Genomic DNA, 72089 nt, shown 5'->3' with positions numbered 1-72089 from the left:
ATTGTAAATTAGATGTAGAGGTACCTCTCACTGATGAATACAATCAGGAGAATGTACGGCAAATCAATCTGCAATTAGGAGTATATTTCTCTACTGTTGTCAAATGGAATAAAATCTTCTCCATAAGACAAAAGGAAGGTGAAATGGCATCTGAATATTTCCAACGAGCTCTGCAGGAAATGGCTAAATACACTGGGACCGAGGACATTAAATAAAATGCACACCATAGGGAGGTAGCTGTATCTGTATTAATGGATGGTTTAATAGAGGCACTGAGGACAAGGGTACAGACCTCTCTACCTAACTGGAGAGGTATGTCGGTGGCTGCATTGAGGGAGTCCGCTATCGAGCATGACCGTAACATCAGCAAGCACATGGAGTCACAGGGGGATAGGCTGATGGCAATAAGTATACAGGCTCTTACCACAAAACCGCATCAGCCAAGACCCCAGACCCCTGATGGTAAGTCACGTGTTATCGTATATTATAACTCTCTGAAAGAAGGACATTACTCAAGGGAATGTTGGAATAAAGGAACACATAATGTATAGAAATGATTATGAGCCACATAGAGGGGACACAAGGAGGTACCCACCCAGGAGAGACTGGCAGGCCTCAAAAATTCACAGCTACCCCCCTCACATATTGTAGCTGCCAATGCGCTGCAGGAGGGTACCACTACACAATAGGGGTGGGGCCACACCTGTAGTCTGCAGCCAGTGAAGTTAATTGCAAGCCTTGGTAGTGAACCTGAGGTCACAGTTGATGTAGCTGGTGTACCATTACCTTTTCTTGTAGATACAGGGGCGGCCAGGTCAGTGTTGAATTCAACAGTAGGTATAAAAACCACGGGTAAAACAATTTCGGCAATGGGAGTAACAGGAACGGTGCAACAATACCCTTTGAGTAGACCTGCAGAGATTACGATAGGGCCCTTGCAGACAAAACACTCTTTCCTGCTGGCTGCATCGGCTCCGACTAACCTACTTGGCAGAGATTTATTGTGTAAAATGCGGTGTGTCATATACTGTACTCCTGAGGGTGTCTTCTTGGATATACCTGAGAACCATGCTCAAGAAGTACAAGATATATTAGACACCCCTCAAAGGCTAATGTCACATTCTACTGTTATAGACACATGTCCATCTCAGGTAGAGGAAATGGTCTCACAAATACCAGGTTCCCTATGGACCAAAGATGGACAGGACACTGGATTGATGGCAAATGTAGCTCCAGTAGTAGTACAAGTAAAAGATGGCAGGATAGCTCCAAAAATCCCTCAGTATCCTCTGAAGCCAGAGGTAGAGTTAGGAGTGTACCCTGTCATAGAGCGGCTGCTACAGCAGGGCATCCTAGTCAGGATCTCCAGCACCGCCAATAGTCCCATCTTCCCTGTGAAAAAGAGTGGGGGGAGGGGTTATCGGCTAGTGCAGGACCTAAGGGGGATAAACAAGATAGTTGAGAGCCAATTCCCCGTAGTGCCCAATCCAGCTGTCATCCTTATGCAAATTCCCTCTACCGCAAAATTCTTCACTGTCATTGACCTCTGTTCTACTTTCTTTTCTGTCCCTCTCCAACCTGACAGCCAATATCTTTTTTCTTTTACTTACAGGGGAGTACAGTACACCTGGACTCGTCTCCCCCAAGGTTTCATTGACAGCCCGAGTATTTTCTCCCAGGCCCTACTTGACTGTCTGCAATCCTTTCAACCTGAGAGTGGATCAGTACTAATACAGTATGTCGATGACTTATTGTTGTGTTCTGACTCACTCGAATCGTCCTTGAAAGATACGAAACAGCTTCTGTTTCATCTTTCCCACTCAGGACACAAGGTTTCAAAGGATAAGCTACAGTTATGCCGGACCAGGGTTAAATACATGGGACACTGCTTGACGCAAGGACTTAGGCATCTGACCGCTGATAGAGTACAGGCTATTCGCGACATGACTCTGCCACAAACTCAGCAACAGATCCGCACTTTCCTAGGAGTGTGTGGGTACTGTCGAAACTGGATTCCAGGGTTCTCAATACTGGCCTTACCATTGCAAGAAATGGTCTCTTTGAACAAACCGGAACGGATCTCTCACACAGATGAGTCCGAACTGGAATTTAAGAGACTCAAACAGTGCCTATTACAAGCACCTGCATTGGGTATGCCAGATTATGAGAAACCCTTCGAATTGTACGGTACTGAAAGTGCTGGGTGCGCGGCAGGAGTCTTAACCCAGAGACACGGTGATGCCAGCAGTACGGTAGCCTACTACAGTGCACAGTTGGACACTGTAGCACGGTCTCTCCCCACGTGCTTGAGAAGTGTTGCAGCGATATCTTTGCTAGTGAGTAAAAGCGAGGACGTAGTGTTAGGACACGACTTGATCATTCATACACCTCATGCAGTATCAGCATTACTAAACTCAGCCCAAACCAGACATGTCTCATCTGCTCGGTTTACAAAGTGGGAATTATCACTGATGGCCCCGGAAAACATCACCATTAAGAGATGCAGCTCACTAAATCCTGCAACTTACTTGCCAAATGTGCCTGGACAGGCACAAAGGGTGAAGGATCAGAATGATGGTGAAGGAGGATTTAGTGCAGATACTGATACGCATGATTGTATGGAATCCCTGAACCATACATTCACTGCGAGACCTGACATTAGTGACAACCCACTGGAAGGCGCAGACTTTACCCTCTACACTGATGGTAGTTGCCATAGACAGACGGAATCGGGAGACTTGTGCACCGGATATGCAGTTGTAGATGACGAAGGTATCATAGAAGCTAAACCCCTGGGCCCACCAAATTCAGCACAAGTTGCTGAATTGGTAGCCCTGACCAGAGCATGTGAATTGGCTATGGGTAAGTCAGCTAATATATACACAGAGTCTATGTATGCCTTTGGAGTGGTGCATGATTTTGGGGCCCTGTGGCGCCTCAGAAATTTCATGACAGCAGCTGGCACACCTGTAGCGCATGCGTTCCACATCAAAAGACTTTTGACAGCAATACAGGAACCAGAGTGGCTGTTATCAAGTGTAAAGCACACACTTACAACCAAGACCCAATCTCACTTGGTAACAGCTGAGGAGACGAAGCTGCTAAATCAGCAGCAAGCACCCCCATACAGACGAACATCACATCACTGATGACATTTAACAAGGTTTACTTCACACAACTGATAACACACGATAGTAAATTAAAATGCAAATTTGTGTTCCCTACAGGAAAAGGCAGTCTGGAGGGCAAAGGGGTATGGCCAGGAGTCCTCAGGACTTTGGACAGGTGGACACGGTAAGCCAGTAGACCCCAGAGCATATCTTCCAAGTCTAGCCGAGGTGGCACATGGTCTGACTCATCTAGGCAAAGAGGGTATGTGCAAGCTGGTAAGAGCCTACTGGTGTGCACCAGGATTCTCTTCTCATGCAGGTAAGAGAGACATGTTTTACTTGATTGAGGAAGAATATTGGTAAGACAATACCAACAGAGCCATCCCATATCCCTCCGACAGATGGACCTTTTCAGGTAATACCAATCGACTTCATACAGTTACCACCCTGTAGGAATTTGAAATATGAGTTAGTTTGTATCGATGTGTTTTCCAACTGGGTAGAAGCGTTCCCTGCTGCCACAAATACTGCTATGTTCACTGCAAAGAAAATTGTGCAAGAATTTGTGTGTAGATATGGTATCACTAGAGTAATTGAAAGTGATAGGGCTGCCCATTTTACAGGTGAAGTCTTTCAGGTCATGTGCAAACTGATGGGAATTAATAGCATGCTGCATACTCCATATAGGCCACAGGCGAGTGCAAAGGTAGAGAGAGTGAACAGCACTATTAAGAACAAGCTGAGCAAGGTGATGGCTGAAACTGGATTGCTGTGGCCAGAAGCTTTACCACTAGTGTTGTACAGCATCAGAACCACTCCCAGGTCTCCGCTTAACTTATCACCCTTTGAAATTCTTTTTGGTCGACAACCTCATGTAATGATAGACCCCAGGATGATTTTAAATGCAATAATGAAGTGACTGTGAAATATTTGGTTAGGATGAGCCAGCAGCTGAGAAATCAACAAAGAAATCCAAAGCTGGTGATTCCTGACCAACCGAACAGTAATTGTCATGACATTGAGCCTGGGGATTATGTGATGATAACGAAATTTTCTACGCTCAGGTTGCCTCATAGACAGGTGGGAAGGACCGTATAAAGTCTTGTTAACCAGCACGACAGCACTAAAGGTCGCCGAAAGAGAGACTTGGGTCCACTCGTCCCACTGCAAGAAGGTGGCTGACCCGGAGAGAACTCGTTACAAAGTAGTTTATTGCTCACATTTATCGAGTTTGTGTAGTTTGGTAACTGTGTGTTCAAAGTGAACTATGTGTTCCAAGTGAACTGTGTGTTCAAAGAGCAAGGCAAAGAGAACCTTGTATCACTAGAGGGTTTGTTCCAGGAAAGTTGAGAGGCAGGACTGTTGAAAGGCACCTGAGCACGGAGAGTAACAAGATCAAGGACGGTTGTCGCACCGTTTTCTTTTTTCACCCCCCCCCCTGTATTTTCCTTTATTTTCTTCTCCTTATTTTCCCTCTTTCCCCTAATGAAATGGATCTATCACAAGAGACTGCGTTTCAGGTTCTACTAGTATTTCTGCTTTTGATCAGTACAATTTGTTTTGGTGAGGGTCCCAGAGAGGTCGAGCAAGGATCTGGAATGGGTTCTGATGGTGAGTATGGATTAGTAGGATCTCTGGAGCACTCGAGTAAAGGCTGGTATCAGTAAGCACTCTGGTAGTCATGGAGCTCGGAGGCAATGTGAGGGGTTATTGCCTTGTACTGAGCAAATGAGAGAACTAGGGACTGGTTACTTTACGTGGAAGATTTGTAATATGGTGTTGAAGCATTTTGTCCCTTATGTTCTCCCAGATGATGCCTATTTTATATGTGGAAGGAAAGCGTACAAGTGGCTGACTCCAAGCTTTGAGGGATTGTGTTAAATTGGGAGAGTACTACCAGAGGTCATGACCATAACCCATGATAAAAAGAAAGACGTTCACCGCAGTGCTCAGACTCCTTATACCCACTATGAACACATCATCAAGAGACACCTCATAGATAGAACTGAGCACACAGCCTCAGATTTGATCTACGAATCCACCGGGATTCAGTTCCTACTCGCATTAGATATCACCCGTACTGCCAGAGGAACTATAAATTACAAGTATATCCATGCGCTGGCGAACTTGATAGATAATATCACTGAGATGTATGATGACACTTTCAGGTGTGCAGGAAGGGAGTTACAAGCTTACAAGAAAGAGTTGATACAGCACAGGATGGTCCTAAATTACATTACAGCTGTGACGGGTGGGTATTGGGTTACTCTGGCAACTCAGTAAGTGGGAGTTCTGGAGGAGACACAATCTCATCTTGACGGCTGTGAGTAATGAACTGACCGCCTGGGTCTCATGGTTGAACCCACGCAAATGGTTCTCAGGGTTAGGAGAGTGGGCACAGAACGTCATAATGAGTGTAGGAAAGTTTCTCCTGTGTATCCTGAGTGTCGTCATAATTATTGGGCTGATATTTAGGTGTGTTTGAACTCTAACGCGACGCAAGCATGGCACAAAATTGATGAGTCTAAGGAGCGATAGCGCTCTTACCGTAGCAGATTTGATTTATGATCCATCCATATAGACAACGTTATGATAAGGATTGCAAATGACTTTCATGGCCTGTTTCTTTCACCTGTTTCTTTCACCCGTTTTTCTCTATTTCCCCCTTACCCAGATACAACCAACCGGAAAAGACGTCAACCCTACCCAAAATGTTTATGTGAATGTATTTTTATATATGTGTCTTATCTTCATCTCTGCAACCTCCAGTTAACGGCACACATAGTCGACAGGTGATATCCACATATGCTAGCACTCACATATGTTCCCCTTCCATGTATCATCAACTAAATGTGCACCCCATTTGTTGAAATAAGAAGCCAAAAAGAGCTCGGTAGTGTTTGTTGGCCCATTTACAGACTCTTAATATGGGATGAGAAGGATTTAATGTATACTTCGCAATACCTCGAAGCTTATTTAGAACAAATACGGCACGATGATACATGCCCCTTAGACATGGATTCATAGATACATGGTTTTTACTATCCCACTAGGTCATACATTTTTTACTATCCCACCTACAACTCTCCCCCGATGATCCAAGTTTCTGTATATATTGTATAGATATTTTTCTGTTTATTGATTAGGTAGTGGCAGTTATTTGGTGACTGCCAAAGGGTGGACTGTCAAAGTCAAAAAATATTGCAGTAAACACATCAAGTACAAACTACACACAGATAGCCTCCGTGCGTGTACTTATTCTGCCGTGCGTGCACATATTCGCAATTTTCATATGGTCGCTCCCGCAGTCCTGCGTATTAGAGCGTGGTATGAGTATTTACGGTAGTGTTTGTAGTCGCATGGAAAAGCCATAAAAAACACATTACATATTTAATCCAAATAGTGCACAATGTACACATAGTCTCTCTGCATCACACCAGCAAGTTACAACAGTTTAAATGGTATCAGAACAAAGGGATTCACCTTTACAGGATAGGAGGGGACAGAACAAGGTTATAAGGTGGTGTTTGTTATCCAGCTGTAGGATATTTTAAGGGCAATATTCCGGTGTTGGTTTGCAGAAGATTGCACGCTCCTGCGAATAGTTATGCGCAGGAGCAGAATAGAGATATTAACTGTGTTTACTGTACATTGGTATGCGGCAGGAACCCAGAGGAGACCACCTGCAAGGGCACCTGGAACAGACATCGCCCACCTATTCAAACCAACCTATGACCTCTCCTGTACTGTAAATGACCATCCCTGTGTCCAATGGACAAAGAGATTACAGTATCCATTGTGTTAACTTTTCAACAAATGTATAAAAAGGCAGTTGCAGGCCAGGCCACTATTACAGACTCTGAAGGTCATCTCCCTTGATGACTGAGGACCGGCCGGGAAGTGCAGGCGTAAACAAACACATATGTACCATTGACTGTAGCCATTTATCTATTGTATTGTATTGTTGTTGTTGTAATCCCCCTTTCAGTAATAATAAGTTTGTGTGTCGGAACCCAGCATCTTAAATACAATTTGGTGTCGTGTTTCCTTTCCCTGCTAAGGTTTAAAGTGTATTTACAGCCACTCTGGCTGCTGCATTGTGCTAACAGCGTATAGGCCTGTGTACGCAAACTGTGTAGTCACTATGCCCTTAAGGCGTATGTACGCAGAGTGCGTACACTGTGCGACCTTGTGTACGTAAGGTCTGTGAATAATATAAAGGTGAAAGGTTAATTACTGTGGCCGCAGCGGCTCAATATTAAAGTGTATCAAGTGTGTTAAGGTATATGCTTTTTAGTCCTGTAAGTAAACCAGCATTTACAAATGTAAAGTCATGCACTTTGGGACTAAAAATAATCACGCAACCTACAAACTAAATGGGGAGAATGTAGGGTAAACGGTAATAAAAAATAAGATTTGGGGGTGCTCATTGATAATAGACTTAACAACCCAATGTCAAACTGCAGCAACAAAAGCAAATAAGGTGTTAGAATGCATAAAATGGGGAATTGAGACAAGGGATGAACATGTAAAGCTACCATTATATAAATCATTGGTACGGCCACATCTTGATTATTGTGTACAATTCTGGGCACCTCACTATAAAAGAGATATCTTAGAGTTTGAAAGGGTTCAGAGGTGATCTACAAAACTAAAAAAGGGGTTAGAGGCACTGGATTATGAGGAAAGGCTTACTAGGTTAAATATTATACAATGGATATAGGATGTAGTAACTTGCACCCTTTAGCTGCAGCTCAAACCCCACTCACAAGAGCACTAAGTCTTGACCAGCATATACACAAAATAACAGAGTATGGTCCTCAAGCGCTGCTAGAGTTTCCCAGAAATATTATGGTAGTGATGACCTGCATGTTGCAGGGCAGATAGAATATATCAAGGGAACATGGTTATCCAGTAGCATATATCAATCTTTCACTACTGTAAAAAGGAACCTCCGCACTCACCCCAACTCAGTGAGAAGCAATCGCGTATAGGTTTCTTTTATTGCTTGTTGTTCCCCTTCTTCAAACACTATGGTTATGGTCTCAAAGAGAATGACACTCACCTAGGACATATGTCCCTATTTACATCAAAAGGTTTCTTTCAGCCCCGATATCTCCACCAAATGGTATAGCTTATTCAGCAGACCAAGTATGCTGTACAACTTCCACGACCTCCAAAGATGAGCTTAAAATGTTTTTACATTTAAAAAAGTCCATACATATATATATATATATATATATATATATATACAAACAAATAAAAAATATAAAAACAAGTTCCTGACTTGATGGTTTGTTCCACTCTAAGCCTCAAGGCACAAAGGAAAGTATGAAAAAAACTCTTTTCACCACACTGCTCTTGGGGGAAAAAAGTTTGGGATGGAGTGCTTCTCCAGATGTAAAGAGCAATCCTAAAGGCTAATAAGGTAAGCAGTGGGTTGACTCCAATGCCAGGACACCTCAACACCAACGCGTTTCGGAATGCTTTCCTTCCTCATGGTGTAGAGGTAAACAAAAAAAGTGGGATATATATACCTTAGTCACATAATAATTTCCTCCAATCAGGAGTTTTTCTTATAAACATCATATAACCTTTAATCAATATCCCCTTTAATGTTAAAATACCACAAAATTAAAACATACTAAATATTCACATGTCCTAATATTCATAAAAATAGAAATATCATTATATACAAAATTATTGCAAATTGGTTCAAATGAATAGATGGTACAGAGGTAGGGAATGGCGGATTGTAGCATCATTTTACATGGAAGAGAGTCCGTACCATTGTAGTACATAATCCCTACTTTATAGACATTTCCATACCCATAAATCCCCTTGCCCTGCAGCAAGATGATTGGATGCCTGTAGTCCAGGAGATGCCACGTCCACCACAGTAAACACACTCTGTATTGCTGTGTTTCCAAGTTCCGGTTTGTGGATTGCAAACAGGAAGCCATTGCACCCCATTTGAAATGCATAAGCCGGTATTCCAGAAATCAGATCCGCATGTGTGGTCACATATGAAACATAAACAAAGACTTTATTGTTACACTCAAAGCCATCTATTGTGCTTATTAGACTTTATATGATTACATAACAAAAGATTTGTAGACTCCCTCTCCCGTTACTTATGCACGTAATTCATTCATTTGAATGAAAAGCAAGTATCCGATCCCTTATACACATAAATTTCTGGTATATTATAGTTGAAGTCACATGTTAACCCTTATGGTTCAAATTTTCCTACTGTTAGGGAATTGTGTATTTATAAGAACCATTTGGTTTCAAATTCGACGTTGAGTCCTTTGGGAACAAGGGTTCTCAGCTCATAGATACTTCTCATCTCTTTAGCTAACACTTCTTTTTTCATTATTGGTTCTCAAATAAAGGAGAAAGAAAAAGTAATGTATGATTTGGCACACAAAGAAGACTAATTATTTAAAACTTAACTTTTATTATCATCAGTATATAATATCTTGTGATAATAACTCACATTTGTGTTGGGTAGAACAGCCAAAATTAGAGGATAAAATCAGACTAACACAGACAAACAAATATGTGCTTAAGAAATTGAAGAGTGTAATAAAGATTTAAAAAGCAATGTCCACTTGTTATTACTGTCTTGCTTGTGGTATTAACTGTGCCTAGATAACTTGATTCAAAGTTAAAATCTTTTCCTGAGGCAATGCAGCCTTATAATTATGGGAACTAGGACTAAAAACTGATTTAAACTGTCATTTGACAGTACAGGCTCTGAGTATCCTTACATATGCATTTAAATAGAGATTAAGAAAATACCTATAGTGTTCAAACTAATCCTGAACTTTGAATCAAGTTATCTTGACACAGTTAAAACTACAATTTTCGTGATGATTGCTGTTATGTTCAATAAATGATTTACAATCAGTTGGTTTTATAAAGTTCTTAGTTTTTATACAACCTCCTTCCACATAAATATTTAGATCAAAAAAATCCACTTGATTGTCAATAATATTCAAGGTTACATTTATATTTGCATCGTTGAAATTCAAGTGCTTGCAGAACAAATCCAGGGATGATCTGTCTCCACCCCATACAAAGAAAATGTCATCAATTTGACGACTCCAGGACACCAAACTCATGCCCATTCCATATGCACTGCTCCTCTCAATGGGCCATGAAAAGCTTTGCATAGCTTGGTGCCAGTCTGATGACCATGGCAGTCCCTGTTAGATGCAGATAAAAATGATCATCGAACAAAAAAAAAAACATTTTGGAAAATAAGAGAAATACCATTGAATCTCAGTGATCTTATTGATAGTGATAATAGTATCTTTTAGGTAAGTAGGTGTAGATTTAGCAAATGTTTGTAATATATGAGCTATATACTGTACAAGGATAAATTGGATAAGCAGGAATTGGTGCCTGCAACAATGGGCAGACCTGGGGGTTTCTCTTTACACTTATGAATATTAGGTAAAATATATATAATGGGAATAGATGGACTATCAATTACCATAAATAACCATTCCTCCTCGGTTATAACCCTATTAGAGGTATATAATGCCAAAAAGGTTTCACATTTTTTATTACACCCGCACTAAAATTAAGGAATAATGCCTTTTATGTTTCCTTATCCAAAGGTTGTATCATGACTTCCTCATTGTAATCTTCTATACTCATAACCACTATACTCCCGCCCTTGTTCGCTGGCTTTATTACATTATCCTTATTCTTACTCAAGGTTTTGATTGCCTCCTGTTCATCTTTAGTTAGATTTCTTTTTCTATTAGGATTAAATTGAATGTACTGTATTCCAAATCTTCCTTTATCAGATTTTCAAAAGCTTCTATAAAACAGCCCTTTTTATATTAGGATAAAAAGCGTTTTTCTTTTAAAATTAAAACATCCCATTTCTACCTCTGTACCACAATCCCCAGGAGCATCTTCTAAAAAGCATTTCAATGTTAAGTTCCTTATGAAACTTTTAGTGTCCACAAACACATAACATGTGTCACACTTATTTGAAGGAGCAAATTTTAGACTTTTTTCAAATACACTTTTTTCATGCTCAGTTAGCTAACAGCTACTCAAATTGTAAATTTTCATCTTATGTTCTTTTTCGCTACTTGTATTTGCACTTATAGGATCCCCCCTCTCAGTTTGAGCTAAGGGTTCCTTACATTCTCTTGCAAGATTATTCTTTCTCCTTCTTCTGTTTACATTTTTTTATTTCTTCCCCTTTTCCCTTGTTTTTTATGATGTGGGATTAGATTGGTAACTGAGGCATTCTGATATGTTTCCCTAAAAAATGTTCCTGTGTCTCTAATGCACTATACCTATTGTGCCTATAGTGGTAGGAATATAATAGTTTTTTTCATGCTTTCTTCTGTGCCTTGAGGCTTATAGTGGAAAAAAACACTTATTAATTTAATTAATAAGGCTATTTTTGGGAAGTTAATAATAGGGTAGCCTTATTAATACATATATATAATATCAGTATTATTCATATGCATGAGAATAATTTATTTATATGTATGAATCTAATACAATGTTACATGGAGCCTTATGATTAATGTACTGCCGATAGGAATACTTAAGTCTGCAGCACAGAATGCTCTCCATATGAATTAGCAAGATGAATGCTTAGCATTACACAATCAAATCACCATACTTATTATAAATACATATTTGTGCACTCTGTGCTTAATAGCTTATGCTTGCTCTTAAGGGGGGTACTCACGGAGCGATATTCTAAGCAATCTGACTAGATTGCTTAGAATATCAGCATGATCGCTCCGTGTGTAGCCCCCTCAGCGATAGTGATGCGCGGCCCCGCACATCGCTATCGCTGCTGCTAGATTGGCCTGCATGCAGGCCAATCTAGCGGGTCGCTCACTTCACCCGCTGGGTGAAGTGAGCGGCCCCCCCTTCTCCCCCCGCACGCTCAGCACAGATCGCGCTGTGCTGAGCGGCAGGAGAGATGTGTGCTGAGCGAACCGCTCAGCACACATCTCTCCTGCATCGGCCCGTGGGTACTGGGCTTTAGAGTGATCTGACAAATGTAGCTAGCTATTGAAACACTCTGGTTTATACAATAAATGTAAGCTGGGAGGAAGAAATTCAATCTTTAAGCAGCCTAATGAGTATTTGTAAACCCAGCCGCAGTACGTGTACTCAGTGAATTCACCCAATAGCTACATTTGTATCTACTTGTAGCAGCTGCAGTGCATGTATTCAGGAAATCCATCTAAATAGCTACATTTGTACTTACTTGCAGCAAATATTTATCACTGAACAGAAGACATACTGTATTAAGGAAGCATATGAAGGCTCAATCATTACAAATAGTACAAACTCCTAATATGAATAATCTTATCATATGAATGAATTCAGTATAATACTATCTAGATTTATATATTGCCATTAGCAGCTAGAGAGCATGCAAGGCTGCAGCATTGCAATACAAATTAACAAGAGAGGGGATTAATACTGTATAATCAAATCACCAGATATACTATAAGATCTATTGGTGTACATTACGCTGATAACCCTGTGACTGTCCCTGGAGTGACGGCTGAATATTAAATCAAGCTACCAAAATCACTTTCAGGTGTTATGTAACAGGCAATAACCATGTGGAATATATTCATTTTATGAGCAGCCCAGTGTGTACATAGTAAAATAACTGCAGTGAACATATTCACCTATACTGCATCTGCTAATTATCATATATGAATACCATGAATGCTTAGCTATAGGTATGTCTAGTGGGACTACAATTGCCAGCAAGCTATACTGCATCTGCTAATTATCATATATGAATACCATGAATGCTTAGCTATAGGTATGTCTAGTGTACTAATTATTAGCAGATTTAAGCAAGTTTTATTTTTAGTTATTTGGGGAATGTGTGATGGTTTCATACCCACACACCATTTGTTTGTGTAGTTTTATTGCTTTTAATGGGTGATGGGCTAGGGGAGGGTCCAATCAATCAATGTGTTCACAAACACATGTTTGTTGGTCTTTATATTAGTGTGTAGTCTAGCTGAATCAGTGTGGGTTGAAAGATTTCAAAGGGAGAAAATTTCCAAGGTTGTCATCTCTGACTTATACTGGACTTCTACTGGACGGAAACTGAAAGGAAACACCAATCAATTGCAAAAAAACCATCACAAAACACCAATACTTGGACTGCAGCTAAAAATGTTTGTTCACTCCTAATATTCTCCAATCCTCACTTACTCTGGAAACTTTACATTCACTTTCTGCACAAACACCTGCAATGCAACTTCTACTCTGACCCTGCAAATACCTGGAAAACAAATGTGTCACTGAGAAGCCTATTTAATGAAGTAACACTGACTTGCAGTTTGCCAACACTGTGTAATTTTCCAACTAACATCAGCAAATATTTGAGTTACTGTTAACCTGTAGATACTAACGACAGTTTAAAAATGTAATTTATTTCTGCAAACTTCACTGCTCTCTTATTCAGCCACCACTCCTCCTCCTACTCTCATTTTTCTACCACTATTTACCCTATCCACACTATGGCCAGGCTGGCAACATCCCCCATTAATCCTTGTCTTCCTATTCCTTTTTTCTGTCCCCTGCTACCACCTCTATCCCTCTCTCCCAGTCTCCTACATCTCATGCTCTCTCCTCTCCTCTGTCTGCCTCCCTTCCCCTCCTCTTCTGTTTCCCCACTGCAATTCACTTCTGCCCCTTCACATCATTTATACCCCACCACCCAACCCTGCTCTCTCCCTCCTTTGCCTGTCACCTCACCTCTCCTCCACCAGTATCATACTGCACTCCCTCCCTGCCTCACTCCTGCAGTCTCCCTTCCTAGCCAAGGCCCCAGCACCATCAATACACCCTCTTTATCCCTTCCTTCCACATTAATCTTACCTCAGCACTACAGCAATCCTGATAATCTCATTCACATCTCTCCCACAAACTCCTACCCCCTATCCTGTGCACTCTGGAATGCCAGGTCTGTTTGCAACAAACTGGCCCCCACTCACTACCTTTTCATTTCCAACTCCCTGCACCTCCTGGCCATTACTGAAACCTGGATTACTCTCTATGACACCACTTCTCCTGCTTCTCTCTCTGCTGGGGGCCTCACATTCTCACACACACCCTGTCCTGGGGGTCATCATGGGGGTGGTGTTGGGATCCTTTTACCCTCAAGCTACACATACCAACTTATACCTCCAGAACCATCTCTTACATTCTCTACATTTGAGGTCCATGCAATACGCCTCTACCAACCTACTAATCTTCGAGTTGCTGTCATTTACCGTCCACCTGGCATTTCCTCCAAATTCCTCGACAACTTTGCTTCCTGGCTACATCACTTCCTCTCTTCTGACATTCCCTCCATTATCCTAGGTGATTTCAATTTCCCTATCGATAACCCCACAAAACCACCTGCCTCTAAACTCCTTAACCTCACCTCTTCACTTGGTCTCTCCCAGTGGACCACCTCACCCTCCCATGTGAACGGGAGCTCACTGGATCTGGTTTTCACTCACCACTGTGATATTTCTGATTTCTCCAAATCCACTTTTCCCCTCTCTGACCACCACTTGCTCTCATTCAACTTATCTATCTCTGCTCCCCCATCTCTCCCTCCTAAGGCTACCATCACTAAACGTAACATTGAGGCTATTGACACCTCATCCCTATCCTCCCTGTTTGACTCACTTCTCTCTCCTCTTCTCTCTCTCACATGCCCTGAACATGCCACATCCCTATACAATGCATCTCTTACTTCAGCCCTTGACTCTGTTGCTCCGCCAACCACTATTCACCCTCGCAGATCAACACCTCAACCCTGGTACACCAAATGCACCAGATATCTACAAAAATGCTCACGTACTGCCGAGCGACAGTGGAGGAAATCACGCTCTAAAGTAGACTTCCTCCATTTCAAATTCATGCTCTCATCCTTCAGTGCTGCCCTTTCCCTCGCTAAACAATCATACTTCAATATCCTCATCTCTACCCAGTCTTCCAACCCCAGGCGCCCCTTTGACACTGTTAACTCCCTCCTCTACCCACCACCACCTCCTCTCCCTTCCTCATTGTCAGCTCTTGACTTTGCCACTTATTTCACATCCAAGATTGACTCCATACGTCAGGACATCACATCCCACCAGACCAGCAACCAGCCACCACCCATCCTTTGCCACCCCTCCCCTTCCCTCTTACCAACTCTGACATCTTTCTCCCATGTATCTGGCGAGGAAGTCATGGCCCTCATACATTCCTCCCCCCCACAACCTCCCCACTCGATCCTATCCCCTCCCACCTCCTCCGCTACCTCTCTCCTTCTGCCTGTTCCAATCTTGCCCACCTTCTCAATCTTTCCCTCTCATCAGGCACTGTCCCCTCTGCATTCAAGCATGCTCTTGTCTCCCCTATTCTTAAAAAACCTACCCTTGATCCTAACACTCTCTCCAACTATCGAACCATCTCTCTCCTCCCTTTTGCCTCCTAACTTCTTGAGCGTATTGTCTATAATCGCCTCACTGCCTTTCTTTCCTCTCACTCACTGCATGACCCATTCCAGTCTGGTTTCAGCTCTATCCACTCCACTGGAACTGCCCTTACAAAAGTCTACAATGACCTCCATGCAGCCAAATCTAAGGGCCACTACTCTCTGCTTATTCTTCTTGACCTCTCTGCTGCTTTTGACATTGTGGACCACCCTCTCCTTCTGCAAATCCTTCACTCTCTTGGTCTACGCGATACTGCCCTCTCCTGGCTGTCTTCCTACCTCTCTGATCGTTCCTTCTCTGTCTCCTCTCATGATGCTACCTCGCCCCCACTTCCACTAACTGTTTGTGCCCCCCAAGGTTCTGTTCTTGGTCTTCTCATTTTCTCTCTCTATACATCCTCTTTAGGTGAACTCATTAGTTCTTTTAACTTCCAGTATCACCTCTATGCTGATGACACTCAAATCTACCTCTCCGCCCCAGATCTCTCCACGGGTCTCCTCACTCGTACCTCTAACTGTCTTTCTGCTATCTCTTTCTGGATGTCCCAGCGCTTTCTTAAACTCAACATGTCTAAGACTGAGCTGATCATCTTCCCACCCTCCCGCACAACCTCACCTCCCACAATCTCATTATCCATTGATGGCATGACTATCTCCTCTAGCCCCCAAGCACGCTGTCTTGGTGTAATCCTTGACTCCTCCCTCTCCTTCAAACCACACATTCAGTACCTCTCACAAACCTGTCATTTTCATCTCAAAAACATTTCCAGGATCAGACCTTTTCTCACCCAGGATGCCACTAAGACCATTATTCACTCACTGATTATTTCCAGACTGGACTACTGTAATCTCCTCCTAACTGGCCTCCCTGACAATTACCTCTCTCCACTCTAATCTATCTTCAATGCTGCTGCCCGGCTTATCTTCCTCACCAAACGCACTACGTCCACCTCCCCTCTCCTACAAGCCCTTCACTAGCTTCCCTTCCCATTCAGAATCCAATTCAAACTTCTTACACTCACTTACAAAGCACTCACCAACTCCTCTCGCATTTACATCTCTGACCTTATCTCCCTTTACTCTCCCACCCGTCCTCTTCGCTCTGCTAATGCACGCCGACTCTCCTGTCTTCTGATTACTTCCTCCCACTCCTATCTCCAAGATTTTTCACGTGCTGCTCCCTTCCTCTGGAATTCTTTACCTCTCCCCCTCAGACTCTCCACCTCTCTACAAAACTTCAAACGGGCTCTTAAGACCTATTTATTTACCAAACCCAGCCAAATCTCATCCTAACCCTCTGTTCCTCGCTCTCTATGTACCCCATCTGTGTCACCCCTGTCTGTCTACCCCTCCCCTTAGAATGTAAGCTCTCATGAGTAGGGCCCTCTTCCGTCATGTGCTTATCCTTTTCTTACTTTAATAATCCTCAACTGCCCAAATCATGCAGTTTTTTGGCCACCTGGAACTTATCTCTGTCATTTACTGGTGTAGTTATGCTTAGTTACCCTGTACTTGTCCTATATTGTCTTCAACTGTAAGTCACTGTTTTCCTGTTTTGATTATGTGCATATGTACTCTGTAATTGGGCGCTGCGGAACCCTTGTGGTGCCATATATATAAAAGATAATAATAATATTAATAATTTTATTTAATAGTTGCATTTACATCCATTTGTAACATTAATAGTGATTGCTGAATAGATGATGCATTAAAGAGCATGTAATTGCTACAGACAACACAAAATCTTACTTGCTCCATACAATTGTTAGAGCCAAGAGCAATAAATGTCATTTACAAGTAGCTCAGTGAGCTCATGAGAATTTAATTGCAATAAACGTATTCAGCGACTCTAATAACTACATTTTTTTGTAATCACTATAGCCACTGTTGAACAAACAACATATTAAAGATCCTATAAAGTATCAATTGCTATAGAAAGCACAACAAGTGTGTTCATTCATTGAATATATGAATGTGATGCTTTGGATATATGAATGAGCTCGGTATAATACAATTTTGAGGTAATTGGGTAGTATTTATCAATATGAATTATAGAGCATATACTGTAGTACTGCAGTATCAGAAGCCATTTTTGAGAACCGATAAAAGATCTGCCTAAATAGCTTCTAATATAATCACCAGATATATTACATTACTTACTGATATATTATATGTGAAAGATTGAATAACTAATCTTGGGGTGATTACGGATTTTACAGCTGATGACTGATAATAATCTCTTCTATAAATAATGGTTCAATCAGATATTGTTATTTGGACTTTTGATTAGAGATGAGCGCCGGAAATTTTTCGGGTTTTGTGTTTTGGTTTTGGGTTCGGTTCCGCGGCCGTGTTTTGGGTTCGACCGCGTTTTGGCAAAACCTCACCGAATTTTTTTTGTCGGATTCGGGTGTGTTTTGGATTCGGGTGTTTTTTTCCAAAAAACCTAAAAAACAGCTTAAATCATAGAATTTGGCGGTCATTTTGATCCCAAAGTATTATTAACCTCAAAAACCATAATTTCCACTCATTTTCAGTCTATTCTGAATACCTCACTCCTCACAATATTATTTTTAGTCCTAAAATTTGCATCGAGGTCGCTGTGTGAGTAAGATAAGCGACCCTAGTGGCCGACACAAACACCGGGCCCATCTAGGAGTGGCACTGCAGTGTCACGCAGGATGGCCCTTCCAAAAAACCCTCCCCAAACAGCACATGACGCAAAGAAAAAAAGAGGCGCAATGAGGTAGCTGTGTGAGTAAGATTAGCGACCCTAGTGGCCGACACAAACACCGGGCCCATCTAGGAGTGGCACTGCAGTGTCACGCAGGATGTCCCTTCCAAAAAACCCTCCCCAAACAGCACATGACGCAAAGAAAAAAAGAGGCGCAATGAGGTAGCTGTGTGAGTAAGATAAGCGACCCTAGTGGCCGACACAAACACCGGGCCCATCTAGGAGTGTCACTGCAGTGTCACGCAGGATGTCCCTTCCAAAAAACCCTCCCCAAACAGCACATGACGCAAAGAAAAAAAGAGGCGCAATGAGGTAGCTGTGTGAGTAAGATAAGCGACCCTAGTGGCCGACACAAACACCGGGCCCATCTAGGAGTGGCACTGCAGTGTCACGCAGGATGTCCCTTCCAAAAAACCCTCCCCAAACAGCACATGACGCAAAGAAAAAGAAAAGAAAAAAGAGGTGCAAGATGGAATTGTCCTTGGGCCCTCCCACCCACCCTTATGTTGTATAAACAAAACAGGACATGCACACTTTAACCAACCCATCATTTCAGTGACAGGGTCTGCCACACGACTGTGACTGATATGACGGGTTGGTTTGGACCCCCCCAAAAAAGAAGCAATTAATCTCTCCTTGCACAAACTGGCTCTACAGAGGCAAGATGTCCACCTCATCATCACCCTCCGATATATCACCGTGTACATCCCCCTCCTCACAGATTATCAATTCGTCCCCACTGGAATCCACCATCTCAGCTCCCTGTGTACTTTGTGGAGGCAATTGCTGCAGGTCAATGTCTCCGCGGAGGAATTGATTATAATTCATTTTAATGAACATCATCTTCTCCACATTTTCTGGATGTAACCTCGTACGCCGATTGCTGACAAGGTGAGCGGCGGCACTAAACACTCTTTCGGAGTACACACTTGTGGGAGGGCAACTTAGGTAGAATAAAGCCAGTTTGTGCAAGGGCCTCCAAATTGCCTCTTTTTCCTGCCAGTATAAGTACGGACTGTGTGACGTGCCTACTTGGATGCGGTCACTCATATAATCCTCCACCATTCTATCAATGTTGAGAGAATCATATGCAGTGACAGTAGACGACATGTCCGTAATCGTTGTCAGGTCCTTCAGTCCGGACCAGATGTCAGCATCAGCAGTCGCTCCAGACTGCCCTGCATCACCGCCAGCGGGTGGGCTCGGAATTCTGAGCCTTTTCCTCGCACCCCCAGTTGCGGGAGAATGTGAAGGAGGAGATGTTGACAGGTCGCGTTCCGCTTGACTTGACAATTTTGTCACCAGCAGGTCTTTCAACCCCAGCAGACTTGTGTCTGCCGGAAAGAGAGATCCAAGGTAGGCTTTAAATCTAGGATCGAGCACGGTGGCCAAAATGTAGTGCTCTGATTTCAACAGATTGACCACCCGTGAATCCTTGTTAAGCGAATTAAGGGCTCCATCCACAAGTCCCACATGCCTAGCGGAATCGCTCCGTGTTAGCTCCTCCTTCAATGTCTCCAGCTTCTTCTGCAAAAGCCTGATGAGGGGAATGACCTGACTCAGGCTGGCAGTGTCTGAACTGACTTCACGTGTGGCAAGTTCAAAGGGCATCAGAACCTTGCACAACGTTGAAATCATTCTCCACTGCGCTTGAGACAGGTGCATTCCACCTACTATATCGTGCTCAATTGTATAGGCTTGAATGGCCTTTTGCTGCTCCTCCAACCTCTGAAGCATATAGAGGGTTGAATTCCACCTCGTTACCACTTCTTGCTTCAGATGATGGCAGGGCAGGTTCAGTAGTTTTTGGTGGTGCTCCAGTCTTCTGTACGTGGTGCCTGTACGCCGAAAGTGTCCCGCAATTCTTCTGGCCACCGACAGCATCTCTTGCACGCCCCTGTCGTTTTTTAAAAAATTCTGCACCACCAAATTCAAGGTATGTGCAAAACATGGGACGTGCTGGAATTTGCCCATATTTAATGCACACACAATATTGCTGGCGTTGTCCGATGCCACAAATCCACAGGAGAGTCCAATTGGGGTAAGCCATTCCGCGATGATCTTCCTCAGTTGCCGTAAGAGGTTTTCAGCTGTGTGCGTATTCTGGAAAGCGGTGATACAAAGCGTAGCCTGCCTAGGAAAGAGTTGGCGTTTGCGAGATGCTGCTACTGGTGCCGCCGCTGCTGTTCTTGCGGCGGGAGTCCATACATCTACCCAGTGGGCTGTCACAGTCATATAGTCCTCAGTCTGCCCTGCTCCACTTGTCCACATGTCCGTGGTTAAGTGGACATTGGGTACAACTGCATTTTTTAGGACACCGGTGAGTCTTTTTCTGACGTCCGTGTACATTCTCGGTATCGCCTGCCTAGAGAAGTGGAACCTAGATGGTATTTGGTAACGGGGGCACACTGCCTCAATAAATTGTCTAGTTCCCTGTGAACTAACGGCGGATACCGGACGCACGTCTAACACCAACATAGTTGTCAAGGCCTCAGTTATCCGCTTTGCAGCAGGATGACTGCTGTGATATTTCATCTTCCTCGCAAAGGACTGTTGAACAGTCAATTGCTTACTGGAAGTAGTACAAGTGGGCTTACGACTTCCCCTCTGGGATGACCATCGACTCCCAGCAGCAACAACAGCAGCGCCAGCAGCAGTAGGCGTTACACGCAAGGATGCATCGGAGAAATCCCAGGCAGGAGAGGACTCGTCAGAATTGCCAGTGACATTGCCTGCAGGACTATTGGCATTCCTGGGGAAGGAGGAAATTGACACTGAGGGAGTTGGTGGGGTGGTTTGCGTGAGCTTGGTTACAAGAGGAAGGGATTTACTGGTCAGTGGACTGCTTCCACTGTCACCCAAAGTTTTTGAACTTGTCACTGACTTATTATGAATGCGCTGCAGGTGACGTATAAGGGAGGATGTTCCGAGGTGGTTAACGTCCTTACCCCTACTTATTACAGCTTGACAAAGGGAACACACGGCTTGACACCTGTTGTCCGCATTTCTGGTGAAATACTTCCACACCGAAGAGCTGATTTTTTTGGTATTTTCACCAGGCATGTCAACGGCCATATTCCTACCACGGACAACAGGTGTCTCCCCGGGTGCCTGACTTAAACAAACCACCTCACCATCAGAATCCTCCTGGTCAATTTCCTCCCCAGCGCCAGCAACACCCATATCCTCCTCATCCTGGTGTACTTCAACACTGACATCTTCAATCTGACTATCAGGAACTGGACTGCGGGTGCTCCTTCCATCACTTGCAGGGGGCGTGCAAATGGTGGAAGGCGCATGCTCTTCACGTCCAGTGTTGGGAAGGTCAGGCATCGCAACCGACACAATTGGAGTCGGACTCTCCTTGTGGATTTGGGATTTCGAAGAACGCACAGTTCTTTGCGGTGCTACTGCTTTTGCCAGCTTTAGTCTTTTCATTTTTCTAGCGAGAGGCTGAGTGCTTCCATCCTCATGTGAAGCTGAACCACTAGCCATGAACATAGGCCAGGGCCTCAGCCGTTCCTTGCCACTCCGTGTGGTAAATGGCATATTGGCAAGTTTACGCTTCTCCTCCGACAATTTTATTTTAGGTTTTGGAGTCCTTTTTTTACTGATATTTGGTGTTTTGGATTTGACATGCTCTGTACTATGACATTGGGCATCGGCCTTGGCAGACGACGTTGCTGGCATTTCATCGTCTCGGCCATGACTAGTGGCAGCAGCTTCAGCACGAGGTGGAAGTGGATCTTGATCTTTCCCTAATTTTGGAACCTCAACATTTTTGTTCTCCATATTTTAATAGGCACAACTAAAAGGCACCTCAGGTAAACAATGGAGATGGATGGATTGGATACTAGTATACAATTATGGACGGGCTGCCGAGTGCCGACACAGAGGTAGCCACAGCCATGAACTACCGCACTGTACTGTGTCTGCTGCTAATATATAGACTGGTTGATAAAGAGATAGTATACTCGTAACTAGTATGTATGTATAAAGAAAGAAAAAAAAACCACGGTTAGGTGGTATATACAATTATGGACGGGCTGCCGAGTGCCGACACAGAGGTAGCCACAGCCGTGAACTACCGCACTGTACTGTGTCTGCTGCTAATATAGACTGGTTGATAAAGAGATAGTATACTCGTAACTAGTATGACTATAAAGAAAGAAAAAAAAAACACGGTTAGGTGGTATATACAATTATGGACGGGCTGCCGAGTGCCGACACAGAGGTAGCCACAGCCGTGAACTACCGCACTGTACTGTGTCTGCTGCTAATATATAGACTGGTTGATAAAGAGATAGTATACTCGTAACTAGTATGTATGTATAAAGAAAGAAAAAAAAAAACACGGTTAGGTGGTATATACAATTATGGACGGGCTGCCGAGTGCCGACACAGAGGTAGCCACAGCCGTGAACTACCGCACTGTACTGTGTATGCTGCTAATATAGACTGGTTGATAAAGAGATAGTATACTCGTAACTAGTATGTATGTATAAAGAAAGAAAAAAAAACCACGGTTAGGTGGTATATACAATTATGGACGGGCTGCCGAGTGCCGACACAGAGGTAGCCACAGCCGTGAACTACCGCACTGTACTGTGTCTGCTGCTAATATAGACTGGTTGATAAAGAGATAGTATACTCGTAACTAGTATGACTATAAAGAAAGAAAAAAAAACCACGGTTAGGTGGTATATACAATTATGGACGGGCTGCCGAGTGCCGACACAGAGGTAGCCACAGCCGTGAACTACCGCACTGTACTGTGTCTGCTGCTAATATAGACTGGTTGATAAAGAGATAGTATAGTATACTACTAATATTATATATACTGGTGGTCAGGTCACTGGTCACTAGTCACACTGGCAGTGGCACTCCTGCAGCAAAAGTGTGCACTGTTTAATTTTAATATAATATTATGTACTCCTGGCTCCTGCTATAACCTATAACTGGCACTGCAGTGCTCCCCAGTCTCCCCCACAATTATAAGCTGTGTGAGCTGAGCACAGTCAGATATATATATACATTGATGCAGCACACTGGGCTGAGCAGTGCACACAGATATGGTATGTGACTGAGTCACTGTGTGTATCGTTTTTTTCAGGCAGAGAACGGATATATTAAATAAAACAAACAACTGCACTGTCTGGTGGTCACTGTGGTCGTCAGTCACTAAACTCTGCACTCTCTTCTACAGTATCACAGCCTCAGGTCAATCTCTCTCTCTCTCTCTCAACCCTAATCTAAATGGAGAGGACGCCAGCCACGTCCTCTCCCTATCAATCTCAATGCACGTGTGAAAATGGCGGCGACGCGCGGCTCCTTATATAGAATCCGAGTCTCGCGATAGAATCCGAGCCTCGCGAGAATCCGACAGCGTCATGATGACGTTCGGGCGCGCTCGGGTTAACCGAGCAAGGCGGGAAGATCCGAGTCGCTCGGACCCGTGAAAAAAAACATGAAGTTCGTGCGGGTTCGGATTCAGAGAAACCGAACCCGCTCATCTCTACTTTTGATCTGCATAACTATATTCAAATCATTTGATAAATAAAGATACAACACAGGTAGCGTGCCTTGGTTTTAAATGTCACTTTATTGAGCACTTTATTCACAATAAGTGTATTTTTTGTCGCATTGTATTGTCTTTATCTCGTGTTTGGACACTCTTAACGAATATAATAAAAGTTAATTTTTTATTATTTCTTGCGCGCCAGTGAAGAGACATTCTTTTTTTCTCTCTCCTTTTGTATTTTGACTCTGAACAAGCACTATCAGGATGCATGCGTATTGCTATTTAGATGCATACGCAGTAAAAATTAAACACTCAACTGCACCTGACACAGCGTGCAACTCAGAATCAGGCCCTTATTACTCTCTATGAGCTGTGATACATATAACTGCCTCATAGTTAGTAAGGTCACTCACTGTGGTTCTTTTGTGCACTGCACAGTGGTCAATAATAAACCCTTCATCAGCGAGAACTTTTCTTACAAATTTCTCATTATATTTGAACATATGTACCTTGTCCTGCCCAACCATCATATAACTTGTATTTAAAAGCCCCATCAATATCAGGTATCCTTCAGGTTTTAGTAGCTTCACAAATTTCCGGAAATTCATTATATAATCATCTTGGTCTTTGCTGATGAATTCCAAGAAAGCTGTACTGATGACACAGTCTGCTGGTGGGAGCACCTCCGGGTCTGTGAGATTCTCTTTGTCAGTGTCACATTTCATGATCTTTGTTATTGCTGTCTTCAATGTCATGTCTTTGTCCTGACACTGGTCACTGAAATATACAAGCACAATACGGTCCATTAGTATCTAGGACTAGCCATATGAGAAATTAGATATACAGTACAGTAGTTTTATGGGACAGGATTTTTAATGGAGATTCATTGTGTGGGAAAGTAAAATTTAGGGAGGCATTATTTGTTTTATGGAATGGTTCCTCAAAGGTGGTGGAGATTGGGCATTATTCTATACTGTACTTTCAATCAGACAACCGTTTGAATCTTTCAGGTGCATTTTATATAGCAGTGGCAGAAACGAATTTAAACCTCACGGAGGCCCTAAGCAAGGCACCGATTTGGGGCCCCACTACCTCAAACAATCCATAACAATATATTGTCATTGCTGTCAGTAAGCACCCGGCTTTGTTGTCTAGACATAAATTTGCTACTGCCCATCCAGAGTACATTGGAAGGAAAATTCAGTCAACAGTTATTAAATTAATGATCAATCCCTTGCATAATTGCAGTAACTAAACTTGTGCTAGTTTTACATACTAATACCCCAGTTTTACATTCCCATTAAAGTAGTTCTGTAAAGACTAACAATGCCAAACACTGGAAACTGTGACTATTGGTCACTGTTTACTGGCCTGTATGGGGCATTAGTGCTCATTTTTTGGAGCAGGCCACCAGTCCCTATACCTCCTCCCCTATTTGTAGCACGCAGGCAATCCTGTAATGACTGAACAGGGAAAAATAAAAATCATATACTTAGGCACAAAAACATTACATGTATTTATCTTTCACATTTTACACACATTTCAAAGTTCATTATTTCAAAACGTACATGCCACAAAGCAAAACTACAGTAACAAATATGTCTTAACCTTTTTATAAGCTGGTTAGGATTGCATTATTTAGCACCAGCAAAACCACTTGAAATCTGGATCCAAGCCAAACCCTCCCCACAACCCATCCTCCAACCCCCCCCCCCCTCCCCCCAACCCATCCTCCAACCTCCCCCCCCCCCCCCACACACACACACACACACACACACGACCTCCCACTGCTGCATGTTGGTGTCTGGGGATACATACGATATTCCAGCAGACATGATGCCGACTGTCACTATACCGACAGTAGCATCCAGTCTTCTGGCAACTAGTCCCTTTGTGGGCTCCCTGCTAGTACACCCTGTAGTAGTGAGGCTTACACACATAAAGCCACCCTGCAGTAGTGACACTTACACATATAACGCCCCCTGTAGCAGTGACGCTTACACATGGAACGCCCCCTGTAGCAGTGACGCTTACACATGGAACGCCCCCTGTAGCAGTGACGCTTACACATGGAACGCCTCATGTAGCAGTGATGCCTACACACGTTGCAGTGGTGCTTACACATGTAACGCCCCCTGTAGTAGTGATGCTTACACACGTAACGCCCCCCCTGTAACAGTGACGCAAACACACGTAACGCCCCCTGTACCAGTGATGCTTACACACGTAACGCCCCCCCTGTAACAGTGACGCAAACACACGTAACGCCCCTGTACCAGTGATGCAAACACATGTAACACCCCCTGTACCAGTGATGCTTACACACATAACGCCCCCATGTACCAGTGATGCTTACATACATAATACCCCCTGTAACAGTGATGCTTACACACATTATGCTGCATAGTCACACATACACGCACACAGATACACACAGCACATGCACACACATACATACATTGCATCCATACACAGTCACACATACACACATACATATACACATATATATATATACACACACACACACACACACACAGTCACTCACTCACTCTCTTTCCAGACACTTACCTAATGAAGTCTTGCAGCTCATCCTCCTGTGTTGCAGTCTGCAGCCTGGTCCTGTGTAGATCCGCCCCTTATTCCTGTGTAGCTCTGCCCCCTTTTAGGTCTGCACACAGCCTGTCACAGGGGAGGTGGACACACTGCCTGTATTGTAGAGTGTGACAGGCGCAGCAGTTGCTGGCAGCAGGGTCATCAGCTCAGTACAGGGATTTAGAGCACGGAGAGCACCTCTCCAGCCTGGTGCCTTCCTGCTTTGCATCCATTTGCGGAGCGGGTAATGACGGGCCTGGGGCCCTCACCTCACATACTCTTCCATCTCCACTTACACCCCAATCCCCCCCCATGCCCAGCCATCGTCGACATTGCCCCTTGCCCTCACACACTGATTGTGAAGCTCTTTTGCTTCACAAGGTGAAGGCAGCTGCACTCACTAGAATGAAGCTACTATCCCCCGTCTGGCAGCACACATCTCTGTCCTCTCTGCTCCTCTCTCCCTATCTCTGTGTGTGTGATACATACAGCGCTGTGCAGGAGAGGAGGAGACACTACTAAATGGAAAGAGTGGGCTGTGAGTGTGCCCTTGTGCTTACACCCCCAGTAGTAGCTGTCCTGTGCAATCGGTGTGTGCTATCAGCCTGCTGGGGACTGGCCGGCTCAGAAGAATTCTGCAAACACTGAGGTTCTCTGCAGCTCTTTCTGCTGCATCACCTTCGGCAGCCATGGCTGGCCCCCTGCTACTCCATGGGCCATAAGAGGCTGCCTGGGTTGCCTAGTGGTAAATCCACTCCTGGGCAGTGGTGCAGAACAGGTGGCCATTGGGTACCACTATCTAAAACACTCAGCTTCTTCCAGCTTTATTCCATTGCACAGACGTATTCTCTGCTTAAAACCCAGCTAGAATCAATTCTAAAACAGAGAATAAGATGGAACATGATCAGAGCATCAGATTTCTTAATCGCGTAACCTCTTTCATACAGTACATGTGGGTCTCAGACTTTTGTGTTAGTGGGAGAAATTTGTGTCATGTGCAATTATATGTGGCAAGTGGTCAGGGCTGGTGCGTGGTTTCTAGGTGCACTAAGAAAAGCTTTTCAGTACTGCCCCTAACACCCTAATTCACTCCATCAATCTATTTACACAAAACCACACTTATGTCTTTACCAAAGTCTATGACACTGGGTTGGGAGTCATTTGTCATATGCACATCCATTTATCAATTCACCCTCACAGCACCCATTTACACATTTGTCCACACTGTCAGCACCCATTAATTAATTCACCCTCACAACACCCATTTACACATTTGTCCACACTGCCAGCACCCATTAATGAATTCACCCTTACAGCACCCATTTACACATTATTCCACACTGTAGGCACCCATTAACTTCCCCCAATCCCCAACCATGCATTACCCCCTCACAGCACAAATTACACCCCACCCAGCACCTTTTAATCCATTATCCCCAAGCACTCATTAACCTCATGTGCATGCATGTGGGGGCATGTGTGTCCAGTTGTGATTTGAGGGCATGTGGGGGAGTTTTCTGGTCAGGACAGTGTCTTAGTTTCATATGGAAGAAATAGCAGTATATAGTGGTATTGTGAAATGCAAATGGCTGATGTGGGGGTGCGGAAGTCATCTGGGAAATGTTTTTTATTTTATTTTGAGGATTAAGTGTAATAGCTGTCCCAGAGGTGCACATGGAAGTATACAGGGTGCTCATCCTATTTTTACCAGAATGCATAATTTTAGACCAATCTTAACACAAACAGAGAAATGTGTTAAGTTAATTATATTTCCAAGTTATGATTACAGCATTTTGGAAATTACTTGAACCAAAATTCTGATAAGAAGGGTCCTGCCATACAGTGAGTGTGGAGCCCTATATGTATACCTGGGAGCAGTAATAACTTATGCAGTTCTATATTGTTTTTTACACAAAGATTCATATTAGACAGAAGGGACAGTTTAGGGTTCCAATATAAAAAATACAATTATTGGTGAATTTATGAACATTATGGGCAACATCTAATAGTCTCAGGGTTGGAGAGTTTGTGATATCTCAGTGATTTATCCACAGGGGTTTTATCAATAAAATAGTCAAATCCTGAAACTGGACGCTATTACATGTGGCCCTGTGATACTCTTCCTTACACCCACTGCACACACTGCACCCATTATAAATACGCCAGTGGATTAACCTGTATTGCTTGACCATCTAATGGAAGCTATAACTTGTTTATCTTTCTTAGTTATAATAAAGTGTGAATTGATATCACTCAGTTCAATTTTCACTTTAGTATTATTTACTTTGATTAAAAGAAGACCCACTGGTGCATATCAACAGATGTAATCCACTGTAAGAACGGTGTTTGTTGTATATCCTGATGATGATCCAGAGGGATCGAAACGTCAATTGAACCATTCTTTTGAGATGTTCTGATAAGTATGAATTAAAATCAATGCTTTTTTAAGTGCAAAATTTTCTGGTGAGTGCCCCTTTAATTTGGCTTTCTATATGTGGATGTCTGCACTCAAACCCTGGACTTCTTGGGAGTCAACCCAGTTGATGCCTGACAGTTTTTGTGCGAGTGCGACCCCATATAGACATATATATATATATATATATATATATATATATATACATATACATACACACACACATACACACACACACACACACACACACACACACACACACATACACACACACACACATCATGCAGAGGTGTGGAAGATGCTTGTAATAACAACACTGAAGTCTGTGGACTTTTGATCAACGTTTCAATATTATGACTATTGGGGTTATTCCTAGTTGATCATAGCTGTGCTAAATTTAGCACAGCTACGATCAGGCACTCAGACATGTGGGGGGACGCCCAGTACAGGGCTAGTTCGCCCCACATGTCAGTGCCACCCCCCCATTCCCCCCACAGAAATGCAAAAGCATCGCACAGCGGCGATGCTTTTGTATCTCAGGAGTTACTCCCAGCAAGCGCAGCTCCTGCAGCTGGCCGGGAGAACCTCTTCACTGCCCCAGGTTGCAGCGGCAGCGTGTGATGTTATGCAGACGCTGCGGCCCACCCCCCCAATGGTCAGACCACGACTGCGTTGGCTGGCCCGTGACCCCTAAATGGCGGCTTGACGCCGCCATCCAGCCCACTCCCACCCAGTGACAGCCTCTGCCTCAGAGGTGATTGCTGGGCAATGACGGCCTTCAGCCGTCTGGCATGTGCCGGCGCACTGCGGCTCCGGTGCATGCGCAGTTCCAACCAGATCGCTGCACTGCAATAAACTTCAGCGAGCGATCAGGTCGGAATGACCCCCCATGTCATCAGGATAATACAATGAAAAAACAAACATACCTTTATATGTGCACACCACATGTTAATGATGACATCAGGGCCAGGACTGCTCATCCTCCCTGCTGCAGCTCTGTAAGGTGACGTCATCTAATTGAGTACGTACATCACTAATGAACCATTACCATGGTAACGTGCTGAAAATATGAAAGCAGGAGCATTTGGCATCCAGGAACTTAGGGAGGAGCTTTTAATCTTTCTCCATTGTTATCTTTCTAAGTATAATAGAGAGAGATAAAAGCTCCTCCCTAAGTTCCTGGATGCCAATCTCTATACAGTATGTTCTATTAGAGTTCTTAATAGCACGGACAGCTTGTAACGTACAGCGGCAAGTATAATATTTATAAGTATAATGGAGAGAGATAAAAGCTCCTCCCTAAGTTCCTGGATGCCAAGTCACCGCAATTAGTGTCTCTGTACAGTATGTTCTATTACAGTACAAAATAGAACAAACAGCTTGTAACATACAGCGGCAAGTATAATATTTATAAGTATAATGGAGAGAGATAAAAGCTCCTCCCTAAGTTCCTGGATGCCAAATGACTATCCTTAGTATCTCTGTACAGTATGTTCTATTAGAGTACTAAATAGCATGTACAGCTTGTAACGTTCCAGGATGCCAAATCACCGTCCTTAGTACAGTTTCTCTGTACAGTATGTTCTATTAGAGTACTAAATAGCACAAACAGCTTGTAACATACAACGGCAAGTGTAATATTTCTTAGTATAATGGAGAGATATAAAAGCTTCTCCCTAAGTTCCTGGATGCCAAATCACCGTCCTTAGTATCTCTGTACATTATGTTCTATTAGAGTACTAAATAGGATGAAAAGCTTGTAACGTACAGCGGCAGGTGTAATATTTCTAAGTATAATGGAGAGAGATTAAAGCTCCTCCCTTAGTTCATGGATGCCAAATCACCTTCCTTAGTATCTCTGTACAGTAAGTTCTAATAGAGTACTGAATAGCACAAACAGCTTGTAACATACAGCGGCAGGTGTAATATTTCTTAGTTTAATGGAGAGAAATAAAAGCTCCTCCCTAAGTTCCTGGATGCCAAATGACCATCCTTAGTATCTCTGAACAGTATGTTCTATTAGAGTACTAAATAGCACTAACAGCTTGTAACGTTCCTGGATGCCAAATCACCATACTTAGTATCTCTGTACAGTATGTTCTATTAGAGTACTAAATAGCACGAACAGCTTGTAACATACAGCGGCAAGTGTAATGTTTCTAAGTATAATGGCGAGAGATAAAAGCTCCTTCCTAAGTTCCTGGATGCCAAATAACCATCCTTAGTATTTCTGTACAGTATGTTCTTTTAGAGTACTAAATAGGATGAAAAGCTTGTAAGGTACAGCGGCAGGTGTAATATATCTAAGTATAATGGAGAGAGATAAAAGCTCCTCCCTAAGTTCCTGGATGCCAAATTACATTCTTAGCATTTCTGTACAGTATTTTCTATCTAGCCAGAAACCCTGCATCCCGTGCAAGCTGGGCGGACAGTTGGAGGGTACCCAACACATGGTTGCTTGCAGTTTCCCTTTGCAGTGTCACATAAACTTGTGGTCTGCCCCAAAATCCTGGAGTCTCCTCTTTTGTATGGTACCAGTCCTGAGTCTCTCGTACACCCAGAACCAGAGATTTCAGTATGCAAATTGGACCCATTTTCCCATAGACTATAATAAGTCCATAAATTCAGACCCACTATGGGTTCTGATGCTTGCCATGAGCTTTGTGGGGTCACAGAAACTTGGCGTTTGTATAATCTAGAAGCTAATTGTCTCCCCTTCCATAACAACCTGATTCTGATCCGATTGGACCCTCAGAACCGGAATTATTAAGCTTTATGTCCATTTTTATTGAATTCAATTTAATAGCTCACATAAACAGAACGTCAATGGACCATTGCTTTAACACGTTCTTTTGTGTCTGTCCACACTACTTTTATTTATTGATTTATTGGTTTCTTTTTTTGGGTCACCAACAGACAATTAATTTTTTCAACAGCGTCTCTGACCTCCGCTAGTTATTCCCCACCTCCCCCCTCACCCTTCCCTCTCCCCTTTATGCTGTCAGGGAACTCGGACACTCATATCGCAAAACACAGTATTTTCCACAGCCTCCCCCTACCCCCATCCCCCTTCCCACTGCCTCCTCCTACCTCCATCCCCCATCATTGTGTTATGCTGGACATAACACAATGAAGCCAGTCCGGATCAGTGAGATCCGTGCAGGGCTTCATTGTATACAGTATTAAAAGAGTAAAAAGAGTTAAAAGTGTTAAAAAAAGTTTTGCGTGTGGTCCCCCTCCTAAGCATAACCAGCCTCGGGCTCTTTTAGCCGGCTCTGGTTGTTTAAATACCATGAAAAAAATTGGAAAGGGTTCCCCGTATTTAGCCAGTCAGCAGCGGGCTCTGTGTCTGGTCCTGGTTCCAAAAATATGGTGGACAAAAGATGTAGGGGTCCTCCATATTTTTAAAACCAGCACCGTGCTCCACTAGCCAGAGAGGTAATGCCACAGCCGGGGGACACTTTTGTACTGGTCCCTGCGACCATGGCATTACCCTACCAACTAGCCACCCCTGTCCAGGGTACCCTGGGGGAATGGGGACGCCTTAAATCAAGGGGTCCCCCTCACCAGGTACCCAAGGACCTGGGGTGAAGCCCGAGGCTGTCCCCCCATCCCTGGGCAGTAAATGGAGGGCTGATAGCCTTTGTTTTTGTAAAATAAAGAATATTGTTTTTTGTCGTAGAACTACAACTTCCAGCAAGCCTCCCCTGCAAGCTGGTACTTGGGGAGCCACAATTACCTGCATGCGGGAAAATAACGGGCCCGCTGGTACCTGTAGTTCTACCACAAAAAAATACCCAAATAAAAACAAAACACAAACACCTTGAAAGTATAATTTTATTTAAACACACTTTTACACTCATACATACTTACCTACATCCCACGCCGAGAACCACGTCCACTTGTCCAGTAGAATCCACGGGGTACCTGTAAGGAATAAAATTATACCTATGGACCATCCAGTGAAGCTCAGTCCTCTTCGGTCATGTAGTAATCCAAAGGGTCGATAAAAAAAAATCCCACTCCACACAACTAAAGGGGTTCCATGAATGGGGGGGGACAGCCTCGGGATTCACCCCTGGCCCTTGGATGCTTGGAGTGTTGGACCCCTTGATTTAAGGGATCCCAGCTCCCCAAGGGTACCTCGACCAGGGGTGACTAGTTGGGAGTGGTAATGTCATGGCCACAGGGACCTAAAAAAATGTGTCCCCCAGCTGTGGCATTATTTCTCTGGCTAGTGGATCCCGGTGCTGGTTTTAAAAATACGGGGGTTCCCCTACATCTTTTGTCCCCCATATTTGTGGAACCAGGGCCGGCCCAAGAACCCAATGCTGGTTCTCTAAATACAGGGGGACCCCAGTCAATTTTTTCCCGGTTTTTAAACTACCAGGACTGGCTCAAGGAGCCCGAGGATGGTTATGCTTAGGAGGGGAAACCCCAGTCATTTTTTTTTTTTTTTTTAACTATTTCTGACCCTTTTCCACAGAGAAGCATGCACGGATCTCACTGATCCGTGCATGACTATCTGAACATGTCAGCAAAAAGCAGGTCTATTTGAAAGCTCCTTTTTTTACGAATTCTATGCTTTCCCGGCAGTGTTTGGCTATTGTCGGCAGTGATTGAGAATACAAATTCTTAGTAAATTACTGAGTTGTATAAAGTACAACAGAGATTCTCTAATGCCGACGATCTACAGTACTGTGCTGCTCGAACAGTTAGTTGCGTCAGAATACACTCATTTATATTTACTGGTATGTCTACAGCTGCTCATTACTGCTGTTACATAACGGAATGAGTGCTCCTGCAGATTTACCCTGATTTATGTGAAACCTGTGTGCACCCTTCCATTGAATTTTTTTGCAATAAATTACACAGAAAAAAAAATGAATAAAGTGAATGTCAGGGGGAAATAGATTGGCACTTTGGGAATCAATCCCGGGACCCTCAGCGTGGGAGGTTGGAGCCTTCACCGCTAGCCTACGGCGCTGCATGGAAGATATACAAGTTCATGTGTAAAAGTAATGCAACAGCGATTCCTTCCCATTGGTGTTCGTTTATGCCGTTAGGGGACTCGGACACTCATTTAGTGCACTGTACATACTGTAAAGTCAATGAGCTACATTATTCCTTTCACACATTAGTTGCGTCTGCATACACAAGTGTTTTAACACGTTCATTTGCGTCTGTATAAACTATTCACACAGTGATTTGGCATCCAGGAACTTAGAGAGGAGCTTTTATCTCTCCTCCATTATACTTAATACTACAGGTTTTGGATGCTCACATATCCCTAACATCAATAGACCATACTGTATCTGTAATACGTTTGTTTGCATCTGTATATGCTGTACTACTTGCACCTGAACTGTATATACTGTTATATACTGTATGACATACTGTAGCATAATGTAGCGTAATGAGAAGCACCAGTAAAGTAGTTCTTACGTTGTAGTTCAGTATTCTATTTTAATGGAGACCACACGCATGCACATTGGTGATTTTAAAAAGTGACATCTGGTGGATGATCTTAGGTATTACACTCAAAGGTAACGCCAAATGCTCTGTGTGCCTCCCTTTGACTAGGTGCGCCTCCTTGCGCCCAGGCATGCTGCATATGCCCGATCGCGACTAACGTCTCAGTCAGCCAAAATAACGGAGGACCCATTTGTATAAAGGTAGGACTTTTACATGTGTTTTGTGTTGTGTTTCTCCTGTATACACTTTGTTAAAGTCCTGCGTGCTTTAAAACGTTGACGCACCCGATTACTATGTTGATTCTGCATGGCCGCAACTGGGGGGGCTAAAGGGCCAAGTGCCCTGGGTGCAGAATCGGAGAGGGCGTAGAGATGGGTTCTCTGCCATCCCTCCTTCCTCCAGGGTCCAAGAACCCTCACTGCAGGTACCCGCTCCCCAGCACCACCACTAAACTCCCCCTACAATGGCAACTAGAACGCTAATGAATGGGGCAGGGGCAGTGACCAAGGACTCTCCAGCTGCCCCCTTTCATTTCCCAAGAACTGGTACATGGCCACTGACACATTCTTATGCCTGTGTAAGCGATGGCAGTCCCCAGTCCTGTTCCCCAATGCCTCCTCCTTCCCACGCTCAGCTCCACCAGAGGAGGACAGGGCCATAAGGGGCAACCTACTGCCGGGTCTCAGAACCCTTGCTGCAGGTCCCCACTCCCCTGTACCACCTATGTGGACTCCTGGGAAACCAACCCCACCGGCAACTAGAACACTTATGAATGGGGCGGGGGTGGCCATTCACACACTCATGTGTCTGTGTAAATTATGTCTTCCCCCAGCCCTGTTCCTCAGGGCCTCTCCTTCCTGCATGGCAGCTCCACCAGAGGAGGACACGTTAAGAGGAAGCAGCAGCAGCCGATAATTAGTCTGGGCACTGAGGTGAAGTCTCTATACACCAGGACAGCTGCTGCCTCCCAAAGAATAGTCCTAGTTCCCAACTTGCATGCAGGGCTTTGTAGTCCTACAGCAGTTGGCCAGTTGGAGTCCCCCCCCCCCCCAGAGTAGTGATATACAGTATATATATAGTGATTGCAAGTTTATACCACCAGCCAGTCCTAGGGACTCCTTTCTGCATCAAGGATAACCCATATTATGCCCCCCTCTCCCCAGAAAGTTGGTACTCCTCCTCTTTAATTGGTCCTAGGTCCTGACTGGCAAACGGCTTAGTAGTCCTACAGCAGTTGGCCAGTCAGAGTCCCCCACAATACTCCAACTAAGGTACATGTTTGTTTTCTTGTGTTCCTATCCATTTTCCTAAAAAATGTGTGTTGGATGAACCCTGACGGTGCTGGTTGTCACTTTGCCAACTGTTTATTACTGTGTTTTTGACATGGTTCCAAAGTGTGTGTGTGCGTGCATGGGGGACGCCAAATTACTGACTTGCCCCGGATGGCAAAAATCCTAGTTTCAAGCCCTGGATTCTGTAGTAAACAAGTTTTTGGACTTACCTGGGAGTGCTGCCTTGCTCTTCTTCATAAGACATTGGTAATTATATATATATATATATATATATATATATTAGTGATGTGCACCGGAAATTTTTCGGGTTTTGTGTTTTGGTTGTGGATTCGGTTCCGCGGCTGTGTTTTGGATTCGGACGCGTTTTGGCAAAACCTCCCTGAAATTTTTTTGTCAGATTCAGGTGTGTTTTGGGTTCGGGTGTTTGTTTTTTTCAAAAAACCCTCAAAAACAGCTTAAATCATAGAATTTGGGGGTCATTTTGATCCCATAGTATTATTAACCTCAATAACCATAATTTCCACTCATTTCCAGTCTATTCTGAACACCTAACAATATTATTTTTAGTCCTAAAATTTGCACCGAGGTCGCTGGATGACTAAGCTAAGTGACCCAAGTGGCTGGCATAAACACCTGGCCCATCTAGGAGTGGCACTGCAGTATCAGACAGGATGGCACTTAAAAAAAATTGGCCCCAAACATCACATGATGCAAAGATAAATTAAAGAATAAAAAGGTGCGAGATGGAATTGTCCTTGGGCCCTCCCACCCACCCTTATGTTGTATAAACAGGACATGCACACTTTAACAAACCCATCATTTCAGCGACAGGGTCTGCCACACGACTGTGACTGAAATGACTGGTTGGTTTGGGCCCCCACCAAAATAGAAGCAATCAATCTCTCCTTGCACAAACTGGCTCTACAGAGGCAAGATGTCCACCTCCTCCTCATCGTCAGATTCCTCACCCCTTTCACTGTGTACATCCCCCTCCTCACAGATTATCAATTCGTCCCCACTGGAATCCACCATCTCAGGTCCCTGTGTACTTTCTGGAGGCAATTTCTGGTGAATGTCTCCAAGGAGGAATAGATTATAATTCATTTTGATGAACATCATCTTCTCCACATTTTCTGGAAGTAACCTCGTAAGCCGATTGCTGACAAGGCTACCGTCTGCACTAAACACTCTTTTGGAGTACACACTGGAGTGGGGGGGCAACTTATTTAAAATAAAGCCAGTTTGTGCACGGGCCTCCAAATTGCCTCTTTTTCCTGCCAGTATACGTACGGACTGTCTGACGTGCCTACTTGGATGCGGTCACTCATATAATCCTCCACCATTCTTTCAATGGTGACAGAATCATATGCAGTGACAGTAGACGACATGTCAGTAATCGTTGGCAGGTCCTTCAGTCCAGACCAGATGTCAGCACTCGCTCCAGACTGCCCTGCATCACCGCCAACGGGTGGGCTCGGAATTCTTAGCCTTTTCCGCGCTGCCCCAGTTGCGGGAGAATGTGAAGGAGGAGCTGTAGACAGGTCACGTTCCGTTTGACTTGACAAGTGTCTCTACAGCAGGTCTTTGCACCTCTGCACACTTGTGTCTGCCGGAAAGAGAGATACAACGTAGGCTTTAAACCTAGGATCGAGCACGGTGGCCAAAATGTAGTGCTCTGATTTCAACAGATTGACCACCCGTGAATCCTGTTTAAGCGAATTAAGGGCTCCATCCACAAGTCCCACATGCCTAGCGGAATCGCTCTGTTTTAGCTCCTCCTTCAATCTCTCCAGCTACTTCTGCAAAAGCCTGATGAGGGGAATGACCTGACTCAGGCTGGCAGTGTCTGAACTGACTTCACGTGTGGCAAGTTCAAAGGGTTGCAGAACCTTGCACAACGTTGAAATCATTCTCCACTGCGCTTGAGTCAGGTGCATTCCCCCTCCTTTGCCTATATTGTAGGCAAATGTATAGGCTTGAATGGCCTTTTGCTGCTCCTCCATCCTCTGAAGCATATAGATTGTTGAATTCCACCTCGTTACCACCTCTTTCTTCAGATGATGGTGGGGCAGGTTCAGGAGTGTTTGCTGGTGCTCCAGTCTTCGGCATGCGGTGGCTGCATGCCGAAAGTGGCCCGCAATTCTTCGGACCACCGACAGCATCTCTTGCACGCCCCTGTCATTTTTCAAAAAATTCTGCACCACCAAATTTAATGTATGTGCAAAACATGGGACATGCTGAAATTTGCCCAGATGCAATGCACGCACAATATTGGTGGCGTTGTCCGATGTCACAAATCCCCTGGAGAGTCCAATTGGGGTAAGCCATTCTGCGATGATGTTCCTCAGTTTCCGTAAGAGGTTGTCAGCTGTGTGCCTCTTATGGAAAGCGGTGATACAAAGCGTTGCCTTCCTAGGAACGAGTTGGTGTTTGCGAGATGCTGCTACTGGTGCCGCCGCTGCTGTTCTTGCTGCGGGAGGCATTACATCTACCCAGTGGGCTGTCACAGTCATATAGTCCTGAGTCTGCCCTGCTGCACTTGTCCACATGTCCGTGGTTAAGTGGACATTGGGTACAACTGCATTTTTTAGGACACTGGTGACTCTTTTTCTGAGGTCTGTGTACATTCTCGGTATCGCCTGCCTAGAGAAATAGAACCTAGATGGTATTTTGTACCGGGAACACAGTACCTCAAACAATTCTCTATTTCCCTGTGAATTAACGGTGGATACCGGACACATGTTTAATACCACCGCAGCTGCCAAGACCCGAGTTATCCGCTTTGCAGCAGGATGAATGCTGTAATATTTCATCTTCCTCACAAAAGGACTGTTGGACAGTCAATTGCTTTCTGGAAGTAGTACAAGTGGTCTTCCGACTTCCCCTCTGGGATGACGATCGACTCCCAGTAGCAACAACAGCGCCAGCAGCAGTAGGCGTTACACTCAAGGATGCATCGGAGGAATCCCAGTCAGGAGAGGACTCGTCAGACTTGCCAGTGACATGGCCTGCAGGACTATTGATTTTCATGTCTAATGAGGAAATTGACACTGAGGGAGTTGGTGGTGTGGTTTGCAGGAGCTTGGTTACAAGAGGAAGGGATTTAATTGTCAGTGGACTGCTTCAGCTGTCACCCAAAGTTTTTGAACTTGTCAATGACTTCTGATGAATGCGCTCCAGGTGACGTATAAGGGAGGATGTTCCGAGGTGGTTAATATCCTTACCCCTACTTATTACAGCTTGACAAAGGCAACACATGGCTTGACACTTGTTGTCCGCATTTCTGTTACAATAATTCCACACCGAAGAGGTGATTTTTTTTGTAATTTGACCAGGCATGTCAATGGCCATATTTGTCCCACGGACAACAGGTGTCTCCCCGGGTGCCTGACTTAAACAAACCACCTCACCATCAGAATCCTCCTTGTCAATTTCCTCCTCAGCGCCAGCAACACCAATATCCTCATCCTGGTGTACTTCAACAGTGACATCTTCAATTTGACTATCAGGAACTGGACTGCGGGTGCTCCTTCCAGCACTTGCAGGGGGCGTGCAAATGTTGGAAGGTGCCACCTCTTCCCGTCCAGTGTTGGGAAGGTCAGGCATCGCAACAAACACAATTGGACTCTCCTTGGGGATTTTTGATTTAGAAGAACGTACAGTTCTATGCTGTGCTTTTGCCAGCTTAAGTCTTTTCATTTTTCTAGCGGAAGGATGAGTGCTTCCATCCTCATGTGAAGCTGAACCACTAGCCATGAACATAGGCCAGGGCCTCAGCCGTTCCTTGTCACTCCGTGACGTACATGGCATATTGGCAAGTTTACGCTTCTGATCAGACGCTTTTAATTTTGATTTTTGGGGTCATTTTACTGAACTTTTGTATTTTGGATTTTACATGCTCTCTACTATGACATTGGGCATCGGCCTTGGCAGACGACGTTGATGGCATTTAATCATCTCGGCCATGACTAGTGGCAGCAGCTTCAGCACGAGGTGGAAGTTTATCTTGATCTTTCCCTATTTTACCCTCCACATTTTTGTGCTCCATTTTTTAATGTGTGGAATTATATGCCAGGAATATATCAATAGCAATGGCCTACTGTACCGTACTGCTATATATATACTGGTGGTCAGCAAAATTCTGCACTGTCCTCCTACTATATACTGCTCACAACTACAATGCAGCACAGATATGGATTGTATACTTGACGACACAGAGGTAGAGCAATGGACTACTATACCGTACTGCTATATATATAGTGGTGGTCAGCAAAATTCTGCACTGTCCTCCTACTATATACTGCACACAACTACAATGCAGCACATATATGGATGGATAGTATACTTGACGACACAGAGGTAGAGCAATGGCCTACTGTACCGTACTGCTATATATATACTGGTGGTCAGCAAAATTCTGCACTGTCCTCCTACTATATACTGCGCACAACTACAATGCAGCACAGGTATGGATGGATAGTATACTTGACGACACAGATGTAGAGCAATGGCCTACTGTACCGTACTGCTATATATATACTGGTGGTCAGCAAAATTCTGCACTATCCTCCTACTATATACTGCGCACAATTACAATGCAGCACAGGTATGGATGGATAGTATACTTGAAGACACAGAGGTAGAGCAATGGCCTACTGTACCGTACTGCTATATATATCTACTGGTGGTCAGCAAAATTCTGCACTGTCCTCCTACTATATACTGCGCACAACTACAATGCAGCAAAGGTATGGATGGATAGTATACTTGACGACACAGAGGTAGAGCAATGGCCTACTGTACCGTACTGCTATATATATACTGGTGGTCAGCAAATTTCTGCACTGTCCTCCTACCATATACTGCGCACAACTACAATGCAGCACAGGTATGGATGGATAGTATACTTGACGACACAGTGGTAGAGAAATGGACTACTGTACCGTAATGCTATATATATACTGGTGGTCAGCAAAATTCTGCACTGTCCTCCTACTATATACTACAATGCAGCACAGATATGGAGCATTTTCAGGCAGAGAACGTAGATATTTGCAGCACACTGAGCACAGATATTTGCAGCACACTGAACACAGAAACTGAGAGAATGCAGCCACATCCTCTAGCTATCATCTCCAATGCAAGAGTGAAAATGGCGGTGACGCGAGGATCTTTATATGCAATACGAATCTTGCGAGAATACAACAGCGGGGTAATGACGTTCGGGCGGGCTCGGGTTAACCGAGCAAGGCGGGAAGATCCGAGGCTGCCTTTGAACCGTGTAAAATAGGTGAAGTTCGTGGGGGTTCAGATCTCAACGAACCTGCTCATCTCTAATATATATATATATATACACACACATACACACTGTATATATTGAGGAGGCTTCAGACGCTGTAACCCTGGGTTCTGATAAAATATGTTAAACTTGACAGGTCATATTTTCCGTACGTTATTGTTATCTCACTGCGATTTGGATTCACCATTTCTCCTCACTTATTTGTTTTATTGTTTAGTGGTTTCTGAATTTCTTCTTTGTCTGCTCGCTGGGACGGACCAAAGAAGTCACTTCTGTGGTTCATCTTCCCTAGAGATGGAGTTGGCTAGTATTAATCTCCCCATTACCTAGCTCATCTCATATAACCACTAAATGGAATATTAAGTTATTGTCTTGGAATGGAGAAGCTTGAACACGCCAATAAAGAGAAAAAAGGTACTGACACATCTTAAAATTTTTTGCCATGACGTTGTCTTCTTAAAAGAGATGCATTGGAAACTGTCTGACCCCAACACTCTGAAAGATAGATGGATGAGGGAATTTCACAGTGGTTCTTTTACCACCAAATCACGTGGAGTGCTGTTGGTGTTTAGTACCTCACTTAATTATACCATTAAAGATGAGTGGATAGATCAGGATGGTAAATTCCTATTTTTGAAAGTAACCATAGAAGAAGAGACTTTCATTTTTGCCTGTATGCTCCCATGTGTCCTAATGCTACCTTTTTATCTGATGTTTATGCAAAGTTACAGACTTGGGTGGAAGGGTCTCTGATCGTGGGTGGAGACCTTAATGTCCCTCTAGACTCTTCTTTAGATGCATCTGGAGGCCCCAGACAAATAGGTCATGGGATTAACACCCCACCATCTCTTTCTCTGTTAATTGACTCATTGCAACTATTGGACCCACGGCGATATCTACACCCAGTGTCTAGAGAATACTCCTTTTTTCCTAACCCCTACAATTTTAGATTATTGGCTAATATCTCACACTCTCCTGCATCATATAAAAGATGCTGTTATTGCTGATATTCTGGTATTGGATCATGCCCCGATTTGGTTGACCATCAAATTAAATACCCGTGCTTCTGTTAATTGGAGATTTCCAGATTATCTTGCACATTCTACTGATTTTAAAAATCATTATCTCAGACCTTCTGGAATTATACTATAGATAATTTGGTCCATGAGGGTGATACTAATCTATTTTGGCAGGCTTCTAAACCAGTGTTACGGGGGCATGTTTTGTCATATGTGTCCAGTAAAAAAAGGAAACTCAGGGACAGCTTCACCTTAGCTGCTACTACAGTAACATCCGCTTACTCTGCCTTGTTGGCACATCCTACTGAAACCAATAGGTCCTCTTACAGAGATGGCAAGTCTTTATATGACGACCTATGCACTGAACAAGCTGATATGAACTTGAATTTCCAAAGAAATAAATAATTCAAATGGGATAATAGACCGGGAAAACTATTAGTGAATTTGGTGAAATCTTTTACAGTTAATAAACCCATAATTGCAATTCGAAATTCACAGGGATAGATCACTACCCACCCAGATAGTATTAGTGAAGAATTCCTCTCCTTTTTTGAAAATTTGTATCAAGCCCCTCCAGCTTCTCCAATGGCAGGTTTGGATTTTATGGCTCAGCCGGGACTCCCTAAACTCAGCAATGATGACAGGGAATATTTACTTTCCTCAATCACTGATAAGGAAATAGAATTAGTCATTAAATCATTGCCCACAGCTAAGACACCTGGACCTGATGGGTTCTCTTTGGCATACTATAAACTTCTTTCTCCGCAAATTCTCCCTTACCTTACTAAGCAGGTAATTCAGATCTGATCACTGGGCTGTGTTTTTGGCTGCCCTGCGATCAGATAGTTGCCGCCTACAGGGGGAAATCACTGTGTTAAGTGTGTGATCACTTCGTTAGCAGAGCAGCACAAAAATCAGTTTGTGCAGTTTCTGCACAGCCCAGGATTTACTCAGCTGCTGCGATGTAATCCTGCTGATCGTGGCCGGAGCTGACGTCAGACATGCTCCCTCAAAACACCTGAGCCCTCATGAGTTTTTCCGGACACTCCTGAGAAACACTCGTGGTCAGTTGCCACCCACAAATGGCCTCTTCCTGTCAATCTCCTTGCGAACGCCCGTATGTTTGGATGTTTTGCACTATCCCATCGCTAGGCAACGATGCCTGTCACTGTTGTGCAGGGATGGGGGGATAGCCTTAGGCTTCACCACTGGTCCTGGGGTGCCTGGAGGGGGGACCCCTTGATTTAAGGGGTCCCCACTCCTCCAGGGAACCCTGACCAGAAGTGACTAGTTTGGGGATTAATGCCACGGCCGCAGGGACCAGAATAAAAGTTTCCCCCGGCTGTGGCATTAACTCTCTGGCTAGTGGAGTCCTGTGCTGGTTTTAAAAATACAGGGGATCCCTACTTCTTTTGTCCCCATATTTTCCGAACCAGGGACAGCCCAAGAGCCCGGTGTTGTTTGTCTAAATATGGGGGACCCCAGTCAATGTTTCCATGGTATTTAAAACAACCAGGACAGGCTCAAAGAGCCCGAGGCTGGTTATGCTTAAGAGGGGGACTCCACGCATTTTTTTTTAACTATTTCCGTCCCCTTTCCACAGAGAATCATGCATGGATCTCACTGATCCATGCATGACTATCTGAACACGCCAGCAAAAAGCAGTTCTATTTGAAATCTCCTTTTTTTAACGAATTCTATACTTTCCCAGCAGTGTTTGGCTATTGTCGGCAGTGATTGAGAATACGAATTTTTAGTAAATTCCAGAGTTGTACTAGATAACAGACGTGTTTGACCGATGGTCTATCCATTCATATATGTGATCACGGATGTGTAAAAAAATACGAATGCAACAAACACGGACGACTTTCTTGGTTAGTAAACTCCCAAGATGCCACTGAGGGGGTGATTCCGAGTTGTTCGCTCGTTGCTGATTTTCGCTATACTGCGATTATTTGCTAACTGCGCAAGCGCAAAGTTCGCAGAGCGCATGCGCTTAGTTATTTTACACGAAAGTTAGGTATTTTACTCACGGTATTACGAAGCTTTTTCATCGCTGTGGTGATCGCAGTGTGATTGACAGGAAGTGGGTGTTTCTGGGCGGAAACTGGACGTTTTATGGGAGTGTGCGGAAAAACGCAGGCATTCGAGTTCCAAAACGCGGGAGTGGCTGGATAAACGGGGGAGTGGCTGGGCGAACGCTGGGTGTGTTTGTGACGTCAAACCAGGAACGAAAAGGACTGAGCTGGTCGGAATGGCTGAGTAAGTCTGGAGCTACTCAGAAACTGCGGGGTAATCGTTATGAGAAAAATAGCGAAGCTTTTGTTTGCAATTCTGCTATGCTAAGATACACTCCCAGTAGGCGGCGGCTTAGCGTGTGCAATGCTGCTAAAAGCAGCTAGCGAGCGAACAACTCGGAATCACCACCTTAGAGTACAAAACGGAACTCAAATGGATTCAAAATAATTCAGCACCTTAGTAAATATACCCCCAGGTGGGAGTAAAAAAAATTGAGGATCTAGGTAGACTAGAGGAATGGTCAAGAGTGTGGCAATTACAGTTTAATGCCAAAAAATGCAAAATGATGCACTTGGGTCTCAAAAATCCAATGGGTAAATATAGTATTAATGGCACTACACTGGGAACTACTGAGGAGGAAAGGGATATAGGAGTCACTATTTCAGGTGACTTAAAGGTAGGTAAGCAATGTAACAAAGATATGAGGAAAGCTAGTCAGATGCTTGGATGTATTGGGAGAGGAATCAGCAGCAGCAGAAAGAAGTAATAATGCCACTGTATATGTCATTGGTACGGCCTCATCTAGAATACTGTGTTCAATTCTGGAGGACATATCTTGAAAAGGATAGTAATACATTATAGACTGTACAAAGAAGGGCAACTAAAATGGTGCATGTCCTACATCACAAAACATGCCCAGACAGACTAAGAAACCTCAATATGTATAGTTTGGAGCAGAGAAGGGAAAGGGAGGACATGATAGAAACTTTCAAATATATCAAGGGTTTTAACAAAGTCCAGGAGGGAAACATTCTCCAAATGAAGAGAAGCAATTGGACATAAGGACATGCACTGAGACTGGAGGGGGGGAGGTTCAGGGGTAATTTGAGGAAAAATGACTTCACAGAAAGGGTAGTGGAAAAGTGGAACAGACTCCTATCACTGGTGGTAGAGGCTAAGACAGTTTAGCAATTTAAGCATGCATGGGATAGACATAAGGATATCCTTACAAATAAATAAGGATCAAATAAGGTTTGAGATAAAAAATATGGTTAAAAAAAAAGGGGCAGACTAGATGGGCCAAGTGGTTATTCTCTGCCGTCACATTTTATGTTTCTATGTTTAAATACTGGCTGCTTTATTTTTACACTGCAATTTCGATTCCAGATTGAACACACCCCACCCAAATCTAACTCTATCTGCACATGTTATATCAACCCCCCCTGCAGTGCACATGGTTTTGCCCAACGGCTAACAAATTTGCTGCTGCAATTAGATCTGAATTAGGGCCCCAAGACTTTAAAATATTTACAAAATTTATGGCCACACGTCTTCAGTTTATTTTACCTAAACTTTTACATCCCGCACAAACAGGCTTTATTAAGAATCAGTGCATAATGTACGTACGCTTTTAGTTGCCATGCTGAGAACACACCAAGGCCACGAATTGTGATACTGATAAAGGCATTTGATCGTGTCTCTTGGGCTCACCTGACTCGCACTTTTCATTTTCAAGGTTTTGGCCCAGACTTTATACATATATTTAGCACACTTTATTATCAACCTAAAGCCTTTCTGACTATTAATGCTTTAAATACACACCCCTTTTGTTTTCATTAAAAGGCACTAAACAGGGCTGCCCCCTTTCCCCCCTCTTATTTAATCTAGCTCTAGACCCCATTCTAAGACATGTTGTCAAGGAATCTTGATGGCGGGGCATTCAGATAGCCCACTCTGAGATCAAGTTTTCAGCTGATGATCTTCTACTCTATTTTGCAAATCCAAAAACAGCAGTGCCTCGGTTAACTCTTTTGAGTTAATAGCTTGATTTAATATGATTTATTACAAAACTGAGGCACTATCCTTCTTTCCTCAAGCATATTTGGGGTGGGGTACATCCTTTCCATTTTGCTGTACATCCCACGATTGTCTTACGTACCTAGGTGTTAAAATCCTTTCCCATCCTTCGCAACTCTCTGATCTCAATTACGGGCCCCTATTTTCGAAAGCATTTACTGATATGGCACACTGGGCTCATCTTCCTTTAACATATACGGGCAGATGTCACTTATATAAAATTATATGCTTCCCAAGATTCCTCTATGTTTTACAGATGCTCCCTGTGATCCTGCCCAAATGTGCCATAGATACTTTGAATAAAGCTTTAACAAAATTTATCTGGGCAGATAAAAGACCTCAAATATCCCTTTATAAATTGCAACAAAAGAAGGAATTAGGAGGAATTAACCTTCCCTGGCTCAACCTCAAAGATTATATAAGGAACCAACAACAGCTTTAATTCACAATTGATAAAACATGGGTTTTTGGGAGCATTTACTCCAAAGAATACACCATTCCAAAGGTAATCGATTATTTTTAATAAAATTGGCAGCTACCACTAAAAAGACAATACTGTCACAATGGATCTCTCTGGATCCTTTACCTGTTTCTTTGATTCACCCTAGGAAACACCCTGGAATATTATTATTGTTTTTAATGGATTGGACAGAGACCTCAATGCAGAAATAAATAAAGGCTGGAAAATTGCGCATACGCATGCACAGTTGTTCCATAATCGTACGCTGTGTGATTTTGCACAACGGCAATCAAGTCTGAATCGGGCCCCATATCCTTTCCTCATATACTGGTTCCCACTAATGCATCCCAACTGTAAAAGTAGACACCAGCCTTTACATTGATCTGACTTCATAATATGCTCATTCATTGACCATTAAAGGTCAAAAACATACAGCCAATAGAATGGTTTCCCATACTGCAGCCAGACTTGTGCCTGGTTGGTTATGTTCTACAAGGATCATTTGATCATTTCATGTCTGTATTCCACCAAGAGCAAGTTCATGTCCCCCACTAAGGGTTTTTTATTTGCTTTTTACCTGTGGCTCCACATCAGGAGAGAAGAATCCATATAGATTTAGGTGATGAATGAAATTGAAACCCAGGGATTTGGGCAAGTAGATTTAACAAAAGAATCAAACAGTAAGGGGTGCAGTATTATTACCTAAGTGTACTGAACTACATGTACCCACAGACCATGGCATGTACAGCTGTAGCCACACTCATTGTTTATAAAACTCAGCATAGTCACACCTTGTTAGACGTGACCATGTGCGCACATATTAACTGCAAATGGGGAATGTGCGCTTAGATGCACATGTGCCCCATTTGCAGAGAATGGGGTGGCTAAATACGCAGGTTGGTCCACGAGCGCAACTATGACAGTTGTAGACATTATATGCGTGGCTGCAGCTGTAGTGGACGACAGAAAAAAAATTCAGCCCAGGCTAAATGAAACCCAATGAAAACTCCATGCTTCAGTCTTGGCATGTAGAGCATTTGGAATAGTTTACTGTGTACTGACACTGGGGTTACTCTGGATAGATGTTTTGGAAGATACGTTACCTGTTTCCTTCTAGGCATTTCATATATTCCATTATGTGAGACCAATCAAACGCTCCTGTATGTGTATTAATCCATTTGTTCAGCTCCATAATACATTGCTCAGAGCACTTCAGCACAAGGATCTGTTTGAAATATCCACTGGCTGTATAGAGATGATGAATGAAAGATCCAGCACTGATGTCAATCAAAAGGTCTCCCTTAATGTGACCTGCAGGGAAAGATTACAGTGATTACAGAGTGTAATATATTACGTAGCATCTATTCTATATGGGATGTTGTCAGGATCCTGACAGTCAGAATCTCAACTGTCATAATCCAGACGGATCCAGACGGTTAGTACTGGGGTTAGGGTTAGGAAGGAGGGGGAGGGTTAGGGTTAGTCTTCAGGGGTCGGAGAGGTTAGGGTTAGGTTGTGGGAATTTGACCATTGGGATGCAGCTGTTGGCATCTTGAATGTTGGGATTGTGGCTGCCAGGATTTCATACCCAACCCTTCTATGCATCATTCTTTAATGTCATGTTACAGATAAGTAAATGCCTCACCACCTACCTGTTGCTCCTTTCTTGTAAAGTATGAGGAATGTAAGTAGTTATTTGAGCAGCATTATCAGTATCTGGGGTCACCTACACTAACAAAACACACAGACATTTACAGACCATAATGTGCCATAATGTAAACTCTTAGAAGAAATGCACACTTACTGCAGATTTCAATAATGTTCACAGTTGTTATGATAAATGAAATCACTATTGGACTTCTTAGTCATTATACATTTAGTACAAGGCTGTACACCAGGGAAGGGTTTGTAGCGTAGTCTGCAAAAAGTCGCACAAGCAAAACCAGCAAATAACACAGGCATGGATGCTGCAGGATCCAACTGAGAATCAGGAGCTCGTGAGCTTTTATTCAATACATACATACCTTGCCCACTGGGTATACTTACCCAGCATGTATGCTCTCTTGTGCGTAACACCTACTGTACACAGACTCTTTAGACACTTGCACTATATTGACCCCCTACTTAGCAGAGCCGTAAAAGTAGGGGAGGTTTAAGAGAGGAAGTGTGCGGGATGCTGGAGGAGTACTCACTCTTCCAGGGATGCCGGGGACTACCAGAAAAATTGGGAGTCTCCTGCAACTTCCTGGAGAGAAGGTAAGTATGGCACAATGTTACAAAATAGTGCCGAGGGAACAGGTAGATTAATGCTGGGCACACCCTGTGGACACATCCTATGGGCACCAAGCTCTGGAATGAGATACATGCACTATGCTCTGGAATGCAATATATTGCGAAATGTGGACCCAGTAGGTAGCGCCATCTTTATATGGTATTACCTAATGGAAGCCTATGTGATTTTCCCTTTTCCTCGCATTTTCCCTTTGAGAGGATACCCAGCACAACCAGCAGTGAGTGCATTTTCCGACACAAGTGCAGATAGGACTCTTGGGTCATAAATACGGTAGTCCTTCTATCACATAAGACAGCTCTTACTGAGAGAGCTATCCTTTGGGATTTTCTTTAAGCATATGGCATTAGTAAATACCATCATGTTTGCAGAGTGGCAGGATGCATTGCATGCAAAATGCAATACTTGATGCATCCCACCCTAGGCACTGCACAAGCTGTAAAAGAGTACGGTAGCGCATGGTCATGCAAATGCAAGAACATACTGTCCAATTTCCAACATCTACAAGGCAGGCACAAAAACAGTACAGTATGATGAGGGCAGTGACATGACCATTGATTGTCATTGGATGACTGCTGAATCACCGACACAGCTGACAGCACTGCAGACATTGAGCACAACTATATTAGAATGTACAGCGCTGCCATTTCTGTGGCTCAGCAATACCACAGCTGACAATATTATTTTCTGTTATGTTTCTGTGTCTGTGTCCCTATAATTGTCCTGGCAGGAATTTTGCAGACTTCTTTCAGGCAGGTGCTCAGGTGAGTACAGAGGACATTCCTTTCACATGCCTCCTTTCAATAATTTTAAGGGCCTAACGCTGATAGCTGAGGGTCCCCTTTTCCCAGGGGTACCAGATTTTTGAAAATCGTCAGTAGGTAACAGGAGATATCTGATTTCAAAGCAGTAGTCCCCATCTGAGCCTGTTATGTGCTCTTCCCAGCCAGATATCTCAGGTTCTGTCTGACTTTTTTTTTTACTTAGATTTTTTGAAAGTTAAGAAATCTATTTCCAGAAACTGGAGATATCTGCAGTCAAGCAAGCTGCCCTCCCACCAGAAAATTATGAATATTAAGCCTACTACACTATCCAACCCTCCCCTGCATATTAAACACCCTCTACCACCCTAGTAGTCATGTACCAGGGCCCCTTCATTCAGTCCAATGGCCACTTCTACAGTTTAGTGTTCTCCCTCCTGCCCCATCTCCCACCATCTGTGCAGTAAAGGATTAATTAGCAGAAATTACTGCTCCAGGTCTTACATGCTAAGTGGAAGATAGAACACACCCTACCAACTATTGAATATCAAAGCTGTCACTGACAGCACCCCCCACCCCTACTGCTGGAGGATGGGTGGGGATCCCAGTGCATTGTTGGGCACAGGGGCCTACACTGCTGATAAGACGACCCTGATTGGATGAGGATTCCTTTGTGCCCATAAAACTGCAGTTTTAACATACTGATGATTTTCCACAGGTGCAGTTGTAACACCCCGATCTGAAGGTGTTTTGAATTTTAAAGCCACAGCTGCTGAACTTCGGAAATTTTATTGTTATCAGCACACCATAACAGAGAAGCAAGCATAAAATTCCCCTTACTTGAGCAGACACAGAATGACCAGCAATAGATACAATACAATTGTGCTGTAGCACACTATAAGAAATCACAATAATAAAGGTGACATGACAGAGTATGTAAAATGTTGTTTAGAATTCTTTGTTTACATGCACAACTGGAAATTTGAAAATAAGCTGGGGTTGTCTTTAGATAGCACAGTGCCGTATAACCAGCAATGACAAATAGGCAGGTAAGTTGCGGGAACAGGTAAGCAAGTTGGCGTTGTCGTAGCACAGTCTCATATAACCAGCAATAACAAATAGACAGGTGAGTTGCGGGAACAGGTAAGCAAGCTGGCGTTGTCCATAGGTTGCACAGTCTCGTATAACCATCAATAACAAATACGCTGGTAACTTGAGGGAATAGGTAAGCAAGCAGGCGTTGTCTTTAGATAGCACAGTCTCATATAACCAGCAATAACAAATGGGCAGGTAAGTTGTGTGAACAAGTATATAAGCTTTAACTAACACTGCTGGGCGAAGCTTGCATAGACAATCAATAATAACCCAGCATTTGTAGTAATAAGCACATAGGTATAAGCTTTAACAGACATTTCTGGGCGGAGCTTGCATAAGCAGTCAATAATGAGCCCGCCTTTGTAGTAGTAAGCACACAGGTATATAAGCTTTAACTGACACTGCTGGGCAGAGCTTGCATAGACAATCAATAATAACCCAGCATTTGTAGCAATAAGCACATAGGTATAAGCTTTAACAGACATTTCTGGGCGGAGCTTGTATAAGCAGTCAATAATGAGCCCGCCTTTGTAGTAGTAAGCACACAGGTATATAAGCTTTAACTGACACTGCTGGGTGGAGCTTGCATAAGCAATCAATAATAAACCAGTATTACACAATCCCCTGTACACTCCATTTCTAAGCACAAGCTATAACAACAGTTCAAATGAATGGCATTCATTAGCATAAAACACATTGCCTCTGAGAGAGCTTAACAAAAAAAAAATCACTTTTGCAATACTTCAGCAGTAATTACCAAGGAGGGTACACACCCCTACCCCCATAGTAATGTCTGCAAATACTGGGCTGAGGGAACGAAGAGGAGACCAACCCCCTTTAATTAGTCTTGTAGGAAAAAAATGTGGGGCCACAGATTGAGGGCAGCCTATCCCCCTTTATTTACTTTTACCCCAATGCAGAGTTTATGCTGTGGAAAGGGTAAATCCGGGGGCACAATATAGGGAAGCCTACCCTCTATTTAAAATTAACAAGGGATAGGTGATGGAATTTAGGGTAGCCTACCCCCTTAAACCCTCAATGCATAGTGGTGCAGCGTAAGGGATACAGGGGCAGAGTTTGGCAGCAGAAAAGCAATCAGGGTCTCACCACATGCTGCGGTTCTTCTGCCACCTTGGAACCGAACCCGACTTCAGTGCCACCCGGGATGCTGAGCACTGCACCGAAGATGCACTCTTTCGTTGTAGTCTGCTGCATCCCTGGGTGTTCTCTGGGACCTTGGCCTCTTCCGTCTCCCAAGGGTCCTCCAGCGGTCCTACTACAAGGGGTATTGGGTTTCCTCCATGGTGCTCGTGCACCCGTCAACTACAGGTCCTCTCTTCCTTGGCTGAATGGCATCTGGTGCTGCTGGTTGGGATCTCTGCTGGGTCTTTGGCCACACGTCTGGTCCTTCTTCTCCCCGAGTTTTCAGCGATGAAGCACCGCTGTCCACTCCACACCATCAGGCACCTCCACAGGCAGTTCTCCTCCTCTGTGAAGTCCTTCCTGATGCCGTCATCCACCACAACACATGATCCACTTCTTCTTTGTAGCTTTGCTCTGGTTCCCGGATCTTTGGTCCTGTAAGTCCTTCAATCATCGCTCCAATTCCGCAGGTCGGCTGCTCCACATATTCAGCAATACAGTCCTGGCCAAATGCTTCCTCTCACGCTGGGGTCCCGCTTATATGGATCCCTAACTCCTAGAACCTGCCCTGCCTTGGGTCCTAACTGGTCCCCTAGCCCCAGCAAAAAACCACTCCAGGTGTCTTTTGCCCTGCATCCTGGGGGGGGGGGGTCCAATCAGTAGTGGACTATCTTCCCATGCTTGGCTGTTGCTGGCCTGAGGGGAAGATAGATCTACTTTAATGGCGCCAAATGTCTCTGTCCAAGGCTGACAGGGTCACCTAAAGTTTAAAGCTACAGGTTTGCCAGCCGCACAAGCTCAATATATTAAATCAGTGTGTCATGATCAGTGACCCATATTCATCTCTAACATTCATGTATCTGGAAGTTCTTAGATGTGTTCCGGAATATGTAAGGATATTTGGGGTGCTACCTAAGAGTAAAAACCATAGACAAATATGCAGAAAGTGCCTGAAGAGCACGGCACTAGACTCTCATAGGGGGAACACTCAAACTGATCTTTGTTATATTGAGGACAAGGGTCTGTTCAGAGAGAATTAGTAAAACCTAACTTTTAATGTTAAATCATAAAAGTGAGATAGGGATACGCACAAGAATTTTAAAAGGTGAAATATTTGACACACAACATTAACACACAATGTAAAAGAATCACAGTTTCCAAAAATTTGCAATATAATAATGCTCTATCACAGGTACGACTGTGCACCTTATTTTTTAGTATATTAATGTTATATCACAAGTATGACTGTCCACCTTTTATATTAGATCATAGGTTCTCAAACTCGGTCCTCGGGACCCCACACAGTGCATGTTTTGCAGGTAACCCAGCAGGTGCACAGGTGTATTAATTACTCACTGACACATTTCGAAAGGTCCACAGGTGGAGCTAATTATTTCACTTGTGATTCTGTGAGGAGACCTGCAAAACATTTACCGTATGGGGTCCTGAGGACTGAGTTTGAGAACCTGTGTATTAGATATTTAAAATGGAAAAAGTGCAGGCATGGCTTTGAGAAAGTGGCTTCCAGCATCTGCTGCCCCACATCTGCTGGTGCATCGAATGCGAGGTGAGAGATCCGTTCTGGCACCAGCCAATGGAAAAATAGATGAATCACCTAGGTCTTTGCATGTGAATTTTCGTTTCTGCTGTCGGCTGATAGCAAAAAGCCAGCACAGCCGATGAGAGAACTACTACACAGCAAGGCCCCTGTGATAGAAGTGCAAAGTATAATTGGCTTATTTAGGCGAAGAAAAATAGTATTGTGATTAAATGGCTAGATAAATTGCAGCAAGTTAGGTGAACATGATTTATGGCCTGCTGTTGAAAGAGGATAACCCATTTAATGCATAGAGGTGATGCCCTGCTAATGAGATTCAATTAACGTCATCTGCAACAATTGCACATCAAAAGAATTTTGTAGGCATAAACATTGTATTAAATCACACCCCTGGTTGTTGTTGTTAAGTGACTCATGAATACAGTATAAGTTTCACAGAAAAAATATTGATACAATTGTATCCATTCACCAATTAGTGTATCATTATGTAATACATTATTGCTGAGACATAAAGGAAAAGTGTAATGTCCTGTACGTTATTGCCACTGTGAGGCGTGTTGTGTTCTATTGCCTTTAAAGTAGCAGCAGATTCAATATACACAAAAGATTTATCCTACTGGATAAGCTAAATAGTGTATAACTTTAGCAGAGATTGTTACAGTAAATCAGTCTTTATATTGCATAAAAGCAGGTGCCTTAATGTTCAAACCATATATTATATATATATATATATATATATATTGGTCACAAGGATAGAATAAAGTACAATTGTATCAAATTGCCAGTCACTGCTGTGGGTTATATCAGCATAGGTTCTTGAACTAGAAAGCCATGGTATACCACATATATTCTATAGCTTTCTGCCCAGTGTACTTATGCATATAAGAGGTGATTATGCCTGCTTAAGGTGCTCAGATAGATGAGTTTGTAGCTGCATCTAACATTAGCCCTTAGTTAACAGCATAGGCTTCATAGTCACGGAGGACTAGGAGACTGTATACGGAACCTGTGAGACGGGCTCCCCTGCTCTGCGCAGATAGCTGGGACGACGGGGAAAAGGCTTCTGACGTACGTTTCACCAGAGGGCTTTGTCAAAGGAGAAAGCAGCTCACACTGGGGGTCATTCTGAGTTGATCGTAGCTGTGCTAAATTTAGCACAGCTATGATCATGAACTCAGACATACGGAGGGATGCCCAGCACAGGACTAGTCCGCCCCGCATGTCAGTGCCCCCCCCCCCCCCCCGCAGAAGTGCAAAGGCATAGCACAGCGGCGATGCCTTTGCAGTTCAAGAGTAGATCCCGACCAGCGCAGCTTTAGCGTGCTGGCTGGGAGCTACACTTCGCTCCCAGGCTCGCAGCGGCTGCATGTGACTTCACACAGCCGCTGCGGGCCACTCCCCGCATGGTCCAGCCACGCCTGCATTGGCCACACCGCGCCCATGAAATGGCGGCCAAACGCTGCCATTTTGCCCCCTCATGCCCCTCGACCGCCTCTGCCTGTCAATCAGGCAGAGGCGATCGTAGCGCAACGACGGGCGGCCATGCGCCGGCGCACTGCGGTGCATGCACATTTCTGACCCGATCTCACCACTGCAAAAAACTACAGAGTGCGATTGGGTCAGAATGACCCCCATTGTTTGTTAATGTTGTGTGTCAAATATTTTGCCTTTTAAAATTCTTGTGCGTATCCCTATCTCACTTTTATGATTTAACATTAAAAGTTAAGTTTTACTAATTCTCTCTGAGCAGACCCTTGTCCTCAATATAACAAAGATTAGTTTGAGTGCTCCTCCTGTGAGAGTCTAGTGCCGTGCTCTTCAGGCACTTTCTGTGTATTTGTCTAGGGTCTCCTAAAGGGCAGCCTATATTATACTGTGGGCTCTTTGGATTTTTCCCCATATGTAAGGGAATAATAAGAACCAGGGGGACCCCTGTATGTTTAAATAAAGAAAAAAATTGCCTATACATATGTATGGGTATTACACAGTTTATGGTACCTACGTAGCTTTTCCATTCCATTGGTGTGATGGTTACAGTATACAGTATTCAATACATGTCTCCTAATCCAAAGCTTGGTTGTTAATGGGAGACATGAGAAACTGCATAGAAAATGGTCAGGTCTCCTGATAATGTCCACGTCTACACCTTAGGTTGTTTAAGAAAGTAGGGGGCCCAAACAGAGACTGCACATGGGCCCTCTCCTCTCTTAAACTGCATAGAACCTCTACATAAAATGGTGACCACCTTGTTTTCCTGGTGGTTTCTGTCTGCAGGGCCAGCTCCCATGTGACTCCAGAGGGGTAAGTGTAGTAAGTGTACTATATTGATGCAGGGTGTGCGGTTTGGGCACTTAAGGAGCCCACACGCAGTGCAATTCTGGCTAAAGGCCGGTTTGCCCTATGCAATTTCCCAAAGGAGCCCAAAACCACCGATATTGACTGTACACATGGTGCAATTTTGTCTGTGTACAATTTTGACTATATACAATTTTGATTATACTATATACTAGATTGTACACTTTCTACTCAAAATTGTCCTGCTTGCACAGTCTAGTCTATTTTTTCTTGAGATACCGACCCTGTGGGACCGCACATAGGCATCGCAAGCTGTATACACATGATGTGATATGCACTATGTTTTCATGCGATACAGACTATATAGTCTATATTGGTAGAAATATTGCACCTGTGAATGCCTCTTACATCTTGGAGTGAGATAACATAGAGATAGATGAAATACCAACCAATATATTGCAGTCATTTTTTTAAACTGTGGATCAAATAGACTAAAACTTGGAGAGTGATAAGTGGAGAGAGATAAAGTAACAGCCAATCAGCTCCTAAATGCTGAGTTACAGGCTGTGTTTTAAAAATAACAATAAGGATTTCATTGGTTTGCACTTTATCTCTCTCTACTTTATCACTCTGCAAGGCTTAGTACATCTGCCCCACAGCCTGTTACATGGCAGTTAGGAGCTGATTGACTGAAGCTTTATCTCTCTCCACAGCTTAGTACATCTTCCTTGTGGTCTAAATTCCCTAACACACCTGTGTACAAGGGCATAGCTACCATAGGTGCAGGCAATGCAGCTGCTATGGGGCCCAGAGCTGAGAGGGGCCCACCTTCCCTGTCAAAGTTACACATGTTATATAAATTTTTCACCATTGGGTGGTACGTTGGGGTACTTTCAAACTTTTTCCTTGGGGCCTGAAAAATATCTAGGTATGCCCCTGGACCTGTTCATTGTAGTGTGGTATAAACTGAACTGGAGGGCATCTTAATGTTATATAATATGAATCGGGGCACTTTAATGAGGCACAATATGAACAAGGAGCACTATATATCATAATGTGAATTGAGGGTACTGTGCGGCTTAATGTGTACTGGCAGCTCTGAAATATGACATAGGGTGAACTTAAGCACTACTGCGATTCATAAAATAAACTGGGGCACTACTAAGGGGGATAACATTAAATAAGGCTCTACTATAGTACAGAAAATGAACTAGTGCACTATTAAAAGGCATAAAATGAACAACTGCTTAAGATAAATGTCTCTTTAGAAGCATTGGGATGGGGGCACCTTCAAAATGTTGCCATGGGCCCACGAAGTTCTGGGTACACCCCTGCCTGTATACATGCAATCACTCACACTAGGGTAAGTTGGTCAGTATAGTATACATACTGTCAGTATAATATACATACCCTCACTGAAAGCACGGTGTAAACATTCCATTGGAAATTTCATTGAATCGTCTCCAAATCCCATTTCTTGTTGGCTAGAAAAATATGTTTCCAGATGTTCTCTAGAATCAAAGCCGTGTTCATGATAGAATTTAAGTGAGCTGGAATCCATCTTGTATTACTGTGTCACAGACTGGCTGACTCTCACATCTTCCCTCTTATATGTGACTGGCTCAGGATATCTGTGTACAGTATATTCACCAGGACCCAGTTATGTATTTTCATCAGTAACCAGGATATCAGTGTTATCATATGATGGTTTATCAGCCTCAGGAGCTGTCATGGGAATGCAGGTGACAGAATAATTATCTCCTGAAAATATTTAAGCAAAATTGCTAACCGCACTGATTAAGGTCAATAAATTGTTCAGAATTAATTTGGCCTAGTTCATTTTCAGCTCAAAAGAGTTACACTTTGTTATTAGTACCACTTTCAGACAGAAATATCTAAAAAACCTGTGTTTTTCCCAGATTTGTGAAACCAGGGAAAACCCGGGTTACAGTTCCTAACCCCCACAGCACAGGATTATTCCCAGGTTGACTCCTTTCAGACACAACTCGTGTCAGCCATGTAATAGACTGTGTGTCATAAGAAATGGACTGTTTTTATGGCACACAGAAATTAGGTCATGAAAAGTGGGTGGTGACTGCTCACTTTATTGCTTTAACCATGGCCAACGAGTTACTGCAGAGCAGCCTGAAATTCTGAGTTCTTGCTGTTTTTTGTTGGTTTTCACAGCAAATGAGAGCCTGATGCAGCTGCTTGCACTGTGCTACCTGGCACAGTCTTATGCCAAGAGGAGAACGGGGCAATTTGTGGCGAGGGGAGCTTATATTTGATGTCGTTATTTGTGCAGGAGGAGAGCCCTGATTTTGGGCAGCATGACATCCACCCTGAGATTTACCAGCACGACCAATCGATCATTGCGGACCAGAGACTGCAGGCATGGACAAGCTTTATGGGAAACCGTGGAAGCTTATAAGCCAGAGCAGTGGATGGCACACTATCAGATGTTGCATGCAATACTAGGGGAATACCACACCATCTCCAGCTTATTCGGTCTAGGCATATCGATGGTGTGTGTGCTAGTGCGGGAAGTGACCCAGTAATTGCTGGAAACCCTTTACAACCGCTTCATCTCCTTACCGCAAGGCGACCAGCTGGATGATACCAAAAAAAGTTTCCTGTGACGTGGTTATCCTCAGTGTGCTGGAGCCATAGATGGGACCCACATATCCGTTATTGCCCCCAGAGACAACCCAGTGGATTACCACAACAGAAAAGGCTGGCACTACATCATCCTGCAGGCTGTAGTATTAGTAAGTAGTATGGTGTGTTTTAATGTGAGTGATAATCTGGGCCCATGATGTGTATTGTTAAACACAGTTCAGTTTCACAGATATCTTCTTCGGCTGGCCGGGTCTTGCTCATGACTCTTAGGTATTTTGTAACTCGGATTTGTTTTCGGAGGAGGAACAACATGGCTGGTTGTTCTCTAGAGAGGTTAATATTAGAGATATGCGGCTGGCACTTTTCGTGTTTTGTGTTTTGGTTCTAATTCCATTTTTGTGTTTTGGTTTTGGATTGGTTTTGCCAAAACCACCCTTTCGTGTTATGGTTTTGGGTCTGGATGATTTAAAAACAACAAAATAAAAAAAGCTAAAATCACAGAATTTGGGGGTAATTTTGATCCTACTGTATTATTAACCTCTATAACATTAATTTCTACTCATTTCCAGTCTATGCTGAACACCTCACACCTCACAATATTGTTTTTAGGCCAAAGGGTTGCACCAAGGTTTCTGGATGACTAAGCTAAGCAACATAAGTGGACAACACAAACACCTGGCCCATCTAGTAGTGGCACTGCAGTGGCAGACAGGAAGGCAGATATAAAAAAGGACCCAAACAACACCTCATGCAAAGATGTAGAAGAGGTGCAATGAGGTAGCTGTATGACTAAGCCAAGCGACACAAAAAATTCCCGCTGGAATTATACAGCAATTTCACTGGAACTATATGGCAGTTCCACTGGACATATATGGCAGTAACACTGGAATTATATGACAGTACCATTGGATATATACGGAAGTGTCAGACAGGATAGCACTTTAAAAAAATAGTCCCCAAACAGCACATGATGCAAAGAAGAAAAAGAGGTGCAAGATGGAATTGTCCTTGGGCCCCCCCACCCACCCTTATGTTGTATAAACAGGACATGCACACTTTAACAAACCGCGCATTTCAGCGACAGGGTCTGCCACACGACTGTGGCTGAAATAACTGGTTTGTTTGGGCCCCACCTAAAAAGAAGCAATCAATCTCTCCTTGCACAAACTGGCTTTTCAGACGCAAGATGTTGACCTTATACTTAGCCTCTGATTCCTCACCCCTTTCACTGTGTTCATCCCCCTCCTCACAGAGTATTCATTCGTCCACACTGGAATCCACCATCACAGGTCCCAGTGTGCTTTCCGGAGACAATTGCTTGTCAAGCTCTTCCTGGAGGAATTTATAATTCATTTTGATGAACATCATCTTCTCCACATTTTGTGGAAGTAACCTCCTACGCCGATCGCTGACAAGGTGACCGGCTGCACAAAAACATTCTTTTGGAGTACACACTGGAGGATGGGGCAATTTAGGTAAAATAAAGCCAGTTTGTGCAAGGGCATCCAAATTCCCTCTTTTTCCTGCCAGTATACATACATACAGACTGTCTGACATGCCTACTTGGATGCAGTCACTCATATAATCCTCCACCATTCTTTCAATGGTGACAGAATCATATGCAGTGACAGTAGACATGTCAGTAATCATGGGCAGATCCTTCAGTCTGGACCAGATGTCAGCTTTTGCTCCTGACTGCCCTGCATCACCGCAAGCGGGTAGGCTAGGAAATATTATCCTTTTCCATGCAGCCCCAGTGGTGGGAGAAATTGAAGGAGGAGCTGTTGACGGGTCACATGCTGCTTGAGTTGACAATTTACTCACCAGCAGGTCTTTGCACCTCTGCACAGTTGTGTCTGCCGGAAAGAGAGATACAGCCTAGGCTTTAAACCTAGGATCGAGCACGGTGGCCAAAATCTAGTGCTCTGATTTCAACAGATTGACCACCCTTGAATCCTGACAAAGCAAATGAAGGGCTCCATCCACAAGTCCCACATACTTTGCGGAATCGCTCCATCTTAGCTCCTTCTTTAATTTCTTCAGCTGCTTCTGCAAAAGCCTGATGAGGGGAATGATCTGACTCAAGCTGGCAGTGCCTAAACTGACTTCGCGTGTGGCAAGTTCAAAGGGTTGGAGTACCTTGCACAAGACAGAAATTATTCTCCACTGCGCTTGAGTCAGGTGCATTCCCCCCCCCCCCCCACTTTGCCTATATCGTAGGTGAATGTATAGTATTTAATGGCCTTTTGCTGCTCCTTCCACCTCATTACCACATATTGCTTCAGTTGATGGCAGGGCAGCTTCAGGAGCGTTTGCTGGTGTTCCAGTCTTTGGCACGCAGTGGCAGAATGTTAAAAGTGGCCCACAATTTTTTTGGCCACCGACAGCATCTCCTGTACACCCGTCATTTTTAAAAAATTTCTGCACCACCAAATTAATTGTATGTGCAAAACACACTACGTGCTGGAATTTGCCCAGTTGTAATGCACACACAATATTGGTGGCATTGTCCGATATCACAAATCCCCAGGAGAGTCTAAGTGGGGTAAGCCAATGCACGATGATGTCCCTCAGTTTCCGTAAGAGCTTGTCAGCAGTGTGACTCTTATGGAAAGCGGTGATATATAGTGTAGCCTGCTTAGAAACAAGTTCGGATTGCGAGATGGTGTTACTGGTGCCACAGCTGCTGTTGTTGCTGTGGGAGGCAATACATCTACACAGTGGGCTGTCACAGTCATATAGTCTGCCCTGTTCCACTTGTCCACATGTCCGTGGTAAAGTGGACACTGGATACAACCGCATTTTTTTAGGACACTGGCGACACTTTTTCTGATGCCTCTGTACATTCTCAGTATCGCTAGCCTAGTGACGTGGAATCTAGATGGGATTTGGACCGGGGACACAATACCTCCATCAGTTGTCTAAATCCCACTGCACTAATGGCGGATCCCGGACATATGTCTAATACCAACATAAGTGTCAAGGCCTCAGTTATACGCTTTGCAACAGGATGACTCTTGTCATATTTCATCTTCCTCACAAAAGGACTGTTGGACAGTCAATTGCTTAGTTGAAGTAGTACAAGTGGTCTTCCAACTTCCCCTCTAGGATGATGATCGACTCCCAGCAGCAACAACAGCAGCAGTAGGCGTACCTGTCAGGAATCTGCATTTTGAATCTTGTCACTTACCAGTGCTTTGATGTACTGGCCTCCTGTGGTCATGTTCCTTGCCTGGCAGCATGTTCCATGATTGCCTGCAATGTGCAGAGACTCTCTCCAGTGTGTACCCCGCTCACCATACAGCATGTACCCCGATGTATTCCCACCATCTCCACAGTATGGGTGCTGCCATGACACCTGCAGTAAGCTGACTTGGTTCTATCCACTCCTGAGCATTGGAGCACTCACATGACTTGATACTCCAATCCCTGCTGACCAGGGGGTATATACTCAGAGTTCCTGCTCAGTATCATTGCCTTGAACAATGTGTCGCATCCTGTGAACAAGCATCTCCTGGCTCTAGTCTCCTGTATTCAGAGATTCCCCTGTGTATTAACTCCTTGGAACTACAGGCTCCAGCCATCCAGTTTGGTGCAGTTCCATTTGCATTCAGATCCAGTCACCAGCTATCTCCAGTGACTTCCTAGCTTCAGTGTCTCTATGGAACTACAGGCTCCAGCCATCCAGTTTGGTGCAGTTCCATCTGCATTCAGATCCAGTAACCAGCTGTCTCCAGTGACTTCCTAGCTTCAGTGTCTCTGTGGAACTACAGGCTCCAGCCATCCAGTTTGGTGCAGTTCCATCTGCATTCAGATCCAGTAACCAGCTGTCTCCAGTGACTTCCTAGCTTCAGTGTCTCTGTGGAACTACAGCCTCCAGCCATCCAGTTTGGTGCAGTTCCATCTGCATTCAGATCCAGTCACCAGCTGTCTCCAGTGACTTCCTAGCTTCAGTGTCTCTGTGGAACTACAGGCTCCAGCCATCCAGCTCTGCTACAACTCCTTCCACAGTCAGCTTCCACTTCTATATGCAGTAAGAGACTCTCTCCAGGTGCTGCCTCATCATTCTCACCTTTGTGTTGTTAATCTGCATTCAGCACTGTGCTATTGCATCCAGCACTTAAACAACCAGCTAGTATATTACCAACTGTCTCCTGCTATAGCCTTGCTTGGCTCTGTGGACTTTGTGCATATACATGCCCTCCAACATTTTACACACAAAAATCGGTACAATTTAGAAAAAGGGGCATGGCCGCGGGAGAGCCAAAAATAGGTACAGACCATAAAAAAAAGGTACTGTACCTATTAAAAAGGTACAGTTGGAGGGTATGCATATACAGTATTCTGACTGTGTAAATATATTGCTGTCAGTTTCCAGACTGATTACCGGAGTCACTTATTGTTTGTATTTACTACCATCAGTTGCATTACCTACCTACTACATATTGATCCTGTTACCATCGGCTTCCAAGCCAGCCATGGATGTTCACCATCGGCTTCCAGGCCGATCATCGCAGTTTGCTAATTACATTGGTTCCCAGACCATTTCATTACCTGTGACTGTTATTATACCATTTGTATTACCTTCAGAGTACTGATCTCAGTTACCATCGGTTCCCAGGCCGACCATCGTTATTTGCAAGTTGTTAACAGTTTCCAGACTGAATACCAAAAAGTTACTTATTGCCTCTGTTGTTCCATCACATTCTCCCATTGTTTTCCAGGTCGATCCTCTGTGTCATTTATCCTCAGGATATAGACTGCTTCACATCGGCTCCCAGGCTGACCATCATTGATTGCCTTTGGATTCCAGGCCGGTCATTACTGTTCTCTAATCACCGCTGGTTTTCAGATCACAATCATTTAAACCACGAGAGCGCAAAAATATTCCATATTTATTATAAAAAACACAGTGGATATAACAACTACAAATTGTCTTAAAAAATTAAAAAGTCTCAATATCGGATTTAAACTCTCCAAACCATTCATCTCTTATGGGATTCCTAATATTGTGATCACACCATATACCACAGTTTTTCCTTTTCCACTTCACTATATTATATAGCTGTGGGTAGGAATATCAGCAAACTAAGGATGTTATTATTTGTATCCAATTAGTCCGTGAGCATTTAAACATCATTTGGTGATGACAGTCTCATTAAATGAATATGGTTAGATATTAAATAGTGTGTATCACACAGTCCCAGATTGTAATTAGATTCTCACCCTTTTCAGTGCGCGGTACGGCGCTGTGCTCCACCTCCGTTAAACTCAATCTCTGAGTGTATGTCCATATACCGGTGTCTCTAATGCCGTGTTAAGAGCAATCAGCTCCGGCCAATGCTGGCTTTTGCAAGCCCACGAGGCAGGTGTTGTCAGCGTGTTTCCCCGTTACCTCTGGGTTGCTTGATAGTATTGTGGCTCCGGTACCTATTGCAGATATGGTATGACAAGGAGGGAGGGCGCTTTCTCCGCAGCAATTTAGATAGGGTTTAAATGGATGACAGTCTGTCTCCGATATTTGATGTCCCTTAACGCGTTTCTCCATTCTCAGGCAATAACAGTTTCATCAGATGAAAGCTTTTGGAAGTAATGTATAAAAAGCCTGTTGCTGCCTGGCCGGTCAGAAGACTCTTAACGCTATCTACCTGATGAGCGGAGGACTGGACCAGGTTGCGCAAGCGAATATTCTCACGTATGTACATTGACTGTAGCCATTTACTCTGTTGTATATTGTAGTGTATAAATTGTATTGTTATCCCATTAAAGATATATACGCTGAGGTGTCAGATCCCAGTGTTTAACTACAAATCGGTGTTGTGTCCTCTTTTCCCTGCTAGGATTTAAAGCGTATTACATTACCTAACTGTATATGGTTTAAGAGTGTATTGATAAGGCATGTACGCACTGCGGGTACATTATACCGTGAGCGCTGCATAAGGTTTAAGGTGTAACATCATTGCAGTGCTTTGCTGCATAAGGTTTAGAGAGTGTAATAATATCATTGCATTGCAATATTAACAAGGTTTAAAGTATATCAAGAGTGTGTGCGCACTGTGTGTACTTTGTACGCCCAGCGCGGCGTTTGTCCACTAAGTCCGTACAAGGTATGGGACTCTGTACGCAAATAGCGTACAAAGTACGTAGCGTGTGTATTAAGTATAGCGGCCACAGCGGCTCCATGGTAAAAGTGTGTTTAAAGGTATAGCTTTATGGTTTAAGATAATATCGACATTATCAATTGGGGACATTGTCCGGTTTTTCCTCATACCCGCAGCCTAGCAAGTTAAAGCAGACTTTATCTATCAGCAAAGGGCAGACAGGTATCCCACGTAAGCCTTCTCCTGGTTGGTGGATACACTGGTAAACCCTATCTCATTGCTGATAAGATGGCATCTGCTCTGCATTGTTTGTAGGGATGCTGGTGGGATCCGTAAGGTAAATACGCAAAGCTATTTTAAAAGTCTGTGAATTTCTGTTTGGCGCCAAATGCGCACACAACACAAGCATACACGTGTACTTTATATACCTGCTCGCATTGTTGCCATAAGTATTGATTATTAGATTTATTTTGACCTGTGCTGAGAAATTTGTTGCTACTTAGTTAAAACATAGACTAAATATTAAGGAAGTAAACGTAAAACACAAATACAGTCTGGCCTAGTTAAACAGGTTTATACAGAAAGATACTGTGTTATGTTAAGTAAATGATTATAGATAATATCGCTTACATTTATAGAAGTGTGGGATTTGTACTACTGCGGACGTACGGTCTTTGTACACGTGTCTCGGACAAAGTACGGGACAGCGTACGCAGCGTGAAGACACACGCACGGTCGCGTGTTTAGGCAACGTGCGTAAGGGTACGATCGCTAAGTACAAATTACACAATAGCATTGTTTAGTTTAGGCGCGGGATGGTAGCCACGCGACAATAGCACAAATTGCTCAGTTTCCAAGATTTAGTTTAAATAAAACCTTTTTTACTGTATTACCTCTGGTACTAAGGCTGTTTATCTGAATGAAAGTTAATTTTCTGTACAGAAAAACCGAAGTGTATTTGAGTGAACAAACGTGAGTGTGCAAACATAATAAAGGTTTTGTGGACCCAGTGAATTTGGGATCCCGTAGGAGACCACACCAGGTGAGTGGAGACTTGGTGGCGTGAGAATAGTTGGCTCACGTTAATATAAATTGAAGTACAAAGGAGCAAGGTAGCAGAGTACCGCAGGCCAGAAGGTCAGCGAAGGTTTAGAGTACCGCAGACCAAAGGTCAGCAAGGTTTTTGTTTAGAGTACCGCAGCCCAGGGGGTTAGAGAAGATACCCATTTAGTTTTTGATTGATACGCTCCGGCTGAGGTTTCGCAGCCTGAAAAACCGATTCCATTGGTCGTACGGCGGATAAGTAACAAGTACCTATACGCTGTGCGATTGGACTGCGCGTTCGTGGGTGCAATATTTAGCGCAACGTGATACCCTTTTTACGAGCTTTGCGTAAAATCGCGGGATAATTAGCGCTGGATATAGCATACGCAAGCGTGATTTGTATATAATAAAGGTTAAGGAAGTTTTCGCTGGTCTCACTCAGGAACTCTCCAACGGCCAATATTTACTGGAAAGGGTAAGTCACTCCCAGAAACTTCCAGTGAATAGAGGTTACACAGAGCCCTAGGTTGGGTACATACCTTTGCTGACGACAGTGTATGGTAGTATTGGCCAACGTGGGCGGTGAGTGGGTGAAAGCACTCGGAGAACTTTCACCGTTGCCTTATATTGAGTATTTTGTTTTTTGTAGGATTAGCCGGGACGGCAATACCTGCAAAATATGGGGGCCAGTTGCTCAAGTAAGGGACGTGCAACCAGGGTTCATGTTGACATACCGCGACCCAAAGGGTCAGCGAGGTTCATAATGTGTGAGAAGCATGGACCACACGCAGAAATTTTGTGCAATGAATGGGAACGTATAACTGCGGAAGATAGGGAACCATTCCTTAAGGTAGGCAGTTTTGAACCAGAGGTATTGCAGAATTTAAGGGTTAGGATATGTCTGATAAAATCCCAAAAGCAAAGGGTCAGACACACAAACTGTTTAAATTTATGGCAGCAACAGGGTGATATGCAAAGGGAACTAGCTCACGCAGCAGGTTTCAAACCTAGCAGGAAAATGATGGCAACTGCACCACCACCACCATATATTGTAGGGGAGAAAGTGGCTTCAGGCAATGGCATATTGGTATCTGATAAAAGTATAGTTGATAAATGTACTAATGCTAATCCGTGCAAGTTGTATCCCATTTTAAACTTTCCTCAGGACTGCGAGCAAGAAGATGAGCCCAGCACGATATCGGCACTCTCTCTAGCAGCCACCATACAGAACACTCAGGTGGGCACGGCCCAACCAGTAAGATCAGTTGCAAGGCCCCCTAGTGGAGGGATGAGTGAGGTCGTGTCCACAGGTAAGTACGGTACCATACATTATGCAGAGACAATAGCACCTCAGATTGTGGAGTCAACTCAGAATGATGTAATTGAATTAAATCCTGTCAGGGTGATCGCAGTCCCCAATGGGAGGACTGACGCTCAGGGAGTCACTCCCATCAGGAACATTGCTATGCATTGTCCTTGGTCCCGGACAGAATTGAGGACAATTATGTCTGAATTTCCCGATCCCAGAAAGGATCTAGTCGCATGCAGGAGGTTTATTAAAGAATTAGGTAACGCCACCGAACCCACAAACAAAGATTGGCGAACAGTGCTACGGGCATGTTTACCCTCCAATATTGACCCCACGAAATTCATTACTGATTGTAAATTAGATGCAGAAGTACCTCTCACTGATAAGTACACTCAGAAGAATGTACGACAGATCAATCTACAATTAGGAGTATATTTCCCTACTGTTGTCAAATGGAATAAAATCTTTTCCATAAGACAAAAATAAGGTGAAACAGCATCTGAATATTTCCACCGAGCACTGCAGGAAATAGCTAGATACACTGGGGTCGAGGACATTAAGGAAAATGTACATCACAGGGAGGTAGCTGTGTCTGTATTAATGGACGGGTTAAAAGAGACACTAAGAACAAGGGTACAAACCTCTCTACCTAACTGGTGAGGTATCTTGGTGGCTGCATTAAGAGAGTCCGCTATCGAGCACGATCGGAACATCATTAAGCACGGGGAGTCACAGGAGGATAAGCTGATGACAGTAAGTATAAATGCGCTTACATCGATGCCGCATCAGCCAAAACCCCAGACACCCTGATGGTAAATTACGTGTAGTGGTATGCTATAACTGTAAGAAGGAAGGACATTATGCACGGAATTGTAGGTATAAGCACACACATGAGGTATACCGACCCCCTAGACCAGGATATGAACCACATTATGATACACGTAATTGGGATCAGGGATCACATAGGAAAAATGATGAGCCACACGCAGGGGAAACAAGGAGGTATCCACCTAGGAGGGACTGGCAGGCCTCCGAAAATTCTCAGTTACCCCCCTCACATATTGTAGCTGCCAGCGCGCTGCGGGAGGGTCACAATATACAATAGGGGTTGGGCCAAACCTGTAGTCTGCAGCCAGTGAAGTTGATTGCTAGCCTTGGTAGTGAACCCGAGGTCACAGTTGATGTAGCTGGTAGATCATTACCTTTTCTTGTAGACACTGGGACAGCCAGGTCAGTGTTAAATTTGACGGTAGGTATGAAAACCACGGGTAAAACAATTTCAGCAAGGGGAGTAACAGGAATAGTGCAACACTACCCTTTAAGTAGACCAGCTGAGATTACGATATTGCCTTTGCAAAACAAGCATTCCTTTTTGCTGGCTGCATCGGCTCCGACTAATCTACTTAGGAGAGATTTATTGTGTAAAATGAGGTGTTTTATATATTGTACTCCTGAGGGTGTCTTCTTGGATATAACCGAGAATCACGTTCAGGAAGTGCAGGATATGTTAGACACCCCACAAAGGTTAATGTCACACTCTGCTGTTATAGACAAGTGTCCATCCAAGGTAGAGGCAATGATCTCCCAGATACCGGAATCCCTCTGGACCAAAGATGGACAAGACACTGGATTGATGGCGAATGTAGCTCCTGTAGTAGTGCAAGTAAAAGATGGTAGGATAGCTCCAAAAATCCCTCAGTATCTTCTGAAACCAGAGGTGGAATTAGGAGTGTACCCAGTCATAGAGCACTTGCTACAACAGGGCATCCTAGTTAGGACGTCCAGCACTGCCAATAGTCCCATCTTCCCTGTGAAAAAGAGTGGGGGGAGGGGTTACAGACTAGTGCAGGACCTAAGGGGGATAAACAAGATAGTTGAGAGCCAATTCCCTGTAGTGCCAAATCCAGCTGTCATCCTCATGCAAATTCCCCCTACTGCAAAATTTTTCACTGTCATTGACCTCTGTTCTGCTTTCTTTTCTGTCTCTCTGCACCCTGACAGCCAATACCTGTTTGCATTTACATAAAGGGGAGTACAGTACACCTGGACTCGCTTACCCCAAGGTTTCATTGACAGCCCAAGTATTTTCTCCCAGGCTTTGCATGACTGTTTACAATCCTTTCAACCTGAGAGCGGATCAGTATTAATACAGTATGTAGATGACTTACTACTGTGTTCTGATTCACTCGAATTGTCCTTGAAAGACACGAAACAGCTTCTGTTTCACCTTTCTAATACGGGACACAAGGTTTCAAAGGATAAGTTGCAGTTGTGCCAGACCAAAGTAAAATATTTGGGACATTGCTTGACACAAGGACTTAGACACCTCACCGCTGATAGAATACAGGCGATTCGCGACATGACTCTGCCACAAACCCAGCAACAAATCCGCACTATTCTTGCACTGTGTGGGTACTGCTGAAACTGGATCCCAGGGTTCTCCATACTGGCTTTACCTTTGCAAGAAATGGTCTTCTCGAACAAACCAGATCGGATCTCTCACACAGATGAGTCCGAACTGGCATTTGAGAGACTTAAACAGTACCTGTCACAAGCACCTGCATTAGGCATGCCAGATTATGGGAAACCCTTTCAATTGTACGGTACGGAAAGTGCTGGGTGCGCGGCAGGTGTCCTAACCCAGAGACATGGAGATGCCAGCAGGCCGGTAGCTTACTACAGTGCACAGTTGGACACCGTAGCGCGGTCTCTCCTCACATGCTAGCGAAGTGTTGCAGCGATAGCTTTGCTAGTAAGTAAAAGCGAAGACGTAGTGTTAGGACACAACCTGACCATCCATACACATCATGCAGTGTCAGCCTTACTGAACTCTGCCCAAACCAGACATGTCTCATCTGCACGGTTGACAAGGTGGCAATTAGCACTAATGGCCCCTGTAAACATCACCATAAAGAGATGCAACGCACTAAATCCTGCAACTTATGTGCCAGGTGTGCCTGGACAGGCACAAAGGGTGGAGGATGAGAATGATGGTGAAGGAGGATTTAGTACAGACACTGACACACATGATTGTATGGAATATCTGAACCAGACTTTCACTGCAAGACCCGACATTAGTGACAACCCACTGGAAGGTGTAGATTTTACTTTTTACACTGACGGTAGTTGCCACAGACAGACGGACTCGGGAGACTTGTGTACTGGATACGCAGTCGTAGATGACAGAGGTATCATAGAAGCTGAGCCCCTGGGCCCACCGCACTCAGCACAAGTTGCTGAGCTGGTCGCCTTAACCAGAGCGTGTGAATTGGCCAAGGGTAAGTCAGCCAATATATATATAGATTCTAGGTATGCCTTTGGAGTAGTGCATGATTTCGGGGACCTATGGCGCCTTCATGACGGCAGCTGGCACACCTGCAGCGCATGCATCCCACATAAAAAGGCTTCTAACAGCGATACAAGAACCAGACAGAGTGGCTGTTATCAAGTGCAAAGCACATACTTACAGCCAAGACCCAGTGACACTTGGTAACAGCCGGGCAGACAAAGCTGCTAAATCAGCAGCCAGCACCCCCATACAAACAGATATCACATCACTGATGATATTAAACACAGTCAACACACAAAAATTAAGTGAAATGCAAAATGTGTGTTCTCCACAGGAAAAGGCAGTCTGGAGGTCAAAGGGGTATGGCCAGGAGTCCTCAGGACTCTGGACAGATGTACAGGGTAAGCCCGTGGCCCCCAGAGCATATCTTCCAAGCTTAGCTGAGGCGGCACATGGTCTGACTCATTTGGGTAAAGAGGGTATGTGTAAGCTGGTGAGAGCCTACTGGTGTGCGCCAGGATTCTCTTCTCATGCGGGTAAAAGAGCAATGACATGTCTTATTTGCTTGAGGAAGAATATTGGAAAGTCAATACCAACAGAACCATCCCATATCCCGCCGACAGACGGCCCTTTTCAGGTAATACAGATTGATTTCATACAGTTACCACCCTGCAGAAATTTTAAATATGTGTTAGTCTGTATTGATGTGTTTTCCAATTGGGTAGAAGCGTTCCCTGCTGCCACAAATACTGCTACGTTCACTGCAAAGAAAATTGTGCAGGAATTTGTGTGCAGATATGGTATCCCTAGAATAATTGAAAGCGATAGGGGTACCCATTTTACAGGTGAAGTCTTTCAGGTTATGTGCAAACTGATGGGAATTAATAGCAAGCTGCATACTCCATACCTCCCACAGGCGAGTGTGAAGGTGGAGAGAGTAAACAGCACTATTAAGAACAAGTTGAGCAAAGTGATGGCTGAAACTGGATTGTTGTGGCCTGAAGCTTTGCCACTAGTATTGTACAGCAAAAGAACCACTCCCAGGTCCCCACTTAACCTATCACCCTTTGAGATTCTTTTTGGCCGACAACCCCATGTAATGATAAACCCCCAGGATGATTTGAAATGCAATAACGAAGTGACTGTAAAATATTTGGTTAAGATGAGCCAGCAGCTGAGGAATCAAAACAGAAATCTAAACCTGGTGATTCCTGACCTACCAAAAAGTAATTGTCATGACATTGAACCTGGGGATTATGTAATGATTCAAAATTTTCTACGCTCAGGTTGCCTCATTGACAGGTGGGAAGGACCGTACCAAGTCTTACTAACCAGCACGACAGCATTAAAGGTTGCCGAAAGAGAGACTTGGGTAAGAACTTCGCTGACCCAGAGAGAACCCGTGACAAAGAGCCGAGTGTAGAAAACATCGTATCACTGGAGTTCACTTCACTGAACTTCACTGTTCCGGGAAGGTTGAGAGGCAGGACTGTTGTCACGGCACCTGAGCGCGGAGAACAACAAGACCAGAGGCGGTTGTCGCACCAGTTTTTTTTATTATTTTCTCCATCTCCCACTACCCTCCTTCTCTTCTTCCCTTTTACTCCCCCTTCTGGTTTCCTTTCTCTTCCCTAAACAAGATGGACTTACCCCAAGAGACTGCGTTCCGGGTTTTCCTGTTAATCCTGTTGTTGACGAGAATAGTCTGTTTCGGTGAGGGTCCCAGAGAGGTCGAGAAAAGATCGGGAATGGGTTCTGATGGCGAGAACGGATTTGTAGAATTCCAAGAGCAACACATCAATCGAGCAAAGGCGAGTATCAGAAAACGATCTGGTAGTCAGGGAACTAGGAGGCACTGTGAAGGGTTATTGGCTGAGGAAAATTGCATTTGTAAGAATTGTGAGAAAATAGTTGAGGATGGGTGCATACAGAGATGTCAGTCCAGCCTTAATATCAACATGGACCGTCATCCATTGAGTGACTACCACTCACTAGTGGGTAAGGTTTTAAACCAAACAGAATGCTGGATGTGTTCACAAGTACCTCAAGGTCAGAGCAAGTCAGGATTAGTACCGT

At 43.9% G+C, this 72089-nt stretch overlaps 1 protein-coding gene across 1 annotated transcript; it reads right to left on the bottom strand.

The window, feature by feature from the left end:
• Positions 1-24220: 24220 nt before the first annotated feature.
• Positions 24221-57212, bottom strand: LOC134965351 (nicotinamide N-methyltransferase-like). The gene is made up of 3 exons (XM_063941820.1): positions 57062-57212; positions 47613-47820; positions 24221-24641 (listed from the first exon to the last, which is right to left on the bottom strand). The coding sequence occupies exons 1-3, from the start codon at positions 57210-57212 to the stop codon at positions 24221-24223; spliced, it is 780 nt and encodes a 259-aa protein (XP_063797890.1).
• Positions 57213-72089: the final 14877 nt, after the last annotated feature.

The sequence above is a fragment of the Pseudophryne corroboree genome, chromosome 10, assembly GCF_028390025.1.
Source record: "Pseudophryne corroboree isolate aPseCor3 chromosome 10, aPseCor3.hap2, whole genome shotgun sequence".
Classification (NCBI taxonomy): Eukaryota; Metazoa; Chordata; class Amphibia; order Anura; family Myobatrachidae; genus Pseudophryne; species Pseudophryne corroboree.
Note: the sequence above shows the minus strand (reverse complement) of the source record. Positions and strands in the feature narration are given on the sequence as shown.

What these genes read in the sequence shown, in the direction of transcription:
- LOC134965351 (XM_063941820.1), bottom strand. Translation starts at nt 57,212, where the DNA reads ATGGATTCCAGCTCACTTAAATTCTATCATGAACACGGCTTTGATTCT. An exon ending in ACACCGTGCTTTCAGTGAGG is followed by an intron (nt 47,821 to 57,061) that starts GTATGTATATTA and finishes CTTTCCCTGCAG; the next exon opens with GTCACATTAAGGGAGACCTT. An exon ending in AAATGCCTAGAAGGAAACAG is followed by an intron (nt 24,642 to 47,612) that starts GTAACGTATCTT and finishes TGTATATTTCAG; the next exon opens with TGACCAGTGTCAGGACAAAG.